Source organism: Crassostrea angulata, chromosome 2, assembly GCF_025612915.1.
Source record: "Crassostrea angulata isolate pt1a10 chromosome 2, ASM2561291v2, whole genome shotgun sequence".
NCBI lineage: Eukaryota > Metazoa > Mollusca > Bivalvia > Ostreida > Ostreidae > Magallana > Magallana angulata.
In genome coordinates, this window is record NC_069112.1 from 18,505,806 (window position 1) to 18,576,196 (window position 70,391).

Sequence of the window (70,391 nt, forward strand, 5' to 3'; positions counted from 1 at the left end):
CTATTTTCCCGAAGGTTCACGTCAAAACATGGCTGAGGCAAAATATGGCTGAGGCAATATAATTCCCGAACTCCCCTTCGTTTTTAAGGTTTTTCCGCCAGCGACAAGGAATGTACCTTTTTTATGAGATAAAAAAACAACGTGTAAAATGCCCGATTTCCCCACCTTTTTTTGATGTTTGGCGGGGGGGGGGGGGTGAAAGGGCTCGGACATGATTTTCAAGCACATGTGTAACTTTGATGTAAACAAACAGTCGTGCCTTTGTGGATGGGTGTTTCAAGCGAGATTACGAACATTGATTAATGGTAGATTTGTTAGCACTAGCTAGAACCCCCAGTGTCCACAGTGCTTGGATTAACTGGTTAGTGATCCATACGCATAAGCACAAAAGCGCACACCATGCAGTTATGTTACAAAGCTAGCTAGCATACTACAGAGGGTGTTTAAGGATCAGAGGGTGCATATACTACATAGTCATAATCCGTGCATTAGTTACATGCAATGAGAGATAGAGAGAGAGGAGAGAGAGTTGAAAATAGAAAACAAGAACGAAAATGCCCCAATTTTCCGTTGCTTGAATTGACATTATATGAGTGTAATACTTTTAACGTTATACATGCACTTTTTGGGGGTTATGAATCATTAGCACATAGGCGTGGGAACCGGGGGAGGGGATGGGGGCATAGCCCCCCCCCCCCATTTATTTTGCAAAGTTAGACCTAACCATTAGGTACATAGCGTCATAGGGGGTTCAACCCCCCCCCCCCCACTCTTCTTTTTCTCGCAGCAAAAATAATCTTTCCACAATTTACCTTGAAAAGAATGAAATATTGAGAAGTTGGAATTATAGGTATCCCCCCCCCCCCCCCCAAGGAATAGGATATTTTTGATTGGTAATTTTTTTTAACTAAAGGTATACTACCCCACCCCCGGTTTCGGATTTTCATGATTTTGGAATTTAAGGGTTTCTTTTGGTCAAGATTTCTGAGGATAAACTGCCCCCTCCCACTTTCAATTCAAGTTGCTTCCGATGCCACTGTAGCACATAATCGCGCTTCCGACGCCAACAATAGGTATAGTAGGTGCATATACTACATAGTCACAATCAGTGCAATAGAAAGTTGCAATGAGAGAGAGAGAGAGAGAGAGAGAGAGAGAGAGAGAGAGAGAGAGAGAGAGATTATTGGTACAGTACAGTAGAGGTATACTATAGCATGCATATACTTTTGCTATATAACATAAAGAGATGCACAACAGCGACATACTACATGTATATAAATGAAGCATAACATACGTACATGCATTACAGAGCATTCATTTGTGCAACAATGAAAGATGATTGTAAAAAACAATTGCTTGTGCAGAGAAATTATCGAGTGGATCTATAATAATCTATATATGTTATAAGAAAGTGATAAAAACATCCCATTATAGTAAAAGTTATTCTTTTCCAATATCTACGAGGACTATATATATACTTGTGATATTTTATTGCTCTCTGGTATCTGAACTCAAATGAGTTTCGGAAAATGACGTCACAGCGGCCTGAAAACTCTCCACTTGCACCCTAAATACGCACCTCTTAGCTGGAGCTAAAACAAGGGTGCGGATCATGGATCTTCAAACTTCAAAGTTCGATTTTTCTACTTTCTTCCCCACAGTTTCATTTCCTCTTGCGATATTTGATTACGTGGGTAAAAGGGAACTTTTTACAACAAATTAAAAGTACGTGTGGTTAACAATAAAGACAGTATTCAATATATTACTTAGGCCTACAAGGCGCAAGGTTTGCTTTAGATTAAAAAAGTTCGGGAAAACAGTATACCTGTGACGTCGTATTTTACAACATGACGTCGATGAGTGGTAGTCTGCATGAGGAAGGTGCTGTAAGATCTAGCGTGTTTACATCGTCGCGTTTGTGTGGAGATTTCGAGCTTAAAAAACGTGAAAACATTTACTCCTGTTTGCTGTCGTCTTGCTGAATTCGCTTCGGTATGTATTTTCGTTTGTCGGGCTGTGATTTCGTCGGTAGGAGTCTTCATTTTATTGGAACTGAAACCGTGCGTTGTTGACAATGTATATACCGGAGATTAGAGAGCTTGGAAGGAAAATGTCGCGATAACGCTTTAATTTAATGACGATCATTCAAGGGATTACGGATTATTACTACCGTTCGACTGCTCATAAATAGACCTAAATCGATAGGTAATGAAGCGAGAAAATGCGAACGCATGCGCAGAAGGGTTAGTTGCTGCCAGGCAGCAAAAATTGACTAACCCCCTCAGATATCCTCATATACAATAGCATAACACCAGGAACATTACATTAATAGAAAATTACCAAAGAAATAACAACTTTGACTGAAAAAGACAATAAAAATATGAAATTAAAACATGAACTAAACAAAATAAACAGATTAACCATTATTTATCTTTAATTACTTGTATGAAGCATCTTGTATACACATTCACCCAGTTACTAGGTTAGACAACATGTACTACAGTGAAAACTGAAATTTTACATCAAAACTAAGTAAGTGATCAGGTACTACACCTGATTTCAAAATTTACCTAAATTCCAGGATTTATAATTATTCCAAGTTCAAATAATTCCCTGTTTCTATTAAAAATTCTTCATTAAGTTTACTCATACATGTTTTATGCTTATTACACATAGTATTGTTTTTAAAACATGTAATTTATAAGAAAATAAACAAAAACCCTCGCTAATATTTATTTGCCAAAAAAAACAAAACACAGTAGAATTGATAAAAAATGGTATACCAGAAGCTAATACCAGTACATGTACTTTGACGCTGTTCGGTGGGTAATATTCATTTGTAATTTACGAATTGAAATATTGACTGTTGCACTACAAGTACGGTACCATAATAAACTCTCTCTCTCTCAAACTCTCTCTCTCTCTCAATTTGATAAGTGTTTATACCTATGAAAATTTTTTAATATTATATTATGACTTGATATGCAATTTTTTGATCTTGTACTGCCTAAATGTTATATCATGTATTGGGATATGTCATACTTATTACACTGCATGGTCAGTGTATTTTTTACAGAAATACTATGCATATGTTAATGTAAACACAGCTATTACTAGTACATGTATGTAAACACAGCTAATTTTTTTTTTTTTTAATTTCAGCTCAAAACAGCCTCTTGTTACCACATGGCTTTTACCGGTACCTGTTGATTCTTGTGGGTCAGCTCCTGAGATTAACCTGTCACCTCTATCCACATGCATATTCCTTGTGTTCTACAGACTATTTACCGGTAATTCAAATTAAATCCGATAATGCATGAACAATAATGGAACTTGAAGAAAGCATCATGCCATGTTGTGGTTTGTGTTTGATAAGAAATTATGAAAACAAAATTAAGGCTGTTTAAAGAAATTCATAATTGCTGTGAAAATTTGTTTTTCAATAAAAGTATGCAATTATGTTTCCTTTATTTTTTATTTCATAAAGATATTTAGATGTGTTTACATAATTGAAAAATCCCCCCCCCCCCTCCCCTCTATTTAATTGTCTGCATTAAGATTACATGTAGGATATGTAAATGTACATTTGACTTTGAAATAACATCTGCTATGATAATTACTTTTGAAATGAACAAGAAACAACCTATTTCTACCTTTCTAAGGTATATATGCAGAAAAAAAGTAGAAAAACATGTCAAATTTGAACATTTTTCATGGAAATCAACTCTGTCTCCAGCTACCTGGGTGTTTGAAGTTTATTTTAATTTAAGGCAGATGTCTAACTTGTAGGTTGTATCTTACTATTTTAGCATGGTTAGAAGGAGACTAGAAATCAAAATAGATTAGATATTCACTAAATATGATTGTTAGCTTACTTTTTTTCATAAAAACAAGAAATCACAAGCAGGACAGCTGTCTATTTGTTAATTAAAATGGTGTAAATCATAAAATAAACAAATAATTAGGATCAAATTTTAGAATCATTGATGATTGTTTTCAAATATGTGTGAGAAATGACTCAAGGAAATTGCCATAAGTTTCATAAAATTAGGTTAAACATTTTTAACCATGACTTTTTATGAAAATCAAAAGATGGGGGGGGGGGGGTATACATGTAAGGATATTTCTAAGTGATGTGAAGCTTTTATCATGATTATATCATGTAGATGCATGTTGTATTGAATAAGGTTTCTTTTCAAAGGTGGTTGAACAACAATTGACCTCTAAAAGGTCAGGTAAAGATGTTTTACTATGGAGAACCCTGTAAATCTGTGTTTATTAATGGAAATTGGAAATGGGGGGTTCACTTAAATGGCCATATTTTTATTAAACCTCAATGGAATTGGCAATATGTAGTATTCTTTTTCTCAGAATTGCTTTAGCTTTCTTATTCTAAGACAAACCGTCTTTTCATAAAAATGTTAGTGTACTAAGTTAAAGGTACACGGAACACAGTTTCGGATAAAGTATCGTCAATATTTTTGTAAAATTGATAGTGACTGTACTTGAAGGTTTATCATTGTTGCGTAGATTCATGAAATGAATTTTAATGATTATCAATAGTTAGAGGGATGTCTCTTGTTGGTATTGGTAAGCAATATTAAGGCCCCTAATTTTAAGTACATGAGAAGCAGAAATAAATTGTGAAACTTGCGGCTATGACAGATGTGTTGACTTTACAGTGAAATTGAAGGTTACAAACGGGAGGTTATATAACATGAAATGTAGGTGGATAGGATATTATATGCCTATTTAGTATTTACTGGGTATGAGGACAATAGCAAGTTTATTGTCCCCCAAGACAGCAAAGCCAAGGGAAATAGTTGCTGTGGAGTGGGACAGTAAACTTGCTATTGTCCGAATAGTCAGTTAATTGGTATTTCATTATACAGAAGAAAACTTTATTTGTCAGCGATGCAGAATTTCTTGATGATAAACAAATTAGAGTTAAATCAAACTTTGTATTTAATGCGGCGATCTTATTAGGTCAGAGGTGTTCCGAGTTTAAGGTGATATGGGACACTTCCATGTTGTGACGTATTGTTTATCGAAATAAACAATAAAATAAAGTGTAATTATATAAGTACATGTAGTTTCTTTTCAAAAATGGTCACCTAACTCCTTAACGCAGTGGGTTAGAGGGTTTACTAGGAACCTGTAAGTCATGAGTTCGAATCCCGCTGGGGTTTTTACAATTTTTACCTTTTCAAATATTTTTAAAAGCTATTTTTTGGTTAAATATTGTAAAATTTGAAAATTCTAAACCGGTGAAAAATTTTCAATTATATAGTACTTTAATCCACATTAATATCGACAGATGTCCCATACCACCTTCAAAAGGAGGGAAATCAAATTCTGCTGATGAATGGTTTTGATGACTATTCACCAAGGGCAGATAGCATGGATACTATTTTAAATTAGATAAAAAGGCATGTTTATGCGGGCGCCTTCTAGTGATCAATTTGTCCGTCTGTCCATCCGAGATTGCTTGACTGGAACATAGCTTCTCTCCCCTTGGCCCAATCTGGCTCATACCTCATCCACAGGGTTCCTTTGGTTGAAGGATGCGCAGTGACCTTGAACCATGTTTTTAGGTATAAGGTTAAGGTCATAGCAGAATTATATATATAAAATCCCTGTCTGGGGCATATCTTTTTTCCCTTTGGTCCAATCTGGCTAATACTCGCAGAGTGTCTCGATGGTTAAACGATGTGCAGTGACCTTGCATGAAATTTCTAGGTAACGGGTGAAGATCATATCGGATCATGCAAAAATCCTTTTTTGAGAGCATATATACTTTCTACTAACCCCTATTTGGCTCAGACTTCACATAAGCAGAGCTTTTGAGTAAAGGGTGTGTAGTGACCTTGAACCTATTTTCAGTGAAAAGAAACTGTGAAGGTCATAGCAGAATTATATTTTTAAAAATCCTTGTCCGGAGTATATCTTCTCTCCCTTTGCTCCATTCAGCCTCATACTTCACCCACATGATGCCTTTGATCAAAATATATGCAATGACCTCGAATGATATTTGTAGATGAAGAGTCAAGGTCATATCAGAACACACAAAAATCCATATTTTAAGAGCATAGATATACTCTCCTTTTAGCCCCTATTTGGCTAATATTTTACCTTTACAGAGTTTATTGGTTAATGGCGTGCAGTGACCTTGAACCAAGTCTGTCAATGTGAAGGTCATAGTAGATCTTTTTAAAATTAGTTTTAGACAGTAGATTATTTTCCAAATATGCTTAATCTTGGTCAGATTGAACAAAAATGCATGTATGTTAGGGGGAATGAAATTGAATTAAAAGTTCTATGCCAGCTGGAAAAATTTCAAGTTAAAGGTCAAGGTCAAAGCAAAATTCTCTGAAATAACATAAGCGGGGCCCTTTGAAATGTTCACCATTTCAATGTTGTCTGGTTCATAGTAATTTTACATAGAAAATATTCACAGAGGTACAGTAAAGTAAACTTTACATCGATAAGTTTCTGACAATTAATGACGCAACGAGCACACAGTACGAAAGGTCAACCCTTTGAAAAGCAGTGAAGAGGAAAAGTTGCTCAGAATTATGTTTTAAACAAAATTGATTTTTTACGTAAATTTTAATTTTGCATTCTGGGTTAAGAAAAAAGATGTTAGTTCAAGGTAAAGTTAACTTGTACCTAAAATGAAGTCAAATTTGTTAAGTCGTACTTAAACACATTGTTTTTTTTTGTTAAGTCGTTCTTGAAATGGTTAAGGGTTTTTGGTTAAGTCGTGCTTAAAACCATTCGGATTATGTTAAGTTGTACCAAAAATCATTCGCTTTTTTTTTTATCTTTTTGTACTTAGGTTTCTTTGTTACTAGATTAAGAACTCTGCTTCTTAGACGTACTTCTAGCGTTGCTTTCGACATTAGCGGAAAACCCACTCGTTGCTTTGCAACGAGCTTTGCTCTAGTTATTTTTATTATCGTAATATATGTCACGTGATTTGATATATCTTATAAAAGGGGAAAATGTTCACATGTTTCCTCATTCCAACGGTGAGACTTGAAGTGTCAACATGTCTTGGGAGGATTATTTAGCAAAGATATACTACAATCCTGTCAATGCCGGAAGTTTCTCGGGACCTGAGAAATTATATAGATTTGTAAGGCAGGAGGGAAAATACGTCTTGAGTAAATACAAGATCAGAAAATGGTTACAAAGACAAGAAGCCTACAGTCTTCAGAGAGGTGTTCGGAGACCTTTCAAGAAAAACAAAGTTATGGCCCTTGGCATCGATGATCAATGGGATGTGGATTTGATGGATATGTCAAAATATAGGAAGGAAAACGACGGGATTGCATTTGTACTAATCGTCATTGACATATTTTCTAAATTCCTGTGGATGCAACCTCTGAAGGACAAAAAAGGTGAAAGTTCACTGCAGCTTTTAAAAATATTCTTCGAGAAGGCCGTCATCCTACCAGAATTCGCTCAGATAAAGGTCAAGAGTTCCGATCCCGAGCGTTTAATGCCTTATTGAATGGGGAAAACATCGATCATTTGTATGCTCAAAATACCGAAGTCAAAGCCAATTATGCCGAACGAGTGATAAAAACGATCAAGACTAAAATGTATTCATACATCACCTACAAACAATCGTATCATAACGTTGATAAGCTGCAGGACTTTGCCAGAAATTACAATGCAACCTATCATAGAACATTTGGCATGGCTCCTGTTAAAGGGGCCAAGGATAAGCAAGAGACCTTTGGTGGAAGATGTATTGGCCCAAAAGGACACCTGTTATATCAAAAACAAAACGAGTACAGAAACCCTATAAATTCAAAGTAGGGAATCATGTACGAATCAGTCATCTAAGAAACATATTTTCACGCGAATACGACGAGAAGTGGTCTGGAGAAATTTTCATTGTATCAGAAAGACAACTAAGAGGAGGATTGCCTATATACAGACTCAAAGACTATTTAAACGAAGAGATCAAAGGAACATTTTACCAAGCAGAACTACAGAAAGTGGACGTCCGGAAAGGTGATGAATTCAAAGTGGAAAAAATATTACAATCTAGAGGACGACGACCAAACAAGCAATACCTTATAAAATGGTTATACTGGCCTTCAAAATTTAATTCCTGGGTCAATGCAAACGATGTAAAAGCTTATGTATGACTGTTCATATGTATTGTACTTAAATTTTGTAATTATGTATATAAAAAGAATAAACGTATATGTTACCAAACAAGTGTTGTTATTATATATCTTTGAAATGTTTGTTTGTGTAAGTTACCTGCTCGTGTCTATATTATCATGATTTATGATGCGTGAACACACCTGGCATTTAAATGTCCAAGTTCATTGAGACATGTATCTACCTGTGATGATTAGACATGTTTTACCTGTAGTATTTCGGTTGAGTAAATCTCCATTTAAATGCGTTTTCAATAGGACCTTTCGTTCCTTTTGTTGTATACACCTTTTATCGATTAGACGAAGGGGTTTTACTGTTTACGTCATGGAAAACTCCCATTAGGGGTTAAAAGAATCCCCTTTATACATTTTGCGGTCAACTCTATTATTTACATTGATTATCTATCAATGACGTGGCATTAAGACATATTTAAATGATAATTGTTTTAACAAAGGATCATAGGGATGAGCAAAAGAACAAAGGTCAAAGAGGTAGGGTTATGAAATAGAACATGGGGGATACACAATAAAACAAAGGTCAACGGGTGAACAAAAATAAAGGTTAACATATGGAACGGATGATGTTGGGGGTTCCATTGTTATGGATGACGTCATTGGTGTTGCTATGGTTATGAATGACGTCAGAGGCTCCTCAAAGGATCCTGAGGAACCCATAGTAAGGTAGCTGGCCCAGAAAGGGTACATTTACACTACTTCTACTAACAGCCCAGTAATTTTACGGATCGTTTCTCCAATAGAGAGACGATCTATAGCTCATTTGACGGCTGTTCCGTGTAACCCAAACGGTTTTGTTAGTAATGTTTACATGTGTATCGATCAAAGTAATCACATGCAGTCGACAGATTTTTTTTTGATTTTTAATACTCTTCACTTACTAGTATTTATGAAATATCTTTGAACCATGTTCCTAATATTTTAAGGGCAATTTAATACGATTATTACTAGTACACGTTATATTTTTTATGTAAAATAAAAACCGCAGTGAAAATGTGCTAGGGAGGTTCTCGGAACAGCCGCATTGATCTCTTAAAAATAAATATTTGAGGCAATACACATCGTTTTGACTAGAACTAACAAGTGAAATTGACATGGTTTTAAAACTTTTTACGGTTTGAAATTGTACTTTCATGATCAGTGCGAGACAAACAGGTATTTTTGATCTGATTATTTAATGATGACGTTCGGGTATATTGGAGAATAACGTCCGCGGCATCTCTTTGATCTCGATAATAACTGTAGAAGAATACACCATAACATGTTGTTATACTTTTATGTTAAATACTGAAATCTAATTGATTTAGACGCAGTTGATAATCCGTTTTGTTATACGATAAATACTGAAATCTGATTGGTTAAGACGCAGTTCATAATCCGTTATATTACCATCAGCGTTAGCAACGGACTCAGCAACGGGTAACATTACAAATTGTTACATGCGCGAAAATTATGCGCGTACCGTTCGCTGTAGAATTCACGTTATTACTATATAAAAGTTGTAAAATTTTATAAAAAATGAAGACATTCAGTATAACAAAATAAAAAGTGCCTGCTTCGGAGGATAACAGTTGAAGTTGACACCCCTCGAAAACCATTGTCAACCTCCGCTTCGCGTCGGTTGACAATAGTTTTCTCGGGGTGTCAATTTCAACTGTTACCCTCCCAAACAGGCACTATTTATATACTATTACCCTCATCGTTAGCAACACACTTAGCAACGGGTAACACTATATAAATAGTGCCTGTTTGGGAGGGTAACAGTTGAAATTGACACCCCGAGGAAACCATTGTCAACCGACGCGATTTTGTATATTTTTAACCCACTTGAGACTTATTCATTCGTTCATCTTTTATTTCCTCACTCACAGTCTCTTTTTTCCCAAATCATAAAAAGTTACCATATTACATGTGAAATAAAAACTATACTGGGTTTTATTTTAGTGCGTGTGTTAATGATGCTTATTTCCCCCCCCCCCCCAAAAAAAAAAACAAAAAAAAAACTAAATAAATAAATGAATGAACAAATACTTATTTGCTTGATCGTAAAATAAAAAAAAAAAGTCTTAGAATTTTCTTTCATATATCATGAAAAAGAAAAAAAAGCTTCCATTTGTAGTCGATTTGTTTATTATAACAACCTACTGAAGAGCAAAATTAAAAAAAAATGTAACTATACAAGCCAATTCTTTAGGAATAATTCAGGTCTGGAGCAATTACAATTTAAACATTTTAGTAACATGCATGTACATTAGGGTATTTAAACATTTATAATTCATTTCTGAAGCATTGAAGTGCTGTGCAGCAAAATTATATTTCTATATAATCTAAACTGAGTCGACTTTCCATTCTGTTTTAAATTTTTCAATTTTTGTTCATGTTAACGGAATTTAAATTTTTGAAAATGTAATTTTTCATCCAAAATTGCACATTTTTTTGTCTATTCGACTTAAATACTTCTTATCTATTATGATATCAATTATAATCGAGTAATTTTCTGCTGATTTGAGAAAAATATTTCACGGTGTAGTGAGCAACCTTAAATCTTTATTTTTATATAGTGTGTGCAGTGATTCTACATTCTAATGATTTTAAGGTAACCATAATGCATTAAATGTGGTCTTTTGTTTGCTATATAATATATAAGATCATGTAGATATGTCATCTATACCTAGCATAACAAAGTGTACATTTCATGAATGATTAACATTTTATGAGTCTTGTTAATTTAATCCGATTTTCCTCTGTTGAAAACATAAGCAGACGTTTGTTTTTATTGAAAATAAATAAAAAAAAAAACAAGAGAAGTTATAAAGGGCCACTTGTGACAATGAACATTCTTGACTCAGCTAAGTGAAAAATTCGACTCAGCTGAGCAATGACTAAGTTTGATTTGTGAAATGCAATTTGCGAAAAATCTCAGCTGAGTAAATTCTCAGGATTTGATTTAAAAAACTTGGGTAAAAACTTAAGTTTTTTTGTGAAATCGGAGCCTGTATGACCATCGTAATGGTTTTTCTCTCCGTTACACTGCTTTCAATTGCAACACCAGTGTAGGGATGAGAAATCATGTGTTCCGACGATGCAGTACGTGTGTCTTTCATCAGGTATTGAACTTAGTCAACTGTCTAAAATCTTACAATGCATATAGACGAGAACACAGTTTTTAAAGAAATATGATAAATGTGTAATGTAACGGAAACAGTGGGGTTTTTTTTAGAATAAAGGAGACGTTTTTGCCTTCAACCATTTTCCCTACCAATGGAGACGTTAGTAAAAACGTTGAAATAAATTGCATATATTTAAGGATGACGTTTACTCAGAATGAAAAAAAATTCCACTGATGATAATGAAAAACCATATATTGTATGTTTTAGACCTTTGAATGTACTTTATTTTTCACTTTCAAAAAAGTAGGCCAATGACCTAATTTTTGAGTTAATGGCCATTGAATATTTTTTGAAAAATCAAGACAAATCCCTTAACATTTTACACTACGATTGAGATTTTCTTAATTGTCAAAATATTACAAATAATAAAACATTTTAAAAAATAAAATACAGTTTATGAATGGTAGTGGCACTTAATAGATACAATGCATGAAGATTTCAGCAAGATATTCCAGTCTGAATTTCCTCTATCAGTTTTCAAATCCCTACCCATTTTTGATTCAATTTTACAAAAAATGGAATGATGATAATACAAAAATACGAACCATACCGTTTTATGAAAAAAAAAATTAACTGCAGTCTGGGTTTTCCTCTTTTAAATTATTTTCCCGTGGGAAAATGTTAATTAATAAAACCCTTATGACGCGTTTCACTTGCTTAATTTGTAGAGCAATCGTTAAAATCAACAAATTGAACAACCCGACCTGTTTTTGTTTGATTAAACTGATATCGACTCTTTGATATGCGTTCAGTGAAGTGTAACACTTCTAATGTGAGTAGGATTTTCTGTGAGCTTATTTACTGTTATCATCGCTATAGCTTCGTTTCCTATTCACAACTACCTTTGATAACCTGTATTTTTAAACTATGATTCGAAATTGTTTTGTTTTTTTGTTCGGGAATTACTTTTTATTATTAAAAATCAGGCGCAAAAAATCCAACAATTTTTTTCCCTTCAAGGCTTTTATGCACAGGAAGGAAATTCAATATGCACGTAATAATTAATGCTTCAAAAGAAACAGAAGTTTGAAGTTTAAAATTATGTATAGAAACATTTCGGTGCCTAGGGCTGGGACGATTAAGGTTTCATCCAATTCGGTTCGATTTTGATTTAAAATAATACGGTTCGTTTTTTTTCTGACCGTCTTATTGGCGTCCATTTTTGCTTGTACCTATCGGGTATACTTTGAACCCAAATTTGGATCGGTGCACCGAAACGACATTAATGAATCGTGGTGCACCGAACTTATCAGTATACCGCACAGCCCTCATACAGAGAACACGTTAGAAATCTTACATGTCACAAGCGTATTGAATTACCTCTTATTTGAGAATAGTATACATGCATACATAGCTACATATTGTTGGAATTCCCATTGGTACAAACTGCTTAGGAGGATGTCTGAGGCACAATAAGTTTACTTTTCTATAGCAACTTACTGAGTTTGAATTATTCGAAAAACGTGTGACTATAATAGTGATTAAGGAATTAACAGCTACTTCCGTATAAAAATTCAAAAGAAAATATCGTCATATCATTTGATGTATGGCATTGATGAAATGTTTTACACAACAGCCAATAAGATTCGAAGTTGCTGGTAGAATTTGCAAAAAAAAAATTAACTGATTAATGATATGATGGTTATTGCTTGAATGTTTGCCTAATCATTTCTATCTCGTATTGTTTTAATGTATAAGAGAGTGAAGTATACATAATGAGATTTATACGCAAAAAATTGTCACAATCAGATAAAACGATAAGTGTGTTCTGAATTGACCAGCAAAGTACCAAATATCAGCAAAATTCAAAAATGATATTAACAGCAACGTGCAAAAATGATATGAGCAGCAAAGCACAAAATGATATTAACAGCAAAGTACAAAAGTGATATTAACAGCAAAGTACAAAAATGATATTAGCAGAAAAGTACAAAAGTGATATTAGCAGCAAAGTACAAAAATGATATGAGCAGCAAAGTACAAAATGATATTAGCAGCAAAGTACAAAAGTGATATTAACAGCAAAGTACAAAAATGATATTAGCAGCAAAGTACAAAAGTGATATTAACAGCAAAGTACAAAATTGATATGAGCAGCAAAGTACAAAATGATATTAGCAGCACAGTACAAAAGTGATATTAACAGCAAAGTACAAAAATGATATGAGCAGCAAAGTACAAAATTATATTAGCAGCAAAGTACAAAAGTGATATTAACAGCAAAGTACAAAAGTGATATTAACAGCAAAGTACAAAAATGATATGAGCAGCAAAGTACAAAATGATATTAGCAGCAAAGTACAAAATTATATTAACAGCAAAGTACAAAAGTGATATTAACAGCAAAGTACAAAATGATATTAGCAGCAAAGTACAAAAGTGATATTAACAGCAAAGTACAAAAATGATATGAGCAGCAAAGTACAAAATGATATTAGCAGCAAAGTACAAAAGTGATACTAGCATTGATCGATATTTCAAACTTCTGCTTCCAAAGTTTTTGTTTACATTTAAAAACAGGTTCTATACGTTAACATTTAGCTTGGAAAAGTTAAACTTTTGCTTTTTCATGATATTTATGGTAGAAGGAAGACATATATTAATACAATAGAAGCGATAAATATATCAAGTGAATACTGTATAAAGTTTCTCCTATTAAAAAAAATCTTTACATAAGATGGTTTGTATCGGTTATTTCAAAATCATTTGTCTGCTTTTATGTTTTGTATGTCTGTCTGTCCGTCTGTCTGTCCTTCTGTATGTAGGTCTGTCTGTCTCTCTGTCTCTCTCTATCAAAATGATTTTATTTATCTAATCATCAGTCTGGGCGGACTCCGAAAAAGGAGTTTACTCCGAAAACGGAGTCTTTGGCACCGTCATGCATTGCGATTTTCTCAACTTCCGTTTTGTAGCTAATGTAAATAATGGAGAGTTGCCTCCCTTTCCCGTAAAAACGTGATTGAAAAATAGATTAAAATCCTTTAGAAGCGTGAAAAAAAAAATGGAAACGACTCAGAAATGATTAATCTTAAAATAATACCTTAAAAGAAATGTGGAAATGTTTGGGTAAACAACAGGAAAAATACATACAAATATCAAAACTCACACGTGGTCGACCAGGACTTATAAGATAAGAAAATCAGACTTCAAATTAAAACTTGGAAGTATGGAGATTAAAATTTAAAAGTTGCACTCATGTAAGTATTCAAGCCTTTAATATAAATGGTGTTTTTTTTTTTATAAGAATTACGATTAATTACAATGTATACAAGGTTTTAAGAAGTGCCGACTTGGCGAGTCAGCGCGTGATCAAAAGAACGGTGTAATGACTACAAACGGGATAAAAACTCACAGTAATAGTGTATTTCACACCCTAGCACATAAATTATCTTTAATAATAGTGAAATCATGGAAAAAACATTAATTTATTCACTTTATTGGCTTCGTCATCGGAAACAGTATTGACCAACTTTGACAGCAAATAAAATTTGATTTGCCCAAAGAACGTATATTTTTGCCAAATACATTCTGTTGAAACATGTCTTATAAAGCATTTAAGCGTATTTTCAGACCTGCATATGAATAATCCGCTTTGCACGATCAATTTTCCTGAGTGCCCTGTTTTCACGTAAAAATGTGATATTTTGATTAACTGTGCATGCGCCAAACTCCTTTTTCGGAGTATTTTTACTTTTGAGAAATCACTTCCGTTTACTCCGTTTTCGGAGTCCGCCCAGACTGATCATAACAGAAAGATTTTATAATTACACAATATTCATAATGAAATTTCATTAGAATTCAATAAACAAACAGGTTTCTGGGAACCTATATTTTCGTGCGGAAAGTTATTTAAAAAAAACAAAAAAAAAAAAAACTAGCAATTTCTAAGAATTTTCCATATGTCTTTTTTGACCAAAAAATGACAGAAACAAGAAATTCTGAGAATTTCAATATACTTTTCTCTTTACTATATTTTTTGTTAAGTACGCATCGTTTGTTTTAAAATTTGTTAGGTTTGTAACACATTCTATAGGTTATGTGTGACACATACAAAATTAAATTTTGAGAATGTGATAGACATTAAGCTTAAAATCATGTCAATATATAAAAAAAAATGCCTGAATTTTTTGGGTAAATTTGAAGCCCTATATCTAAAATTTGGGATAACTAACCTTCTTTTTAATTATACCAAATTATTACTAAATACATTGTCTGTAAACTGTGCATAAAGAAAAACAATATTTGATGAAATTAATTGCTTGATGAAAAATACTGGCAACAAAGCCTAATCAGGCTGCGGTAACATTTTAGGAGCAAAAAGGTCAAATTGAATAGGCAATAACTAAGTGGACAAAAAAACAATTCCCTCTTTTTCTTAGTATTTTAAAATATGTTTTGTCTACAGATTTAATTATGAAAAACTTCTCAAGAAATTCCTGATACAGCATTGAGGAAAAGGATACCTCAATGCGGTTTTTTTTACCGATTGAGCGAATAGTTGATTGAATTTTTTAAATGATGTACAGTTCTTTTGTATTGCTTTGGGTTTAAATGCATTGCGTTTATTTGTCATTTGTGTAAATTCCGTAAATTAGAAGATTTCCAGCAGGCATTTCAACGTTGTATCAACGTTGAAACAATGTCACCCTTCAACGTTGAAATAACGTTGAAAATTTGTTGAATATGAAAGTTGAATGGACGTTGAAATTCCGACGTTGATTCAACGTTGAATTCTGACGTTGTTTCAACGTTGATTCAATGTCTTCTGACGTTTATCCAATGTCTAAATTTGGTTGAAATATGGTTGAAATGTTGTCATTAACTCTTCGTATAGAGATAGCTTCTGAACTATATAAATAATAATACAACATAACAAATTATTTCATACACAACAAGTCACCAAACTTTAGATAATACTCAATTTATTTAATTATGGATTTAATTTCCTCACAATAGTTCCTTATTAGTCAATAAGGAGCAACACGTTCACCACCATAAAACAGATGATACACATATCAATAGTTTGTTCGAATCACAGAGTCGTCATTTCTTCTAAACAATAATTCATTGTTCTTCCTTCCGTCTCTTCAATCGAGTTTCCTGAGATATAATAATGGGACTCCCAATTTTGCTTCGATACATGTACACGATGTCGAACAACATGTGTGCACTCAATCAGTTAATGTTAACTCCTTTCATCAGTCCAAATGTCGGGTGTTTTATATTAAAATCAAAACATTATATTACAACCAAGCAAGTATGCAAGAAACACATATACATACATGTGATCAATTTCAATAATTCAATAATGCATGAGTTTCCTTCACATTTTTTTTTACATGAATCAATGTTATTAAAAAGTTCAAGAAATGACAACTTACTTCACTTTTGCGATGATAAAATCCAAATCATTTTGCCTCAATGGCCGATGTGTTGCTTCACACTTTCAAATTCAAAATGCGCTCTCCTTCCCCACAGCTGGACTCTATCTCTTTGTTTGAGTTTGCACCAGTAATTTGATACTAATTGGTCAGCTCGTTTCAAACAGTTCAGATTGGGGCGAGGTAATACACTAATGGCTAACGCACCCTGAATTTACTGGTTTAGTATGCATTTTATATTTGTAAATTTACTCTAGGTCTATTGGTTTATATATCTTTATGTATGTTATAAAAATGGCATTGTTTTAAGGTGGGTCGCGGGTTTGCTTTCGTCATCAAATTCTGTACGCAATTTAGACAACTTGTTTGGCCGTTTTGTGCACATTCGTTTATGACGTCATAAACGATACATCTCAAGTTTCCCGCATTACGCTCTAAAACCAATTGCTCGGGGTGATAATGAAGTTATCATTTATATATATGCCGTTCATACTAGACAGTAGTAATCATTCATATTTATTCTCCGCGAATCAAAAAAGGAAGTGCACATTGAATGCAACACATTATAATTATGCAGATAATCAGCAAGAATTGGAGCGTTCTTTTTCAGTCTATGTAAAAGTTCAAACTGTAAATAAAAACCAGCGGTGTAGTCTATAACTTTTAACACATGAGAGAGAGAGAGAGAGAGAGAGAGAGAGAGAGAGAGAGAGAGAGAGAGAGAGAGAGATTCTGGTTAATAATTTTTTAATATCAACAGAACAGATCTCTTCCTGTACATAAGACCGGGGGTTCTTCCTGTATACCGGAGGTACAGTGTACACGAGAGGCTGCCCCCCTAATAGTTTTGGATTCTTGATAAAAATATGTTTAATCTCGAGCTCTGTCATATTCTCAAAAAGTCCATTTTTTAAAGAAAGATATATGCTTTAGCAAGTTTATTATGGTAGGTGGTCTAATCACTAGGAAAATTGTCACTTTTACTGTTACAGAGTTATGTGTACGAACATGGCTATGTATGGCTGTACGTAAAATATTGTCTCTTTTCTGTAATTTTGTGGACAATATTTATGTAAAAAGAATCTGCATCATCCTTAGAACCTTAAATCTGTCAAATCGTTAGCAGTCCTGGGTTTAGTTTTTAAATAATTGCATCACTTAGTAAGTGGAACAGGTTTAACATTTTTGACGTCGTAATCATGACGTCAAATACCGAAATGCGACAATTTTTGGTAGAATAATCAGAAACATAAAATAAAATAGCAAAAAATCTAGCGAGAACACATATAATTTTTTTTACATAAATAATTTGTAAATCACGTTTTCTTTACACATAGACACCGTTGATAAATTCGTCTAAATTGTTAAGAAGCTATTTGCAGTTTTAAAAAAAAACTCCATCTCGAATATAAAGAGAAATATGCTCATTTTCCTATATATTTCATTAGAAAAGCGTCAAAACAGCACTACAGACAATACTAAGTTTAGAGCGGTATTGCATACAAATAGCGTGGGCAAATTCGATAAAAAATTTATATAATGAACTGTGTATCCTAAATAACGATTTAAATTTTCAGGGTATGTTTTCTCGTAAGATTTTTTATAGGGTAAACCCGCGACCCACTTTAAAGAATTGGAAGTACAAAGGCCTATTATTGTTCAGTCTTGATCTGGGAAAATGCATATATTTATTACAAAACAATACAATCAGATAATTTTTTTATGTTATGTCTTAGTCGATATATCTCAGAGTACAAGACGTCATACTACCGTTGAAAATTGGTTTGGTTTTCAACGTCTTTTTTTCAACGTCCTGTAACGTTGTTTCTGGTTGTTCAATGTCGTCAACCATAATCAACGTACTTTCAACGTTGGTACAACGTTGTATGCCTGCTGGGAATTAATTGTTGAACCGCTCATCTAAAATTTCTTCTAAAAGCTGTTTAAAAATCAAGAAATGTTATTCTCCATATTTCGTGTTCTTTTACCTGCATGTAAAATAATATACGAATGGAGTTAGATTGTGCACCACGGAAACAGTAGTAAGAAAGCATGATCTGTGACCAATACCGGTAAATTCCATCATTTCCATATTTATAATCATAACAAAGCCTCAGAAGAAAATAAAAACCCTTATCAAATAATAGTTACACACTAAATTTAAACAAAACATTCGTGATTAAAGGATGTGAGTACACCAAGTGCTGTAACTATATATAGCAGGTACCCAAAGGCAGACCACATTCAAACATGCCCCGCCCCAAAAAAACCTAATACAAAATAGACTATGGAAAGCGCAAAGGGTATTTCCAAAAGGTTTATCACTATTTCAGTTCAAGAGAAGTACCTGTTAACGGTTGTCATTACGATGACATAGAAAATGCTAGTGATGGTTCCCGGTCAGTCTCGGCCAGTTAACAGTGGATGCGTCCACCCCAGGATGCCTATCGATATGCCATTTCATCTATGACCTCTTCTTGCGATCAGTAAGGTATCGGAACCGTCTGGTTAAGCCTACACTAATCCAGAGTACAATGACGATCGGTCTGAAGAAGAAAAAACTACGTACTGTAAATTCCCAATTAAACGCGAGGAATTAGTATCCGCGTAAAATCGCGAGAAGCATCCTTCGCGGATTTTGAAATCTCGCCATTATTTTCTGAGAGTTGAAAACTAAAAGAAATAAGGAGAAAAGTTCAGCGTTCGCAATTTTATATTATCGCGATTTGATACAAACCAGCGGGGTCGCGTAATTAAGTACTCGCGTAATATAAGGAATTTACAGTAACTGCAAGAAACAACAGACCACCATTACTGCAATAACCTTATAATGAACTTCTAAGAGACAAGGACTTTGTATAACAGACCAGTTCAAGTGTCTTACCTGTCCATTATGCTAAAGTTCTAGTCGGGTGCAGCTGCACCGAAGAATACCACCTCGCTGCACTAAGTCACTCAGCTGTACATACCGCTCCTCACGGCACTTTGTCTTTGTCATTTCTCATTGCCAACAAGACCGGTATGCGCTTGGACCATGCAAGACCAATCCATCGTAAGGTGACCTAGCTCGATCGCTTGAGGCAGTACAACAGTCTACAAAAGAAAACAATGAAATATAAGACCACACGACATTTTGGGAGGAAGAAAAGAATGAACAAAGTCTCCGAGAACTCTTACTCTACAATAACGAAAGAGACAGCAGGGTAAATAAGCATATGTGAGGTATAAACAACTAAACCTTAACAGAAACATCATATTACCTTATTGAAATAGACACTGCGGATGTGGTTCATGACTCATGCATCTCCTAAATGACTTATCTTTTCCATGAATTGTTAACAGACTGCGAATCAAGAAACAAATGGTTTGTTTGCATTAATTTTACACTGACACAATTGAGAAACATGCAACTTTTGTTAAATCTGTACTTTTTGTTGTTAACCATTAACAACAGGGCGAAAACTTCATACCCTGATTCATTCAGGCTGCCTAGCCCAGCCAAAAATGACAGATAGTTGTTCTTTTAAGCCTTCTATTGTGGAAAAAAAATTTGCATTCTGCTCTTCCTTATAATCAATTTCATAAATAGCAAACATACTGAATCAGAGATGCAGAGGTAAAAACAGAATATGGTCAATACCAGTTTTCAACAATAAGGAAAGATCAATGGGACATTTTTATTAATAATTTCATTAATAATCTGCTTAATTAATTAATAAAACCGAGGTGATTGGACAGCATAAGCAAAGATATTGTTACAAAGACACTAAGTGTCTGCACGTCCATCCATTGTGCTAATCACCAGTCTTAATAATCACTGCCTATTCCTAGCCAAATTTTAAAGTTATCTTTCCTTGGATACAAAGCCAAAAAAAAAGTGTGAACGGTTTGACAATAAGTATGAAAAACGTCGATTAACATTCGACTCAATGGAAGATTGTATTTGCTGACAAGGTCATTATTTCGACTATAGAACTTACAAAAAGATGACTTCAATTAGGACTGTTGATAATCCTGTTTTATCAACTTGTTTGTACGAAGCTGTTAATATTTTGGTAAGAATTAAAAAAGGCTTCGTTATTCATTTACTGGAAACTGCTATATATCTTTTTTAAAGGATTTTTATGACGTTTGGGTATGCAATATAGGTAGGCTAATTAAGTTTCCAACGGAAGAACTTATTGTTTTCGTACTGTTTCTTATTATTATTATTAATTTTTTTCCACAAATTTTGTGCAGACAATTTATCGAATACTATTCGACCGATTTCCACCATTTTTCCACAGATGATTAGACTTGATATGAACTTAACACATTTTTGATAATTTTCATTTCGTCACTTCCGGTACCGATTTATCAGCAATTTTGTTCATTTTTACGACTTATTTTGTGCACACTAAAACTCTGAAACTATCAGAGACATGGATATGAAATTTTCAGGATAGGTAGACCATAGTCTGAAGTTGAGCCTATTGTTTTTGTTTTACGCCAGTGGCGCCATTCTCTGGAGCTCAATTTGGCTCGAAAATTGGGTACGAATTTTGTTCCCCATTTTTTGTCTACAAAATTTCTCAGAGATGGCCTGATAGATTTTCTTGAAATTTGCAGGACTGATTGAACATAACTTTATCCTCAGGAATTGATTTCATTTTTTCCAAAGTTCATTTCCAGTCGTCCGTATGAATTTCATATCCCCGAGATTTTAGTCACTGGAAGTGATTGAGACATGAAACTTTTATGAATGATAGACAATTGATTGAAGATGTGTTCAACGGGTTTAATTTTGTCAACCGTCACCTCCGGTGCTCACCGGAAGAGTTCAAACAATTCATGTTTTTAACAAGTCTAACAAATTTTCTTAGATGTTTCATCTAGCATAATAAACACTGATGAACACTAGGCAAATGTACAAGAACCACTAGCTTTTTTTCCATTAATCACTTTCGTTCGTCAGTTTCCAGTCTCGAGATAAACAAAAAAAACTAGTTTTACAAGGATCTCAGATTTGGCAGAGAGTATCGATATTTCATTGTATCATATAAAACAAAGTGGACGGAAGACCTATTCGTTACTTGTAACGAGATCTAGTTTACATTAATTTTGGTTGTTGGTGTGAACGATTTTTTACTTGTTTCACTCGTCTCAAAAGTTGAGCGTCAGTCAAGTCAGCAAATCTATAAGATAATTCAGTTTTCCGTGCATTCCAACTTACCCAAGGATCCTTTTTTAAATATATATGAAAGAAGTTGCTAACGACCACCCCAGAACTTGCTTTAAATGCAACGAGCTTTACGTTTTCCTTTTAACCCTCTCCAAAAATTCATGTTTCGCAACAGACTTATTCCATGGTTTTTTTGTTTTTTTTTAAAATTGGATCCCCGTCAAACGGTGCGATTTGACTTGTTCCAAAATTTGGATTCAAATTATTTATCATAAATTGATAACTCCTGAACAGCAGAAATAAAAGCTTCATCGGCCAAGTTGATAGTTTTGTGGCAAAAACATAAACAATGTACCTACGAGAGAGTACGTAGAGAACTGTTCCTCGGCGACTTTAGTGTTCCCGTTCGTCTGACTAGCTTATCCTTGGTTACGGCACCAAATGAGTTCTGTAACACAATACAGAACATCAGAATAGTGTTTATAATTTTTACATAATAACACAATTATTGATGATATCAAGTCCAGTAATACAAAAAGGCGAAACCAATCTCTGGTGGAAATTGTCTCAGGAATACTGTTGAGAAATAGCGACAAGGTAACTCCTTGGCTATCAGTAGAGTTCTGACTTCATTCGACCGGGACATATATTAAGATCGGAATGTCCTTTCATCACTGACACTAATCCTTGGAAATGACCATTTACTTTGGTCCCCTTAAAGTTGGTAGTAAATATATGGAACTTCCTCCAACCTGCATTTTGTGCAAATCATTAGATACATAAGGAATAAGTATACACCAGTTATCCGGTTAATGACCTTCCAGCGTTGTCTTCAAAATGCAGGATACCATGCTCCATAAAGTAATTATAAGTAATCTGAGCTTGTGGGTTCTAATTATAAAGTCTTTTAAAGCATTTGGGCGTTGTATTGTGATACTAAATACTAGGCTTCTCTAGTTATATAATATAGGTACGAGTAAATATGTCCAATGGAACATATCACGTTTCTTATACACGAGTAAGTAAGACTGGGAGAATATATCATGCTTCTGTTCAGACAATGTTAGTTCAAGAGTAATACAATTATCAAATGACGTTAATTGTGTTATAATGGGATATTCAAATTATTTAAAACTGACAAATGATTTTTTTAAAAGAATTTCTTCCTGAGAATGAGAGCTATGAGTATAAGTTGGATTGCTACATGTGGAATGTAATCGAGTTGCAAGCTTCAGACCATCTATTTACAATATAGGCTCTAAGTAGGACAGTTTTCTTTTGATTTACACAAGACTGAACACAAGATTTTCGGAATGGTTTTAACCGTCTCATTTAAAGGTATTGTATTACACTTTATGAATAAGAGCAAGCAGACTGATTTGAACTTTAAATGTTTTTAAAAATGCATGAGTGTAATGCGCAAGCAATTTAAATCAGAATTTGTGGTGATCTATCAACGATTGATTATATTTGCAATACGCGATGGTATTCCACAAACATTAAGACCAAACAACAAAGAAGTTAAAAACATATATACATATGTATTTACACATGTTTAAGCATATTTTCCGACGTGGGGGGGGGGGGGGGTCGCTTACTAAGGAGGATGTCTGAGGCACAATAAGTTTACTTTTCTAACGCAACTTAATAAGTTTGTATTATTCGGACATCGTGTGACTATAAATGTAATCAAGGAATCAACAGCTGCTTCCGTATTAAAATTCAAAGGGAAATATCGTCATATCATTTAATGTATGGCATGGATCCGCCCCTGTTGTTGCAACAATAACGGATGACATGGTTTACACAACAGCCAATCAGATTAGAAGTTTCTTGTAGAATTTGCATAAAAAATTTAACATGTGACTAAACACATTATGCGCTGTTGATTGATCGAACAAAATGGCGTCTCAACAGAACGGGCAGAATAAAACACTAAGTAAGTTATCTAAAATTTCTTTTTCACTAAACTATGTTTTTTATATTGCTTTTGTACAGTTTTTACTTGACTGTTGAGGCGTAAACCTAACGCGCAAGAGAATCAGAGGGTTCTTATTTAGATTCAAACGCTGAAATCGTTGATTATGGTCAACCTATGCACAATTTCAATAACGTATATACAGACACAATATCATTTGGGTATGAAATAAATCTTTGACCACTCCTACACTCCGGACATTGTAGGATGAATAATGCTATTTGCAGAAAAAGCAATAACTTGACTAAAACGGTTGGTATTCATATCTTCACACAAATATTAAGAAGGAATGGAAGTGTTATTGTTTCTAGGAGAATTAGTAAGTCACCATCTCTGCCATTTCATCTAAAAGCGGGGTTATTGTATAAACTATCGCATGTTTATTTATTAACTAACTTCTTTCAATACGATGTTTAACAATTTGTCATGCATTAAAGAAAGTTTTAAAAACTAGGCTTCACTGGTTATATAATAAAGGTACGAGTAAATATGTCCAATGGAACATATCACGTTTCTTATGCACGAGTAAGTAAGACTGGGAGAATATATCATGCTTCTGTTCAGAGAATGTTAGTTCAAGAGTAATACAATTATCAAATGACGTTAATTGTGTTACAATGGAATATTCAAAATATTTAAAACTGACAAATGATTTTTTTTGGAATTTCTTCCTGAGAATGAGAGCTATGAGTATAAGTTGGATTGCTACATGTGGAATGTAATCGAGTTGCAAGCTCTTCTAATACACAATTTGCATACATTGTCACTTAAGACCACCTATTTACAATATAGACTCTAAATAGGACAGTTTTCTTTTGATTTACACAAGACTGAACACAAGATTCTCGGACTAGTTTTAACCGTCTTATTTAAAGGTATTGTATTACACTTTATGAATAAGAGCAAGCAGACTGATTTGAACTTTTAATGTTTTTTAAAATGCATGAGTGTAATGAGCAAACAATTTAAATCAGGATTTGTGGTGATATATCAACGATTGATTATATTTGCAATACGCGACGGTATTCCACAAACATTAAGACCAAACAACAAAAAAGTTAAAAACATATATACATATGTATTTACACATGTTGAAGCATATTTTCCGACGTGGGGGGGGGGGGGGGGGTCGCTTACTAAGGAGGATGTCTGAGGCACAATAAGTTTACTTTTCTAACGCAACTTAATAAGTTTGTATTATTCGGACATCGTGTGACTATAAATATAATCAAGGAATCAACAGCTGCTTCCGTATTAAAATTCAAATGGAAATATCGTCATATCATTTAATGTATGGCATGGATCCGCCCCTGTTGTTGCAACAATAACGGATGACATGGTTTACACAACAGCTAATCAGATTCGAAGTATCTTGTAGAATTTGCATAAACATTTTAACATGTGACCAAACACATTATGCGCTGTTGATTGATCGAACAAAATGGCGTCTCAACAGAACGGGCAGAATAAAACACTAAGTAAGTTATCTAAAATTTCTTTTTCACGAAATATGTTTTTTATATTGCTTTTGTACAGTTTTTACTAGACTGTTGAGGCGTAAACCTAACGCGCAAGAGAATCAGAGGGTTCTTATTTAGATTCAAACGCTGAAATCGTTGATTATGGTCAACCTATGCACAATTTCAATAACGTATATACAGACACAATATCATTTGGGTATGAAATAAATCTTTGACCACTCCTACACTCCGGACATTGTAGGATGAATAATGCTATTTGCAGAAAAAGCAATAACTTGACTAAAACGGTTGGTATTCATATCTTCACACAAATATTAAGAAGGAATGGAAGTGTTATTGTTTCTAGGAGAATTAGTAAGTCACCATCTCTGCCATTTCATCTAAAAGCGGGGTTATTGTATAAACTATCGCATGTTTATTTATTAACTAACTTCTTTCAATACGATGTTTAACAATTTGTCATGCATTAAAGAAAGTTTTAAAAACTAGGCTTCACTGGTTATATAATAAAGGTACGAGTAAATATGTCCAATGGAACATATCACGTTTCTTATGCACGAGTAAGTAAGACTGGGAGAATATATCATGCTTCTGTTCAGAGAATGTTAGTTCAAGAGTAATACAATTATCAAATGACGTTAATTGTGTTACAATGGAATATTCAAAATATTTAAAACTGACAAATGATTTTTTTTGGAATTTCTTCCTGAGAATGAGAGCTATGAGTATAAGTTGGATTGCTACATGTGGAATGTAATCGAGTTGCAAGCTCTTCTAATACACAATTTGCATACATTGTCACTTAAGACCACCTATTTACAATATAGACTCTAAATAGGACAGTTTTCTTTTGATTTACACAAGACTGAACACAAGATTCTCGGACTAGTTTTAACCGTCTTATTTAAAGGTATTGTATTACACTTTATGAATAAGAGCAAGCAGACTGATTTGAACTTTTAATGTTTTTTAAAATGCATGAGTGTAATGAGCAAACAATTTAAATCAGGATTTGTGGTGATATATCAACGATTGATTATATTTGCAACACGCGACGGTATTCCACAAACATTAAGACCAAACAACAAAAAAGTTAAAAACATATATACATATGTATTTACACATGTTGAAGCATATTTTCCGACGTGGGGGGGGGGGTCGCTTACTAAGGAGGATGTCTGAGGCACAATAAGTTTACTTTTCTAACGCAACTTAATAAGTTTGTATTATTCGGACATCGTGTGACTATAAATGTAATCAAGGAATCAACAGCTGCTTCCGTATTAAAATTCAAAGGGAAATATCGTCATATCATTTAATGTATGGCATGGATCCGCCCCTGTTGTTGCAACAATAACGGATGACATGGTTTACACAACAGCTAATCAGATTCGAAGTATCTTGTAGAATTTGCATAAACATTTTAACATGTGACCAAACACATTATGCGCTGTTGATTGATCGAACAAAATGGCGTCTCAACAGAACGGGCAGAATAAAACACTAAGTAAGTTATCTAAAATTTCTTTTTCACGAAATATGTTTTTTATATTGCTTTTGTACAGTTTTTACTAGACTGTTGAGGCGTAAACCTAACGCGCAAGAGAATCAGAGGGTTCTTATTTAGATTCAAACGCTGAAATCGTTGATTATGGTCAACCTATGCACAATTTCAATAACGTATATACAGACACAATATCATTTGGGTATGAAATAAATCTTTGACCACTCCTACACTCCGGACATTGTAGGATGAATAATGCTATTTGCAGAAAAAGCAATAACTTGACTAAAACAGTTGGTATTCATATCTTCACACAAATATTAAGAAGGAATGGAATGTTATTGTTTCTAGGAGAAATTGGTAAGTCACCATCTCTGCCATTTCATCTAAAAGCGGGGTTATTGTATACAATATCCCATGTTTATTTATTAACTAACATCTTTCAATACAATACGATTTTGAACAATTTGTCATGCATTAAAGAAAGTTTTAGGTTTTGAAACAATGAGGAAACATAATTAATAATATGATGGTTATTGCGTGAATTGGTTTGCCAAATCATATCTATCTCGTATTGTTTTAACGTAAAAGAGAGTGAAGTATATATAGTGAGAAAAAAACTGTCTGAATCAGATAAAACGATAAGTTGGTTCTGAACCGACCAGCAAAGTAAACAGAGACCTTAACGGTCACCTGAGTAGCATATAACCCATATACAAACTTGTCAAGGAGTCTTATATATGCATTTAATTAGGTTTTATTCTGGAGTAGAACAATTATAAATTTGTAATGACGACCACCTCGAGCTCCCTGTCCTAAATATTTCAAAAAGAACTATGAAACCTATAATTTTGGCGAAAAACTTAAAGATCTGGTCTACAAAATCATGAATATAGTTTTCCTTTCAGGTGTGTGGGAGTAAAGACGATAATTTTTAAATATTATATGTATTAACACCTACACATTCATTTTGGCCCTGCCCTAGGGTCAAAACCCATACCAGTAGAGGACTTCCTGGTAAACATAATTATGAAGTCAGTTTTTCATACAGATGTGTGAGAATAGAGAAAAAGATTTTTAAACATTATATACCTTAACACTATATTGCCATATCCTCCATGTCCTTAATTCCTGACCCAGGGGCCATGAATTTTTACAATTTAGGGAGTTAGTGGACTTCATAACCATGTATTCAGATGTTTGCCCACATTTGTGGGAGTAAAGAAGATTTTTTTCTTAAAAATTAACTATATGGCCATTTTGACCCCACCCTGTAGCCTGAGCCCCTGACACATCGGTCATTAATTTTACAATTTTGGTAAAGGGCTTCATGGACATTATAACCAGGGATTTAGTTTTTAACAAATATATATGGGAGTATAGAAGAAGATTTTCTAAGATTTAATATATTTTTACTATCTGGCCCCACCCTAGAGCCTGAAACCCTTACACATGGGTCATGAATTTCACACTTTTGTTAGAGGGCTTCATGGACATCATAATCATGCATTTAGTTTTTAACATATATATATAATCCAACATGAGTGAAAGGTAATATCACACAGTATAAATAATCAAAAAAGAAAAAGAAAATGAACAGTTCCAAAGTTTCTATTCACTAGCGCTTTCTGGATTTACATCCTTCTTCAGGTGAATGTACATAAGTTATCATACATAACTTATGTACATTCACCTGAAGAAGGATGTAAATCCAGAAAGCGCTAGAAACTTTGGAACTGTTCATTTTCTTTTTCTTTTTTGATTTTATGTATATATATATATATATATATATATATATATATATATATATATATATATATATATATATATATATATATATATATATATATATATATATATTGGAGAAGAGAAGATTTTTTAAGATTTATTATACTTTGGAATCATTAATTTTCGTGGGGGCCAATTTTCGTGGATTGCTGAAATTTTATAGGTTCGTGGGGACGTAATTTCGTGTATTTTCTTATACCTACAAAACGAAATATGACTTTATAACCCTAATATATTATTCGTGGAGGATGCTTATTCATGGATGAGAGGTACCCACGAAATCCACGAAAATTGAGCCACCACGAATTCTAATGATTCCACAGTATTTCTGATGTATGTCCATATTGACCCCACCCTAGCGCCAGTACCCCTGACACAGGGGCCATGATTTTGTTAGAGGGCTTCATAGACATTATAACCATGCAACCAGTTTTTTCCTAACATGTCTGGGAGTAGAAAAGAAGATTTTGGTCACCTGAGTTGACCTAAAAATGATATTAGTATCCATTGATATTTCAAACTTCCGCATTAAACCAGGTTTTATACGTAGATAATTAGCTTGAAAACGATATCGATAATAAAATTGATTTTGCATCTTCATCAGTGTATGTCAATGTCGATATCGTCAAGTTGTGTACGATATCGTCGATATCGACACCATAATTGGTTTAGCATTTTTCGATATCGATGTCGATATCGACATTTTGTAGTCGATATCGTCGATATCAACAACAACGTTGGTCTTTGACATGTATGGATAACGTTTGCTTTTTTATGATATACATGGTATAAGAAAGATATATCTTAATACAATAGAAGCAATAAATATGTCAAAGAAATCTCTCTCTCTCTCTCTCTTTCTCTCTCTCTCTCTGTTTTATTATTATGTTATGCTTCTCTCATTGAAGTTGAATTTTGTAAAGAAACTTGGCAATTTCAGAAGAGTTTTGTGAATGCAAGCATTTATATTTAAGTATCTCACTCCTCGCCTGTTGGTTTAATTACTCAAATGATCATTATATTTAAAATGAATATTAAAATGATTTTATTTATTTTATCATCATTGAAATATTATCATTTAATAATTACACTTATTCATAAAGAAATCCCATTTGAATTGAATAAACAAACAGGTTTTTAGGAAGCTATTTTTTTCTTTTGGAAAGTTCTTTTTAGGTAAAAATAAAAAAAAAAACCACAAATTTATGAATTTTCCATATGCCTTTCTTTTTCTTGGACGAAAATGACAGAAACAAGAGATTTTGATAATTTTTACAATTTCTGTTTTATTATACTTTATTCATTCTGCACATTTTTTTCAAGATTTGTCAGGTTTGTAACGGAATCTGTATGTTCTGTGTGACATGTACAAAATTAAATCTTGAAAGTGTGATAGACATTTAGCATCAAATCATATAAATATATTAAAACATGTTAACAATTTTTTAAGACAAATTTTGCAAGAATTTTATGTTTGATGCCATATATCTTAGATTTGAGATCAGTGATATCATGCTTTATTATGTCAAAATAATACATAAAACATATATAGGAATAAAGGATAAATCTTTAAAAAATTCTTGATGTTCATCAATTTTTTTTTTCAAACCAAATTGGAACTATTCTAAAGATTGTCTATTTTAAATGCATATAGGTAACCAAAATTATATACAATTTTTTTCTTCATCGCTCTTTTCAGTCTGACCATTGTGTATGGAACGCCATAGCTGCCTTATGTGGCTATTTCATGTGAAGATAGTGCTTTATTATATTATGCTGTGGTTATTTCACGTGAAGATGGTGCTTTATTATATGAAGATGGTGCTTTATTATATGAAGGTGATGCTATATTATATGAAGATCTTCATATAAAAAAGCAGTATCTTCATATAATAAAGCACCACCTTTATATAATAAAGCACCATCTTCGCATGACATAGCAACACAAGGCAGCTATGGCATTCCATAATTGTGCATAATGAGAAACAATATTTGATGAAGTAAGTTTGCTAGATGAACAAGCATTCTGAGAGTATTGCATAAGCAATACACGTCCCCTACCGGTGTGTGGAAATTGTGAAAACAATGCACTGTTATGCAGAATATTGAACCCGAACATTAAAAAATTGGAATATAAAAAATTAATTTTCTCGAAAATATGTCAACCAGACGCTACAAAATTGTAAACTTGATCTGTAGTTTGACATTGTGAAGCTGTTCAGCAAACTTCATATTATTCCTTAAACGCATAAAGAAAAAAGTGTGGAAAACTGAAGTGGGACAGACAGACGGACGGACAGACATACGGACAGACAGACGGACTGACGGACGCAGAGGAAAGCTATAGTCCCCTCCGGTGAAAACCGGTAGAGGACTAAAAAGACTGGCAACAAAGCATGATCAGGCATTTAGGAGCAAAAAAGTCAAACTAATTGGGCCATAACTCAGAGGAATGTAAACTGATTCCCCTTTTTCTTTGTTATATTTAGATATGTTTTGTCTACCAATTTTAATGATACACTTCTCAAGAAAATCTTGATAGAACAACATTGTAGAGTGGGAAACCTTTATGGGGTTTTTTTTCACCGATTGAGCGAGTGGTTGATTGAATCTTTAAAATACAGTACGGGTCTTTTGTATTGCTTTGGGTTTAAATTCAATGTGTTTATGTGTCACTTGTGTAAATGTAAATTCCTTAACTTAGACGCACACACAAACACCTTTTTACTATTTTAAGAACCGATAGGATCCTAGATTTCTTAAAAATAAAACGCATATTATTTAGTATGGCAGATTTTAGAAATTCAATTTTGTTATATACATACGCATATTTTATTGATAAAGTCAACTTTGTTATATATTTTATTCATATCGAATTAATTTTCTTCTGTAAACTGAGTGGTATTTTATATTTGAAATTTAAATCAGTTTGATCAGTTTAAGCATCTGTTTATGATGAGACAAGCGGGATAGATATTAATATACATTCTCATTTTTAGGTTCTTTTAAGATGATGTTTGTTTAATGTGATTTTGGACTTTAATAAATTCAAACAATTAAAACCGGATATTTTTATTTACGTCACAAATATACATAATCACAACAAAATTACGATTTAAATTTGCTATATTAAACTTGCTGAATTCATGTTTTACAAATTTTGAAATCTGTTTTAATAAATTAAATTTGAAATAACTTATTCTTGAATTCGTCGTTTTAAAGGTTTAATTCGTATTTTCGGTTGTAGAAAATTTGTTTAAACGTATATTTAACAAGCTGAACGGTGTCTTGATTTCAATGTTATAAATTCGTTAAAAAAGGAGTGTATTCTGTGATAACAAATTAATCAATTTGTTATAACAAATAATATTTAAAAACATATGTGTGTTTGAATACAGGGCCTATAAAATATAAGAAAAATGTTATTTCTTAAGGACGCACGCCTTCAGTTTAAGGATTACGTTTACTCAGGGTTTGAGATTTCAAAATAATTTTTACACAGTTCAATATCTGAAGTCCAAAGTTGTTTTAAAAACACAAAATAACAACGTTATTAACAAATATCGATATTGATATCCATGATTTGTTTATTTGAGGAAGATATGCTCCGACAAAGGCAGATTAAAATTGAAACAGAGGAAATTCGGAAATTTCTCATTTTCTTATTTGCAGTGTAATTGCAAAAGTTAAGTTTTTATGTGTTTTTTAATATCATTTTAAATATTTTATGGTTATATTAACGCGTCTATAAATTTATATCACTGGGTGGCACGCGATTGGAAAAATCTTTAAAATACATAAAATCGATTCAAGATAAAATATCTCGAAATTTTGATCATTGACCTTATATAATGTTAATGACAATATAATACAGATTATAAAAAAACAGTTTTAGGCAATCAATGGTTTGGAGCTCCTAAAAGTCAGATTTTCATAAAACTTGATCAAACATAGGTACAATTTGAAAATTGATAGAGGAAATTCGGACTAAATTTAAGTTAAATATGAGCTTAAGGTCAGACGACACGTTCCTCAATTTTAGATAACTTTTTCCAGGAATTTGTTAATGGTTTACTACTACTTTGACAAGCTTTCTTGCAAAAAATTAGGGTACCTTACCAGGCATTTCTGCAAAATACTAGAGTATGCAATTTCCTATATAATCTTCTTGAAAATACACTTGGTGAAAATCACAATTGGTGATATAAAAATAAATACACCTACAGCAGAGCGAAACTCACAATATTATAACTATATCTCCGCCGGGGCGAGGCTTTGAACTCACGACCTCTAGAACCTATACGCTTCTGGCAGTGAGCGGCCACAGTTCTAACCAATCGGCCATCTAGACAAATAACCAAATCCAAGTAAATTTTGATCTTTTTTAAAGTAATTATAAAATTAATATTTTTTATTGGAACTCTTCATTACGAGGAGATACAAACAAGATTCTCGAGGAACATGTCGTCTGACCTTAAAACGATTCATTCAAATATAAAAGGTAGCTAAACACAGTTTCGTATAAAATTCTGGGGGTTTTTCTCTGGGGAAAAGCATGATGGGTAGGGATTTTCCTGCTATTTTTATGCGGTATACATGAAAATCAAATTTTTAAATTCTCAGTTGCATAATATAGTGAATTATCTTTCGAATACATGAAAAAAGTATGTAGAAAAATTTTAAAAATTAATTTTGTGAGACTCTAAAATAAAGGGTGGTAACTCCAAAAACATCCGGATTTTACACATGCAGAATTTCATGAATTTTTTAGTGGGTAACATAGCTCATGTCCGATATCATATACAATGTCAAATCGTGCACGCACGGGTCAAATTCTAGTAATGTATTAAAAATTATTTTGTTCATAACTATAGAAGTTTAGCGTGTTCAACAGCTAATTTAATAGCCACATTCTCAGATTACGATCTCACACTTTTAATGTGAAGATGATTGACTTCGAACAATAGTCTCATTGTTTATCAATTGACCACTGTAGTGAAAGCACCCTTCAACTGTTACTCAACTACATAAAAATTGATGACCTGGGGCTATATATGTTCTGAGCTGTGTGCACTGAAGCGGCAAAAGATTTTCAGTCGCACGTGGCGAATGAATTAACACAGACTGACCGAATAAACAAACGGATGGGAAAGTTAAACACGTTCAGTAGAAAATGTTACACATAAGAAGTAGTCACCAAAAATGATTTTCGACATGTACAGATCTAGATATCTTTTCGCCAATTTACCAAATCCAAAAAAAAGTCCAGCCCGAGCACTTGGCAGCGGGGCGGGAGGATTGGGGGGGGGGGGGCAACGCAGCAAAGAGTTCGTTTCCATAATGAAACGAACGACCATGTAGAAAAACTACAGAAGTTATTTATATTTGACCGATAGAATCTAGTCTAAACTTGTTTAAAAACTCACTCTTTTATCGTGCCAACAGCTACCGCAAACATGTAACATGGACTTTGATTATAATTGATTTGATTTTTAAACTACTTTGTACGCTATCTTATAAATCAATGCTGAATCAATTGTACAAGTAAAATAAATTTACCTTTTTATCTTAAACCAATATAATAGTTGAAAACATAAAATATATTACGTTGTATCCGTACACAATTTCAAACATGCACCTATGTCTGACGATGTGTCCGATTTGGAGTAATATCGCTTTTATTAATTTTCAGAACGACTTTTAAATTTGCACTCAAATGTTTCATAAAAGGATTACAAGATGGACAAACTTTTATAACATAAAATTAAAACAGTTCATAAATTTACGGCTATATAAACTCAAACATGTTCATATACATGTATGTGTGCGTGTGCGAATCTTGCGTATTTGATAACCGCTTAACCCAAGGTAGTGCAGCCGTGGCTGATCATCTCCTCGGCCGTGGGCGAAGGATAGAATGCGTAAAGGTTTAACGCACACACACGCACATCTCAGAACCCGGGAAGATTTGAAAAGTTTGCAGTGTGATGACTAAATCTATCAAATAGAAGTATTTTTAACTTAAGACCTACAAATGATCTATGTCTGATATTGCTTTAGATTGAGAATGACATTGCTTTTATTCATTATCTGAACGGTTTCTTAATTGACACCCAATCGTTTATTCCATTAACTTTTATGTGTAATTAAAACTAAACAATTCTTGAGTTCGCGGTTTAAAAACTCTTATATGAGAGACGCAACTCTCGTGTATTTTTTAGATAACCGCTGACCGCTATATACATGTAGGTAGTCCAGCCGCGACCCTGGTGACCGGTTTTCTCGGCCGCGGGCGAGTGATAGCTTACGTAATGGTACATACACAGCTCTGATTCAAGGTAGATTTTAAGTGCATGCAGCTAATAACTAAAATGTAATGCATATTTTTTTTAAATCCGTATTTTGTTTTTCTAGAAAAGAAAAAGAATTTTTTTTTTCGATTCCCGTTTTGAAGGATTGTGACTATAAAAACTTAACAACAATGACTTAAACTCCTCAAAAAAAAAGCATGTGTTCTAAAAAAAAAAATTCTTATGAATTAATGCCTCCTGTGGTAACTTTATGTCAGTTGTTTTCTTACAAAGAATTTCGTTAACTTGCCAAATGAAAACAGGTACATGTTACTATGTAAAGCTTTTTACACTCATACTACACAAATCACTAACAAAATAACATTGTAACGACCTTTATGAGATCCCAACAAACAACTTTTCCAGCCATATTGAAATCCTAATCGTTTTGGAGTTATTAAGCAATGACTTTAAGGGGTTTTTTGGCCCTTAATTTGAGGGGCCAACCCTTTTTTATTGGTGTCAACAAATGAAAGCCCTTGATATTTTGCACATCTTTTATTCAATATGTTTTAGCAAAATATTTTTCATTTAAAAGATACAAAAGAAAATATGTCTAAATTTTCGCACTTTTTGGAATCCTGTTATTTGACCCTCTACCTTTTCCTAAATTAAAACGTAATCCAAAAACAAAAACCGATATGTACAACTACAATGTCTCTGTTATTCAAATTCGTTGGATTCCCATTCCCTGCTATCATAGTCTAGGAGCCTTTGTCTGGAAACCAAAGGCCCTAAATTTTTTTAAAAAAAGGGAATAACTCGTTAACGGAAGAGGATTTCTAAAATTTATGAATTGATTAAGATAATGTTTTGTAAAGTCTATAAGCCCTGAAATTTTAGCAAAAACTGTTCAGAGATGAGCACGATATGAAGCCTCAAAATTCGCGTCTAGGAAGAAAAAAAAGATAAAAACAAAGGCAAAGTTCGTTGCTAAGCAACGAGTGGGTCTTCCGTTAATGTCGAGAGTCAAGCTAGAAGATCCCCAAAGAAGCAGTATTCTTAAATTAATAACAAAATAAACTCAAACAAAAAGAAAAAAAAATGGAATTATTCTTGGTACGAGTTAACAAAATCCGAATGAATCTAAGTACGAATTAATAGAAACCTTATCAATTTCAGGAGGGACTTTGCAAATCCAAATCCAAATGCGTTCAAGTACGACTTAAATATTTTCGAATTATTTAGGTACGAGTTAATTTCATTTTGAAAGTAAACTATTTTCTAAACCAAGACTGCGGAATCAACATTTCCGAAAGAATCAATTTTTAAACCCCTATATCTCTGTAATGCATTGTCCGATTTTAAAACGGATTTCAGTTTCGAATTAAGCTTTATAAGCTCTTATTTTTTATGATGATAATTAACAAATTATCACTCTAAAATAAGTTATTATAAAAATACTTTGTAGCCCTCGATGCCCCTAATTTGAGGGGCAGTCCCTTTTTCTTGATATCAAATGAAAGGTCCCACAAATATAAACATATTTTGTTCAACAAGTGTTCACGAATTGTTAGCTGTTCTAGTGATATCCGAACAACCGTGTTTTATGGGCCGACCCTTCAACTCCTTACTGGAACCACCAACAAATATTTTTAAAGTAGAATATTGTTGAGAACATTATTCTGAGCAACTTTTGTTCAACAGAGTTTTCAAAATATTTCTCCTTTTCTAGATATTAATGATCAAAGTTTTGGACTTTTGGCCCATTAAAACCCCTACTTACGTAACATATGATTTACGTATGGTATTATGTAGACAGACATCTGTACAATAAACATTTTTGCTTCTATAATTGAAAACAAATTATTGTTCAGTAAAGAGTTATTATAAAAGGACTTTAGAGCCCTCTTGGTCCCTAATTGGAGGGACCAGCTCCTTTTGGCTGATATCAAATTAAAACCCGTTTAAACTTTTGCATTACATGTCTAAACAATTTTTTTTTACATTAAAAGATATTACAGAAAATATGCAAAAATTTCGTGAAAAAATTTGGTGCTAATTTTCAGGTTCAGGTGCATGAGCCTAAGGCCGTTTGCATTTTTCCCATTTGGAAGCGTGGAGGAACATCTACAAATATTCATCTGCAATTACTAAAAAATTCAAGCTTCGATCTTAACATGAGCTTTTGTTCATGTTAACTAAATTAAAATTTTGAAAATGCAATTTGTCATCCAAAATTGCACATTTTTTTGCCAAATAGACTTAAATACCTCTTATCTGTTATGATATCTATCATAATCAAGTAATTTTCTGCTGATTTGAGAAAATATTTCACGGTATAGTGAGCCACCTTAATAACGATTTAACAATTATCGAATTATTTTAGGTACGAGTTAATTTAACTTTGAACATAACCTTATTTTCTTAACTAAGAATGCGGAATCGAATTTTCCGGAAAAATCAATTTTTAAACCCCAGTATCTCTGTAGTGCATCGTCCGATTTTAAAACGGATTTCAGCATTAGATTAAGCATAAAAAGTGTTTTGTTTTTGTTTAAACATTAATATCAAATTTTCACTCAAAAACGAGTTATTATTAAAAGACTTAGTAGCCCTTCTTGCCCCTAATTTGAGGGGTCAGCCCCTTTTTCATGATATCAAATAAAAGGTCTCGCTAATATAAACATATTTTGTTCAACAAGTGTTCACGAACTGTTAACTATTCTCGAGATATCTGAGCAACTGTGGTTTATGGGCCGACCCTTCAACTCTTTACCGGGGCCACCAACACAATTTAAGGTATCATATTGTTAAGAACATTATTCTGAGCAACTTTTGTTCTACATTACTTTTCAAAATATTTCTCCTTTTTCCGATATTAATTATCAAAGTTTTGAACGTCTGGCCATTTTACTCCTGGACAAGCCGATAAGGTTCAGATCATTATCTATCAGATCTGAAAGTTTCATTTTAATCGGTCGAGTAGTTTTAGAGAAATCGCGTACACAAAATTGGTTGGAAAAAAAAAAAGGGAAAAAGAAACCGAACGAAGACAATAAGGTCTTCAGTTGGAAACGGAATACCTTAATAATATAGAAGAATGAGAAACAGTAGAAAAACAGTAAGGTATTCCACTGAAGACGGAAGACCTTAATAATAGGGAAAAAGAAACAAAGCAAGAACAATAAGGTTATATACACAGCAGTTTCGCTGGCACTTCTACAATACACGGTAGCCGCAAGGTAGCGGCTTGTTCAAAATTAAACACAATTTCATACATGTACATTATTTTAATATATGTACATAATAATTAGCAGCTATAATGCTTAAAAAATCTGATAAAATATAGATTAGTTCTCAAACTGAAATCGACACATAGGTAAAAACATCGACTGTAACACTGAAATGTAACAGAGGAATACCTAACAGAGTTACCGTTCCTTACCCGCTAGGGTCCCCGAAAGAAATACTCTTTGCATGTTTTGATTGCCTGCAGGTAACGTGTTTAAAGAACTATTAAAAGTCCGATAATATGATAAGTGAATTTCTCTCTCTCTCTCTCTCTCTCTCTCTCTCTCTCTCTCTCTCTCTCTCTCTCTCTCTCTCTCTCTCATAATACTTATGTCATCAAATCCCGCAACTCATACAAAAATCAGGTAAACACTTAGAAAAACTGAAACTGATGTGGAAGCATCCTCAGGTAGTGTAGATTCAAAGTAGTGAAAATCATGACCCCGAAGGTAGAGTGGGGCCACTATGGGTTGGGGTCGAATTTTTACACATTAGAAATATTAATTGAGTTAATCTATAAAAATCTTCTTTACAGAAACTAATCAGCCAGGAAAGCTGAAACTTGTGTGGAAGCATCCTCAGGTACTAAGGGTAAATTCAAGTTTGTTTAAATCATGATTCCCGGGGTAGGATTGGGTCACAAGGGGGAGGGAGAGTACATAGGAAGATATACAGAAAAAAATCTTATAAATCCTCTTTTTAAAAACCATTTGCCTAGAAAAATTGTAGATTCAAATTTGTTACTGAAATCAAAATGTTGAGTAGTAGGGTGGGGCCACATTGGGAATCCAATTTTACAAAGGAAAACATTTTCATGATACATGTATCTACAAAAACTTACAAAAACTGAAACTGATGTGGAAGCATCCTCAGGTAGTGTAGATTCAAAGTAGTGAAAATCATGACCCCCGGAGGTAGAGTAGGGCCACTATGGTTGGGGGTCGAATTTTTACATAGGAATATACAGAGTTAATCTATAAAAATCTTCTTCTCAGAAACTAATCAGCCAGGAAAGCTGAAACTTGTGTGGAAGCATCCTCAGGAACTAAGGGTAAATTCAAGTTTGTTTATATCATGATTTCCGGGGTAGGATTTGGTCATGGATGGGGGGGGGGTTACATAGGAAGATATACAGAAAAAAAATCTTATAAATCCTCTTTTTAAAAACCATTTGCCTAGAATAACTGTAACTATAGTGAAAGCAACCTGAAATAATGTAGATTCAAATTTGTTACTGAAATCAAAATGTTGAGGAGTAGGGTGGGGCCACATTGGGAATCCAATTTTACAAAGGAAAACATTTTCATCATACATGTATCTACAAAACCGAAACGTTATAACATAGTGTTCTACTTAATCAATATATGCAATTTTTGACATATTCTTAAAAAAAACATTCTTTAAAATTGTTTTGACTTTGGCCCCTTGTTGATTCTTTTGCCTCACCAGGGGTTCAGAGTTTGACGTTCATGTGTGTTTATATCCCATATATAAAAACAATTGTTTAGGATATGTTTGAGAACTGCACCGCTCAACCTTTGATATGACTATAAAATCATTTTGATACTTTATCATAAACATTAGAATTTTCAGAGGAAAATGGATTTTTATTTATACAGAATCTACATGTATTGCACTAGAGGCTATTAATGATCTTCAAATTGCTGCCTGAGCGCCTTTAAGGCATCATTTTAATTTGTTTTGCTACTTCACATTTTAAAACCTCACAAAATAACATGCATTTTTTAACACACACGCAAAAGAAGTTAAAATGATTTGGTTTTAAGGGAAAAGTTTTAAAAAAAGTATGACTTTGAATTTCTTTCATCGGAGCTAGTGATAAATGGAAAAAATCCAACATTTTTATCAGTCAATTTTCTTTTCATAATTCAAGCTTGACGTTATTAGAGACTTTCACACGAGTAGCATTCGAGACATTAACACTCTACGGATCACCAAACACACTGAACTGTAGAACTGAAACGAGGGTTTGAAAACTCGCCGTAATTACCGGTACGTAAGTGCGAACTATGAAATATTTGCATGTACTTATTTAGATCTGAAAATTTTAATGCAAAACGATGTTTACTTCTAACGACAACATAAATAGAGAATGAGGTAAGGACACTCGCCGCAAGCCTTGGCGTATTTATGTATTCTTGGCGTTTTAATTTTAATTCATACTTTTGTGCTTTACAAAGAAATGATTGGCATGCTACTAGTATATTCACACTTACATGGAATTGTGTCTTTTGAATATCTATATTTTATCTGTAACTTTCTGTCGTCACCGGTAACAAACAAATTTCTATAATTCAATTGTTGTAGTTTTTGATAGAATTTTCCAGATTGTTTGTAAAATATTACATAGCATTGAAATGGTATGTTATTAAAAATTTGCATTCTTTCTGCTGAGATATGTCGGATGCTATTGAAATGTTTTAAACTCTTTGAGTTTGTCCGCGCGTTATCTCAATAAAGTTATGTGACAACCAATCATTATACTATATTACTATAAAGTAGACCTAAACATGTAGATATGCAGAATAGATACAGTATATCAGTTATAAGTCCATCACCTCAGCAGTCAGCAGAAGTACGTGAAACCGAAGATCGGCTTTGAAAAGTTTTTGCTTTTTTATGAAAAATCATATCCAAAGCACTTTTGCGATCCTTGCGAATGATTTTTAGCTCACTTGAGTTAAAAGCTTAAGTGAGATTTTCTGATTACATTTTGTTCGTTGTCCGTCCGTCCGTCAGTCTATTTGTAAACTTTTTACATTTTAAACTTCTTCTCTTAAACCACCTGGCTAATTTCAACCAACTTTGGCACAGCACAGAGCATCCTTATGGGAAGGCAAATATTAATTGAAAAAAAAAAGGCCAGTTGAGTACATTTTTAAAAATCTTCTTACTTAGAAGTACTGAGTAAATATCAACGAAATTTAGCATAAAGTATCCTTATAGAAAGGGAAATTTAAATTGCAAAAAATTAAAAGTCTAATTCTGTTTCTTTGAGCTAGTCACAAAAATAATATATAAAAAGGGGTTCCAATCAGTTTATAAGTTCGGGCTCGTTTTTTTTCCATATCTTGAAAACCAGGCTCTTTGTTTGATGCAACCATTTTGAGTTTTGTTGTGAAAGAGTTATCGTGTAAAAATAATCTTTGAAACATGCAAGATACTGGTGCCATTTTTGTAAAGTAAAGTGGGTTAAATATTTCAATGCGTTGTCATTTTCACTTGTGACGGTGGTTTTAGCTTCTTTATATATATATATATAATTTAATTATGGTTGTAACGCGGCATTTGATTGGATAGAAAAATTTAGTTAAATTTGTATAACCTGGTTTGCACGTCACAAGACACGTCACAATGCACCAACGTACTAATTCACTTGACGTTACGTTTGAATTTTGAACAGATTTATATCATTTTTAAAAGTAAAACGGACTCAATTTGTACGGCAAATTCCAGAAAATTAAATTATAAGGAATGAACTCAATATCTACCCAAGTTATACTCGTATAACCTGGGTTGGAGCAATTTACGCTTTTTTATAATCCGCTTCGCGGATTATAAAGCGTAAATTGCCCCAACCCAGGTTATACGAGTATAACTTGGGTAGACATTGAATTCATTTCTTAAATATATATATATAATCCAAAATGAGTGAAAGGTGATATCACACAGTATAAATAATCAAAAAAGAAAAAGAAAATGAACAGTTCCAAAGTTTCTATTCACTAGCGCTTTTTGGATTTACATCCTTCTTCAGGTGAATGTACATAAGTTATCATAACTTATCATAACGCTAGTGAATAGAAACTTTGGAACTGTTCATTTTCTTTTTCTTTTTCGATTATATATATATATATATATATATATATATATATATATATATATATATATATATATATATATATATATATATAATAAATTTTTTTTAAAACACTGTTTCAAAATATTTCGACCATCAGTCGGTGTTTATTGTCTATAGCAACACAACGTAGAACATATACTATGACGTCACAATGTTAATACAGTCTAGCAAGTGACGTCATACAACAATATTGCGCCAAAAACATATGAAATATAGGTGAGAGTCTATAGAAAGCACATTGATAGCCGTAATTAGTACATAATTGAAAAAAAAGTTTTCACAGCCTCAGTCCCCCCCCCCCCCCCCCCCCGTGGTTAATAACTCGCGACTGTTTTATTTTTAGGGGTTATAACTACGGGTGATGCAACTACATACTGTGTACCGATATTTATTACACTTTGTGTTGATATTACATTAGTTGGTAACTTGTAATTAGTGATTAACTCCGCCAAATTAATTCATAGATAATCATAAAGCCGTTTGTTTACAGTGTGTTATCTTTAAAATTTAAAGATCCTCTATATAACCATAGGGACTCGTCACGTAGATTTTCAACTTTTTTATATCTACCACCTCTATACAATAAAATATAAGGAATCGTTTTTTGAGTATTATGAGGTGATAACTTTGGTCGGGGCGTGATCAAATCCAATAAAGCCCAAGGGCTTTATGATATATTTGATCACGCCTCGACCGAAATTATCACCTCATAATACTCAAAGAATGATTCCTTATTACTTATATTGATATAATTTTAAGTCATCGTACGATTAAATATTTAAAATATAAAGAAGCAAACCCCGCTGGCGCCTCAATTTGGCGTCACTTGTATTATGAGTTATATAGTACAAAATCGATACGTAGTGTTATCACAGGCAAAGACACTGGAGAATGTAAATATACATGAATAAAATGTATTTATTGTATAGAGGTTGAAGATATAAAAAAATTGAAAAACTTCATGACGAGATCCTATGTATAACGATGTTATTTGGTCATAGGTTTGGACTAATTCCTCCAAAATACACAGAAGTACAGAGGCTGATTTTATTTGTCATAAGCTAAAAACATTTATCTATTAAATAATTATGTGAATACATAAAATAATTTGAATTTAACAAATTGGATAATTTTTTTTATCTAAAGGTAGTTTTAAATTTTTATTGACTTCTATGCCAATTTTATTTATTATCAAAGGTTGAATCTTTGTAGATAATCATTAGCATTTTGCCGTTGACAAGTAATGATTTAAAAACTTCTCGCTATTTTTCTGTGAAGGGAAATTAAAGTCTCCCAAACATTTTGCTCTATTTGGTCCCTGATGTAAGGTTATGAAATGTCACTCGAGTTCACGCCAGGTAAACAACAATCGTTTAAGGGAATTTAAGACCATTTTAGTTTTTGACTGTGGCCTTAGGAAATTTTGCAACAGTGTTCAAAGACTGTGCAATGGCTTCCAGTTTATCTGTCGACACTCTGTTGGTCATCTTTGTTCACTTTCAGATATGAGACAACATATATGAAAATGAAATGTATCTAATCGACGTGGTTTATCCATAGAGCTAAATAGCATCTTATTACTTTTCTAAATCTTATAAATGGTCAGAAAATGAAAATAATGCGAATTTAAGTTCGACTTTTTTTATGAACTAGATGATAGCCCGTGCAAGTGCGGGAATTAACACTTTGCACATTTTTATGATATAATGCTTAATATGTTTGACCATTTTTTTTGTTTTGTTCATTTTTGTATACACTTTGTCCGATTTTTTCCTTATCTTATTCTTTAAAATCGAAATAAAAAACAAACCGCAATTTTGGATATTTAAAGGAGAGGGCAGGGATGAAAATTCTAAACTGAAACGGATAATATATACATGTACGTGGCCTTAAACCTGTTTGTTGCAGCTGACTGAAAAAAATGAACTTTTTAAATTGTATTTATTTTAAAAGAGTGAACGAGTATTTAGTGTCTCTCGTTCTAAATTTGGTTCTTTAGGTCAATTTGCAATATAAACCTATTACTGTCCAAATTAAGATTTTCAGATAAAAGACTTCTTTTTTGAAAAACAATCTGGAAGGGAGGGGGGGGGCATTCCCATTAAACTTCTCCGTTTTATGCATACATCATTTATCCATATAGACGAAAAATACAATAATCTGTTCATTAGTCATTAATGTTTTCAAATTGTATAAGGTTCAGAACAAATCTGACGTGGGATAAATAAGTATGAGATTAAAACACGCTAGGTTATGCATTATTATCCATTTGCATGCATATTTTAAACCAAAGTAGTCAGATTCAAAGTGTCTGCTCGATGGTAAATTGCCCTACACTTTCCGTCATGATGTCAGTTAGTCAACCCGTTTCTGGGCACCTCGTTCTGGAAAGTTGTTTCAATCAATGCTAAAATCGCATGAATTGTTCCAATTTGTTTTATTAACTTTTGTATCAATCGAATTCCGATCCAAGGTATCTGCCCGCGATGCATGAAGAACTCGTCCTATACTTTTCGTTAATTAGTTAATCCGCGTTCTTGGTTACTCCGTTCTGGAAAGTTTAATCCATTCTCTCACAATAGGTCGTGCTTCGCAAGCGAATGAGAATCAAAACTTAAATTGTCCACTAAAGAAACGAATTGACTCATTTTATTTATTCAACATTATTTGTCAAATCTTAACTTCTGTGTATTCTATAAATAGGCTCATCGTAAATATATTCACTCTTTACGTAATCATTTAATATTATTTCATTGCAAGTATATATTTTGATCGAGACTATCCATGACTTGGATCCGCCAAAGCGTGTCCACAACCTTACTCTCATTTTTGCTATTTCGGGCTTGTTTATGGAAAATGAAAGTAGGTTTTTGATTAGTTAAAATTCAATCATACCTTATATACGGACATCTTCACGCAATTGTTGAAATACCAAAGGTTTAAGCAAGTACTCTGGTGGAGGCATTTTGTATTTTTTTTTTTGCAAAATGCCTTAATTTATCAGTACAGATACTAATACACCAAACAAAAAATCTTGCAGGTAAATGATAACCCCTTTATCCAGTATTTTAATCATATAAACTAGATATGTTTTGCATGACCTCTTAGACAAAAATGAGTGAAATAAATGTTTGCATCATCTAATTGTGAAGATTCAACTGTTTGAAATTATGATTACATGTGATTATGTAGGCCCACAATTGATGCTGATTTAAAAAAAAAAAATACCTGCAGTTAATAATATACCGGTGTTAAATATAATTCATATATCACAATATTTACATTTTCAAATGTCTGTCTGTGATAACATTATGAATACAAATTGTGAGTTAAACAAAATGGGCGTGTCTTATAGCATAATCGAAAAACGGTAGTCATACATAAAATTTATCAACTTACCAGAATAAACATTTGTTTACATGTTTTTATATCTCAATCTTATTCGACTAAAGAATGTCGCAAATTCAAGTAAAAATCTATGGAGATTCGCACTGCAAATGATATAGAATGAAGTCTGGATGAAAATTGTGTGAGGTGTTCCAAAAGACTTCCAAATGAAAAAATATAAATCTTCATAAGAAATCTGTTTTCCGTTCCTGTGAATATCTCTGAATAAGTTTATTATGTCAATGCTTCTGGGCCAGCAATTAGATTATTGAGCCTGAGCAAAACAAAATATATGGGATGACAGGCCAGAGATGAAAGGGAAATTACTGATCTAGCCCCACTATTGGGCTCGCCCTCCAAACGGTTGCACCGTAAAACATATTAATAGGGTACACAAGTATCATTTAAAAATACAGTCCTAATTTCTTGCCATAAATGCTGTTGACTTGTGGTGTGGTCATTGTTTGTTTAAGAATTTCTGTTGAAGCATGCACTTGTCTCGTGGCAGGTAAATTGGGTGTTCGAAAATTTATCAATTACGATGATTTGATTAAAAAAATATTTCTATTGTACGTACTCCGTTATGCAGTTATTGTTTTCCTAATAAAATGTGAAAATGAAAATTGGCACCATAATCACGATCGAGGAGGTCTAGTATACCTCAAAAGAATTGAAAATTGCAAGAATAGACGATTAAACGAGTAAAATTTATTTGCAAAAATGTCCTCCAAACCAGATGTTGCCCAATCCGGCCAATTTTTTCAAAACCACCCTCCGCCGGATTATACAAGTCTTTACACGTACATGTAATGCTGGTATATTTATATTTTTATAGAAACAAGTACTATATAAGTGGAGTGGAGGAAAGGAGAACGTAAAGACAACATGGGGATGCCATTTATTGCCCTGGAGATGTTGCAGTCGGTAGTTCTCTTTGGGACACTGGCTGCCGGCTTTTTGGTGTTGCTATTTTTGATGCTGGATAACTGCAAACATACCGTGATAACTGTAGTCATAGTAACGACTGGCCTGGTGCACGAGTTGTACTGTGCATCTGTGTTGGGGTATTTCAAGCGTTTAATGCAGATAGAAAGTCTCAGACCAAAGGACGATGGCTGTCGAGATTTCTTTGTCCCAACGCTGATTTCTAACGTCATATTTGTTACCATCATAACTACACATGTTGTTCTTGCTGGATCCTTCATTAGGAATAAAAGTACAGCATACAATTTGATTGTTGTGCACGCATTGCTTTCTGTTTCCTTGATCATTTGGCAAAACCCAGAAAAGTCTTTACACCAAACGGCCTCGATGAATTTAACATCAGATGTGCAGGTGTACTTCACTGTATGCAGGAACAATGTGGTCAAGAATGCTTCACATATTTTGATGGAATACATATTGTACTATCTTCCTCTTGTGTGCTTTTATGTGTGGACAGCCAGGCAGTTATCTACAGCTGATACAGGTATTGTCTAACTACTGTTCAAATGCTAAACTAATGTAGATTCAAAATTGAGTATCAATAGAATTGCATGCCCAAATATGTTAATATTAAACCACCTTAACTGTTTAAGAACTCTCTACAGTTAATTTTGTTTTCAGATTTCCTTCAATATTTGACATTAAATATCTGGGTAGTTTGAAAATTTTTAGAGCATTTGTTGCACGCATTTGCATAATGAAAATTAATTTGCCATAAATCATGGTGAAAATAGGAATAAAATATGTATGAAATTTATCTGATAGTCATGCAGGACTTCATTTAGAAGGGCTGCAATTAAAGTTCTATAAATGTTTCAAATTACGTTCAGAAAAAAATATAAAATCGTGTCTGATCTGGAAATGTCTAGACCTGTTGTTTTGACTACGATCATAGTGATAGACTCACTGTCTGTCTTTTTTGTTCAATGGAAAAGGGAATAATTTAGTATCTCAAGCTTTCCGAAACTTTTATCTGAGTCAAATGAACACATTATCGTAATTATTACAATCGTTGTAATCGCATGGTTTCTTTTTCTACTGAAAAAATTATTTCTACAGACTACGTGTACTTGATGATGCATGATTCACGTAATGGTTTCAAATGCAAGCAATGGGCATCTTTTTTTTAACCAACATAAAATATATCCTTGTTTTTACAAATATTTATGTGCATGAATATGAAATTTTTAGTATTTAACCTTGAAACATTGCAAAATTAATATGTTTTATTGTTTGTATGTAACTGATATGTGCTAAAACATTTGTTACAGTTTTAAGAAATCGATAACTACATTGGTTGTTTTACATGTTTAGAGTTGGTCAGATGAATAGCATTTTGAAATTTATGGACACAAAGTAGATATATAATTTTTTTTTCTCAAAAATATCTCTTAAGGACATTGCATCCTGCAATCAAAAGTCTTAATTTTTTTTTCTAAAGTGGTTTTTAAAAATCTACACACATAGCTTAGCCAAAATCTAAAACAAAATTGTGGGGTCTATATACTTCATTTGGCGCTACGATGTATTTAATATGACCTTTCTGCAGTCAAAGTGCAGATTGCTCAAAAATCGGTTTTCTCTCTATATTTTATCGGAATGAACCATGGCATCAATTACAAATTTATACTATTTAAAATAAATAAAATTAAAATTATCATAAAGAAAAATGTTACAATATCTTCACCTAATTCATATTTTGACCTTTTTGCACTGATAAAACGCTATTCTTATCCATTACCAATTCAACAAGTAATGAAATTATTAAAAAGTCTTATTTAAAAAACTTTTTCTCCAGTAATGATTAACTTGTCAAAAAAATCTTAAAAATTTCAGGAAATAAAACAAAAAGTATGAGTCTATTATGTAAAATTTTAGATATGGCATGAAATATGCTGATTTTAAGCAAAAATTGGGATTCATTTTTCCTTGACTTTTATGGAATTTAAGTTAAATTTGGCAATAGTTGTGTCGATAGAAATATTGAAACATTGTAAAATAGTGTTTTTCATAACAAAAAGATATCTTAATGCACAACATATCTGGAAATGTTGTTTGCACTGAAAATAACGAATTATTTGTGCTTATATATAATTAGCACAAACATTGCAATATACAATATACTCTCAAATTGACATTTACCTGCCCATAGTGAATGATATACATAAAGCACAGAGAAATTCACCTTATTGGAGCTCCACCTCCGCCCCGGCCGGGGCTTGAACTCACGACCTTTGAAATCCATTTTCCTAGCAGTGAGCGGCCACCGCACATACCACTCGGCAATCTACGCAAGTCTTGCCAAGATGGCCGAGTTGTTAGTGCGATTGCTGGTCACTGCTAGGAGAATAGATTTCAAAGGTCGTGAGTTCAAGCCCCGGGTGGGCAAAGGTCGAGCTCCAATAAGGTGAATTTCTCTTATATATTATACATATATTACATGGCTTTGAGGGCGACATACCAGAATATTTGCCCCGAGGTGACAGGAAAGCCCTGGAGTGTTATATCGCCCGATGCCGAAGGCAGAGGGCGACATAACACTCCAGGGCTTTCCTGTCACCGAGGGACAAATATTCTGGTATTGTCGCCCGAGAAGACATGTATTATATGTTATATAACATTTTTAAACAAATCAAACTCGGGTTATCAACATATTTATTTAATTCACAAGGCAGAGGCAAATGTTTTAAAAACACTCACGCTTGAGTTTATCACTTTTGTCGTATTTGCCGATTTTTTTTTCATCAATTAAATTATCGAGTTCATCTGAATTTAGATGAACAAACCGCAGACGTTGGCCTGACATGTTTAAAATTCGCGGATATGTTTACGTTTGCTTAGCAACTGGCTCGGTGAATTTCGAACCCGACGTAATTAATATGCAGAATTCTTGCACGCGATGGTGATATTACAGTTTCGTGAGGGCAATATAACCATTTCCTGTGAAATATAACTGTTTCCGGGAGGGCAATATAACTGTTTCCGGTGTGATTCAGCAATTTTCAGGGCATAGTAATAAAATTATCTCATTTGTGACATAACGAGAAAACTTATTTAAAAATGTTATATATATATATATTACATGGCTTCGAGGGCGACATACCAGAATATTTGCCCCGAGGTGACAGGATGCTATTTTTTCATAAAATTTTATTTCATCTCAACAATTTATTCAAATTTTGAAATTTTGCATGGAAAAAATAAATAATACTTTCAGATACTTAAAATATATATTGTAATGTATTTTCTGTTGCAATAAAGAATATCTTGATTCATTCATTTTATTGTCAAAAAACAGTGTTTGGGTTTTAAACAATAAGAAATATTATTTCTCTTTACTGAAAACAATCTTTTCTAACCAGTGTGTCAGAGAATCCAAATAGCACCACCCCAACATAACGTCTAACTTCTAACTGGGGAAAAATAATATTAGTTATAAACGTTTTGTTGACAATCTTTATTCTTAGCTTGCTGTATAAATATCTTTGATATTATACAAACGCATACACGCATATTGTTTCTACCATTGATTTGCGTAATGTACAACTGGCGAGAATTTTGTTACATGTACTTTTATATATTTACCGTTTTATTATAACATCCACAATGTATTTTCAATCTATTTCTTAGGAAAATTGATTGTAATTCATACAGCTATAAACTGATAAGACTGAAATCTATGCGATCCTGTTAAACGATTTCGGCGTATTATTTTAATTGAAAAAAAAAATGCTTAATTCATTTAGCCAATTTAATATAGTCTTTATATCAAGTGCTATACTGATTTTTTTAAAATCATTCATTGATGTCTTCTTTGTACTGTTGGTGTTGAATATTGCGTGACTAATTTCTTGATTGATGAATACTTATTTAGCTACATTAAGAGCACGGACCCAACGAACCTGCACGGACTTGCACGGACCTCTTGTGTAACGATATGATAATACTTTACACACTTAACTCATTTTTAATTGATAGGGAGGGATTCAAAGATAGATGTATATGTAAACAAAATATGCTTTCTCTGCTTATAAACATTGACTATGAAGAAAGCGAGCATTGCAGAAAAAATATACATTTACTTAAATTCTTCAAACATATATTTTTCTACAATGATACATGTAGCTAGTACCTTTTCACCCGCATGAATCACAAAATAATGCATTTAATTACGCTTAAATATATGGACAAAAAACTTTCTCTGATACACCCAATGTAACTGAGGCCTTTTAGTTTACATCAATTAACTTTCATTTTTTCGTAAATTTATCCTTACGCTTCATTACAGTTCATTGATTGATTAATTGGATGTTGAATTTAAACATTGTACCTTTAGAATCGCTTTTTGAATCAAAATTTGTGCTATTATTTAAGATACACGAATTGCTCATGATACTGGTATATTGTACTGTTTTTTTGTTTTTTATTTCTTATTTGATCGTACATTTTCGTTTTCAGAGAGAGAGAGAGAGAGAGAGAGAGAGAGAGAGAGAGAGAGAGAGAGAGAGAGAGAGAGAGAGAGAGAGAGAAATTTTTAATAAACTCGTGTTTTCAATTTGCTATAATGCTATTTAAAACTTGAAATGGTTTTAAATAATTGAATTGTTTACATAAAAAATTATATTTTACATGTATAGGCTTAATTCATGTAATTGTTATGAAATCTTTTCTTACATATTTCATGATGGCTGTGTTGAGAATGCCGTGCAATTATACAATTGTTCCCGTGCGATCTCTATAATTTCGTATTAAGAATAGTTAGGATTGATTTCGATCAGAACGGACGGAAGCATAATCCGGCTTATAACCTAGAAATAACTGTATTAAGCTAGGGCGCGCTTGATTTGTCTATACCTAACAACCGGTGTACACTTTTCTCTAATTAAGTGCAAAAGTGTACACTTTAGGTGTACACCGTCTACACTCTGTACAAGGCATGTGTTGGAAATTACACACTTGTTTTCAATATATGGCGGCAAAAAAGTAAGCTGAGAAATCTGCAGAATTTTTTTGTCAGCACAAGAAATTTGCTAGAGTTGATAGCCTTATTTTAGCACATATTGCGTGTATAAATATGAAAGTGTTCAAAGCATAAGAAAAAGTAATGTATTTTTTATACATATTTCACTAAAACATGTGTTGTCAGCATAAGTCAACAGATACATGTATAGTGTACTAAGAAGTTCGAAAATATAGTTTTATACGCTTTTTTACAATGCTTATGAATGCACTAGATATGTAGTAATTTTGCCAGATTATACTTTACAGTAATAAAGTAAGTAAATTCACTTTATGTATTTATTTTTTCGCTTGACAATAAATTTACTCTTTTTCTAAGCATTGTGTCTGTCCTTACTGAACTTATTGGCAATTTTTTAATAGCCTAAAGAAACGCATACTGTATTTTGCATGTACCTGACAACTGGCAAGGGTATACCATGCAGGTAGTATAGCAATCGAATACAAACATTATTTATTTTCAAAAACTATTAAAAACAATTGTCTTAAAAACGGAACTCTTCGGCAGCTGTCACAACTTTAACGTCCATATTGATAATACACACTACACCAAATTTCGCATTATTTTAAGGTGTAAATCATCTACTTCAGGTGTACAACAGTGTAGACAAATCAAGCGCGCCCTAGATTAAACACGAGTTGGGGCTTTGTAGTTGTGATCTAAGAATCAACGCTTAATATTACAGCGCATTTACCAGATCTGTATTTTACTGACTTGAATTCAAAATACTGAATAAAAGTGATTAGATTTGTTTAATTTACATGGTTTTCGAAGAAACTAATGATCATGTACATTGTAATAACCAAATTTTTTATAATCAGAACTATTCAAACAAGTTTTCTGATTTGTCTACTCTTTTTCACCACTACAGTACTACTTTGTACTTGTCAGTAAAGGATTTACCCTTTCTACACTAAGTTAACATTAAACGCATTTTGAGCATCGTGTTTTTTTAAATAGTGTTTTATTTCTTTTATAGCATGAATATATTTGTAGTTTTTTAAATCTAATAATTACAATACCGGTAGAAATATTGTCAAACATGTACATGTGGTTACCGTTAACTGAAAGCGTATGTGATGTTCGTTCAAAAACTGAATACCTAAATTTGTCTTAAGCTCGATCGCGTTATATTTTTAGTTTAATAGCAAACATTAAAGAGGCTTTCAAGCATGCAGTGACACGTTGTATGTAATAATCGGACTCTAAAACAAACTTTGTTCGTTATTTCACAAACAAAATTTTAAATAAATTAAATAGAAATTTTGAAAATCATAAGAATTGTGAAATACCATAATTACGTAAATTACGGATGAAAAATAATCAGATACTTTTGGTTTCTGATTCTTGGTTATTTTTTTAAAAATATTTATCAATTTTTTTTTTCATGTGTTTTCGCTTAGCAGAAGTATATAATGGTAACACATGTATACGGAAACACATATCTTTTATTCATAATTTAATTGCATGAAAACAGACCAACATTTTACCTATAACTTATCAATCATAATTTCTTATTCGTCCGGGTAATGCGCCGACACATTGAAGAAATGTCCTTCATCACGCCGCGTAAGTCCAAATTTACCCTGTTTTAAAAGGGGAGGAGGTCAACTTTTGCATTTAAGAAACAATTAAAAATTTTGAAGAAGGGGCAATTTGATTAATTGTCAATCCAATACCTAAATATAAATGGCAAATCTGATTTTCCATAATCAAGTATTTGACTGCATGCTATAAAATCATGTACAATTTTATATTATATTATATCCCATAATCAAGTATTTGACTGCATGCTATAAAATTATGTACGATTTTATATTATATTATATGTCACTGTTTATAGTACACTTACCATGCCTATAAACTCTTTAACATTTTTGTTTATTTTTCAAATTTCTTATTAATAAATCATGCCTAGAAACCATTTTGCAGTATATATAAACACAACACAATTTAGCACATGGTTTTTCTTTACACGTTTTTGAATTGCACCTTCACCTACAGGTTGGTAGTTCTATTGAAATTTAAATTAAGTCAAACTGCGTTTAACTTAAGATCTATACATTGTTTATATATACATATATAATCCTGCAAAGAATAGTATACATATTGCGGTAAATAAACCCTTCGCTATGCTTAATTTCCTATGTTACAAAAAGAAATAAAGCGTTACAAATTATAAACAACGTCGCGAAATGTTGCCGACGTTTATGACGTTTTCTCTGCATTATGACGTTATGTCATAAGACCCCTTTTCTCATACACTGGCTCATATATATATATATATATATATATATATATATATATATATATATATATATATATATATATTTATAAATATATATATATATATATATATATATATATATATATATATATATATATATATATATATATATATATATATATACGAAATTGTAATCATTTAGAAAATAATTTCAATAATATTAATAATTTTATATCGTATACATGTATTGTCAGGCCGTTGGAGATTTGAAAAATAATCGACAGTTTTTGAGGATCGTGCCGCGTGACCTTGATATTTTGTATATGATTTGCCAATATCAGTTACTCAGCTCGTAAACCAGCAGATAATGTTGATAAATGTACATATCAAAATATTTACATTTGAAAGTATGCTTTCTTATAGAATAACGAAAATATCCAGTTCTGTGTGGACTTTTTTATGATGTCACAATGATTAGTGCAGGTGCTTATCGTTTGACAGTTGCATAATTGTAAACGTAAAAACGCCGCTATATTAGTAATTTTAAACAATTTGCCTTTCTCAAAAGTAAATATAAGTTAAAAAACAGCAATATTAAAAAAAACACCAGGATATGAACTTGGTTGGTACGTGATCAAATATAAAGTTCATATCACGGTGAACTTTTTAAATTCCTGTTTATTTCTTAATTGACAAGGCTAAATTATCAAGTCATTGTTGGAATTCCTAATTCACTGTATATAAAAATTATTGATAAAGAATCTCAATAAATATGCCTTTTTTTTTTTAAAAAGGTACATTATAAGAACGTTAGATGATATTCTTCATTGACTAACATGTTATTGCATCCAAGACAAGTTCATAACTATGCTTTTATATATAACTGCATGATGAAAATGGCGGGCTGGAGGGCGGCTGCCGAAAGGGTACCCGCATTATACGTATAACTCCTCCTACAGTTTTCAAGATAAGAAGTTGTTCTTTTGCAGATCAATTATACATATATCAGAGGTGTGCATATTGCTAGGATTTTGATTTCCGATAATTTATGGGAAAAAAACCCCAGCTTTTGAACTTAGTCATTTTTGGCAAAATATTGCATATAGGGTACTCTATTTCACTAGATACGGGTTGACATGGATTATGGATACAGTTCACATAAATGAAAACCCGGTTTGCTGTCACATTGACAGCTTTTCACTTGTTCAATTTGTTGTTTCAAATTTTTTGACAGGTGTCTCCTTTTGGAACATTGCCATTCTGAAATCCTGTGCCCACGAAAATGCCACATGCAGCCGTTGTTACAAAATGAACTATGCCTTCCAGATCGTGCTGTTTTACATCGGAGTGGGCGTGGTGATAGCTCGGCCATTACAACTGTTCTATGGAGTCATCCACAATGAACCGGCAATTGATGTCATTCCAAGCCTCAGTAACACTGTCGTGTATTCCTTTTTATCCCTGGAATATTTGACAGACTGTGCACATCTGAAACATGTTAACATGCCACCCTAAGTGGACTTTTGAGTTTTCATTTGTATAACATAAAGTATACATCAAACTGTAGTATACACATGAATAACATATTTTATATAAAACGTATTTCAATATAGAATTGTTGTATTGTTTTAGCTCACCTTAATAGAAGGTTCAAGTGAGTGCTTGAACTGAAGGGTCACTTGGACCATAAGCTTTAATTTCTACTGGTCAGTTTGTAATTTTGAAACAACATGATATCGTTTACAGCAGCATGAATTACAGACAACCTTCCTAATATATATACATTTAGATTATTCCATGGCTCTGGGGCTGAACATGAAATCAGAACATGGCAATTTTTATTGCCATCTATATCAAACTCTAGTCGATGATAAACAGAAAGATGTGCTATATATTTCACACCACTCTCCGGCAATCTTTATATGTTATATAGTACATGGCAATAAAAATTACCATGTTCTGATTTTTTATATCATATATATACTTATAGAAAATATTAAAAAAGACAATAAAAACATAATGTGGTGAATGATTATTATTTAACAAATCGCTCCTTGTCAATATATTTCATCTCTAATAAACTTCCCTGAAATAGCCGATGATTGACGGTAAGGGGTGTGATATAAAATCCAAAGATTTCTGGAAAGGGGTGGGATATGAATCATGACACACCCCTCGGGTTTTTATCATTAGGGTAGGTGAATTTTCGGTTTATATCGCACCGGGCGGAAAAGATTATATTTCCTATAAGTAAACGATATATATATATATATATATATATATATATATATATATATATATATATATATATATATATATATATATATATATATATATATATATATATATATATATATCCAAATCACAAAAGTATTTTCTCAGTGTCCGGTAAAAATATAATAAAAGAAAAAAAGAAAAAAAGCAACACTAACTGCAAAACATAAGCGCTTTCATTGTTAAAAATCTTCAGACGTTTTACAGTCGTTAAAACTATAGTTTTAACGACTGTAAAACGTCTGAAGATTTTTAACAATGAAAGCGCTTATGTTTTGCAGTTAGTGTTGCTTTTTTTCTTTTATTATATATATATATATATATATATATATATATATATATATATATATATATATATATATATATATATATATATATATATATATATATATATATATATATATATATATATTAATTAAATTAATCATTAATTATTGTTCAGTCTTCCTTGGATATTAACCAAATAAATTTGTCTTTAATTGTTGATAGGATATAATTTGTGCTAAAGTATTGAGATATATAGCATTTCTTTATTCTTTATAAATAATGACAATCAGTAAGAAAGGGATATGCATATATGTTCCCTCATCTTCTACATAAATGGTATTACTCCCTTTGCTGTCCGGCTGCTGGTTGAAACATTGTTTGTCGGTCATCACTAAGCTTTAAACTTTGTTTAACCTCGAACTTTCATTTTCGCACACTAGCTTACAAATCAACGAGACGCCATCTAGCGACGATATTGTGAAACAACCAAGAAAGACAACCAAATTCCACTCGAGTTTGCTAATTTTTACGGCAATTTAAATTCGAAACTCAAAATTTTCATAACTTTTTAAAATTGGAAATTACTCTGCTGAGTAAGTTAAGTAACTAGTAATAATGAAAATTTCACATTAGGCTTGCTGTTTTCTTTTTGTAATTATAAAACAATTTCTGCAGGTTTATTAAGACCTTCATGGCGTCAAACTAGCGCACCTAGTCAATATTAGGGGTCCATATTCAACAAATTCGATATTGCGATTCTTACGTAAACCTGTACTTTTCAAGTGCAAACGAATTGATGACAATTTATTGTCATGATTAATGTAATGCATTAATACAAATTTAATAGATGTTTAACAACCGCTCCTTGCAAGCTACTGAATCACCACCTTTGATCTTGAATATAACATAACGTTAATAAGGACCAATGACAGAACCGTCATATACATGAGAGCATTAATATAAACAACTTAAGCATTTCATCTTATTTTATTGCAAAATTTCAAAAGAAAATGCCCATTTTTGAAGTGCAAAACAAAATTGGAAATAAATATTCATGGGTCGATTCCTATCTTTTAAGAAGAAAGAAAACATTCAGAATAAAAGGTTTTGATGTATGCATAAACTTGCCTTGGGGATGCAGGCTGTTTGTAGATAATGATATGAAAAGAATTTAAAAGGAAAAGCCACTCGTCGTTAAATTTTCTATTATGAAAAACCATTAACCTAATTCAACTAAAAAATCTACAACCCCTCCTAGCTGATTCCCTGCAAAGGGTTGACATTCCGTTCCAAGTGCATGCTGCACCATTACATGTCAGAGACTTAACAGTATGTTGTTTACTATGGCCCATCCACCTACTTTTCGCACTATTTTCCCTCTTGTCTGTAAACTGTAATTTCACTGTGTTAAATTAGCACAACATTCATAGCCACAAAATTCGCATTTTACTTCTAATTTACATGTATTTAATATTAGGGGCCTACATATTACATATCAAATTCACAAGAGACAACCCACTAAGTAAAGATAATAATTAAAAATCATTTCATGAATTTTAGCAACACTCAAAACTCTTCAAGTACTGCAACTCTCAATTTTACTAAAATATTGACGAGTACTTTATTAGAAACTGTTTCTTCCTATCTTGGGTGCGCTTTTTTGTACGGATGGAACTGTAGCTCTTCGGTTTGTCAACCATAATATCCCCTTGAGCTAGATTTCTGCAGTTAAAACAGAATGTGCAACGTTTTGGTAAAGACATGATTCTTAGCTATAGTACTTCTCCTCAGCAGTCAGATAGAGAAATACATAATAGCCACATCTTTGTCACGTTAATCAATCTGCCGAAAGAATTATACTGGAAAATGTTTCAAATTGTTTTGGAAAAGGAACCGACCAAACTGTAGGTTTTGTCCTAGAAATGTAAATATATTTTTGTTATTATTTTTTATCATCAACGATACACCATGTGAAATGATGTACATTTCTCTCAATGTTTTAAAAAACTGTGCCTTCACCTGTTAGTTAAATTTTCTAAAAGTAACTTATTATATTGAAAATTTCACATTAGGCTTGCTGTTTTTGTAATTGTATAACAATTTCTGCAGTTTTATTAAGACCTTCATGGCGTCAAACTAGCGCACCTAGTCAATATAAGGGGTCCATATTCAACAAATTCGATATTGCCTGATTCTTACGTAAAACTGTACTTTTCAAGTGTGCAAACGAATTGATGACAATTTATTTCCATGATTAACGTAATGCAATAGTAAAAATTTAATAGATGTTTAACAACCGCTCCTTGCAAGCTACTGAATCACCACCTTTGATCTTGAATATTACATAACGTTAATAAGGACCTATGACAGAACCGTCATACGCATGAGAGCATTAATATAAACAACGTAAGCATTTCATCTTATTTTATTGCAAAATTTCAAAAGAAAATGCCCATTTTTGAAGTGCAAAACAAAATTGGAAATAAATATTCATGGGTCAATTCCTATCTTTTAAGAAGAAAGAAAACATTCAGAATGAAAGGTTTTGATGTATGCATAAACTTGCCTTGGGGATGCAGGCTGTTTGTAGATGATGATATGAAAAGAATTTAAAAGGAAAAGCCACTCGTCTGTTACTTTTCTACAATGAAAACCATGAACCTAATTCAACCAAGAATCTTGTAACCAGCTTTCAATCAGTGGCTCTATAGGTTTTAATATCTGCTACGAACGTTTATTAACAAAAAGTGAAAATTAAAGGTAAATTTTTAATAAGCTCATATGTCTCTAGAAGATAAGCGTTTACTTCCTTTACCACAAAACACTGGCAGTTTGGCTTTTTTTATATTTTGATGGTTTTTCTATATCAAAATGTTATTGACGTGTGTATCAATATCGACTCCAGTCCTCATTAGCTTAGGCTGGACGCATTTTTCCCCTTACTTGATTCAGGTATTATAATGTTTCAGTAGGGAAATTATAAGTAAACTTCCTGTGGCACTTAAGAAGGCCAATTAGGGTTTTTTTGCGGAAAAACCATATGTAATTTAAACCAACTTTATTTACGAAGTTTTGAAGAAAATCGACCGTCTGGTTCTTGTAGGGACCATCTCAAAGTAAAGGTACATTAACTTCAGGAATGTGTAGGAAATTGTCATTTTTCGCACATCAAAGCAGAATAAAACAATATTACAACAGCTTTTTTTCTCAAATTGTTTTATATGATCAGTAAAATCATTTCCTACCTTGTATATAAAAAATATTAAATTCTACTGTCTGGTTTTTAGTGGGGGGCATCTCAAAATATTAAAATGCGCCAAATTTTGCTATATATTTGGATCATTAGGAATGAGGATTGATAAAATGGATTCATTAAAAAAATAAGGAAAATGTCCTCGAGAATAGCAAAATTTCAAGTGCTTACAATTTTTCTGTTTCTTTTTTGTTATTTCTTATAACGTACTCCTATAAAGCTTTGTTTTATCATAACGTCGGAAAAGCGCAATCTATCTATCTATCTATCTATCTATCTATCTATCTATCTATCTATCTATCTATTTATCTATCTATCTAGTTAGCTAGAGTTAACTAATGTATCTAGAATTATTTAATTATCATGTAATAAAAACAGTTTTAGTATAGAACTAAATTTCATTTAAAGAATTGCAATCACTTTATATATATATATAGTTACATAAAAGATGCAAGATTTAAACACAGAAAACGGCAAACATTCTCTTTTGAACTCAAAATCGGAATCTGTCTTCAAATGTGAATTTAAGTAATGACAATTTTAAATTATCATTTTTTTTGGAAGCTGATATTCTAAGAAATCAATCCTTTTAAATATTAAATGGAAATGGCATTATCTTTCGTTTGCGAGATCCGGGCCATACTGAAAATACACTACCTGTATTCATTATAACAGTCTAGTCCGATTTAGTCGAGAAAAAAACTTTTAACGGCAAATAATTATTTTTTGATCCAGCATGGTTTTAAAACATAATTAAAGTGTGTTGAGTCCGAAAAAATATGCTGGCCTTCATGAAAATGGCGTTAAGTAAGTCAAAATTGCAATTCAAAATGGCGGACAACCAAATTTAATAATTTTTTCTTAAAGTCTTTTAATTATTGACAAATAATAATAAATTGATCCAGAATAGTATTTTGTCATATCTAAAGTGTGCTAAGTATGAAAAAATATGCTGGCCTTCCCCAAAAGGCGTTAATTAGGTCAACATGGCGTTTAAAAATGGCAGATGGGTATATATCCCTCTAACTATTTTTAGAATCGGTAGGACAACAAAGTAGTGCCTTTAAGCAAAATAGTCCCTATACTTGCAGAGTGTATATACATTTATTGGGACATTTTAAATCAGAATGCTTGACACATGTCAGAAAAGAGGATTTGCAATTTTAAAAACAAGTGTCAAAATTGAATTATCATTTGAAGAAAATAATTGAAATTGTTTGATGTACTCCCTTTCCAAAACTGAGATATTCCCTACTTTTACTTTCATTTTCAGAGTTTTTCAATACAGACGCATTTTGCCGGAAAACGAATCTGACTTCAAACCACGAAATTTTAACAGGAAAGAGACAGTTTGATGAGCTTTTATTCAAGAGGTCCCTCGTTGCTGAACGAAAATAAGGGCCGGAGCTATGAACCCTAACGTTAACATCACCGCCTGTGGAAAATGCATTAGTGGACTATACCCAGATACCCAGATTTTATAATTTTTTTCCTAAAAATGTTTAAATAGGGAAAACGCAAAAAAAAAAAAAAAATAATAATAATTCAGTCCAGCAAAGATATATTTTTTTGTATAATTAAGGCGTGCTTAGTCAGAAAAATATGTTCGTTGTGACAAAAATGACGCTAATTAGGTCAAAATGGTCTACAGGCAAATTCTATAATTCTCTTTTTAAGTCTTAAAAATTGGGGTAACAAAAGAATATAATTTGGTTCAGCATAGCCTTTTATCATATGTTAGGCGTGCTGAGTCCAACAAAATATGCCAATCTTTAAAGATCGCGGTAAATAGTTAAAAATGGTGGACAGCCAGATTTCATCATTTTTCGTCTTACAGTCTCTTCAATTGAAAAAAATAACAATACAAAGTCACAAATTGGTCTAGCAGACTTTTATCATAATTAAGTTGTGCCAAGTTTGATGAAATGTGTTGGTCTTCATAAAATGACGTTAAGTTTGTGAACATGGCAATTTAAATTGGTGTATAGCCAAATTTCATTAATCTCTCTTTAGACTACTACAGGCCTCTTAAACGGGAAAAAAAATGTTTGAATATCATTATTTCAATACTAAAGATGTAGCTACAATCAAATTTAAACACTTGTATTAATAGTAAAAAACTCTATCAGCTTTTTATTTGAAAGAAAAATGAATTTTTTTCTGTTTTCCCTTATTAACCTACAGTATATATGTTATTTAAACAATCTCTTTTTGTATGATAAGTTTGTGATTTGAAATCTGCAAATGTCTATACCCGGCAAGTTGGCACGTTTAAATTCACCCATAAAGGTTCTGCAACCTGTGGGGCAGTTGCAAGCTATCAAATCTAAGAAAGCATAAGGTATAAGATCTTAAGGTCATTAATTCCAGAAACAAACAACCATCACTTACATTTTTCATCTCATCGATCTCGGCTGAGCATGGCAATATAGTAATGCTCATTTATGCCTTTCTCCCTATCATTACCTTGGTGTGTGTTTGTTTCATAAGCAACGTTAGAGAAATCCTAAGTTGGGACATATTCTCGGGCTTTGATTTTATGAATTAAGCAAATTAAACCGTCTCAGTGGGTAATGTGTCATGGTTATCCATATAACTAAAGAACTTCTCGAACTCTTTGATTTTCTGGTCAGGTAATTCTCCTCGATTTGCTGTAGAAATAAGAAGTCGTGTCACACCATATCAATGAATGAAATGAACCAAGTGTTAATTCGAAGTTCTAGAAAAGGGGATCATTTTCTCTTCAACAACATTGACAGGGATGTTTATCGGTTTTAAAGAGGTTTATACATCCATCATTGTAAGGATATGTTGCAAATTTACACTGGCATGGTCTAGGATAAAAAAGCCTCAACTTTCCTCTGAATAAATACACGCATTGCTTTTTACGTACTTCTATACTTTCTCAGCATATTTTGGCTAAACACATGTTGACAATTTTGCAAGAGGTTGTTTAATCCTTCACGAAGACATAGACAGCTTGATTCCTTATACACTGTATAAATTGTCCCTAGTAATGTTAAAAAGAGTAAAATTCTTTGGGTTGTCCAAAACATATTGCGCATACTTGTTACTATGTATAAACTGGACGATATGTTGATCTTGGACTCATTTTGAATCACGAGCTTTTCCAGTGTATATGATGATATATTAGTTATTAGTAAGATTTATTTGCTAGAAAGGTAATAAAGGAAAAGACAGACATATACTAGAATAGTTCTTAATATCGCACACTGTTCCCAAGTACCTGATTGTATCTCTGTTATCATAGAAGCTTATGATAAAGATGTCTTTAAAGCCTAAATCACCAATTTTATAGTGCAAAAATAATTTTCCTCTTTAAAACTTTGTAAGCATTAATTTTGTTGTATTTCAGGAACTTGCAGATCGAAGAAACCGATACATAAAGTGTAATAAAACCCCCCAGAAAGGTTTAGGAACAAGATGGAGATTGAAAAGCATGAACAATGAATGCTTAAATAACATATACGCTTAATAAGACAAAACGGAAAAAAATTAACAATTTTTAGTAACAAATGGAACTGTTTTTCTTCATCGTTAAAGTGCTCTAATCTAATCTGTTATGTGCATATTTGTATAATGTAATATTTGCACGTTTCATCCTTCTAAACGGCTTTAAAAGAGAATTATGAATTCTGACTGTTGGCCATTTGAAACACTATTTTGACCGAAATAACGCCATTTTGTTTAAAGTCAGCATATATTTTCAAACTCAGTATACCCTAATTATGAATAAAAACTTTATGTTGGACCGGACCATAATTGTTTTTACTGCTTTATTCCTTGTTAAAAACGTCAATAGAAAGTGATGAAATCTGGCTGTAGGCCATTTTAAAATGCCATTTTGACATATTTAATCGAATTTTCGTCATAATCAGCATATTTCTTAAGACTCAGGATGCCTTTGTTATATTGATAAACTTTGCTGGACCAAATTTAAATTGTTGGTCTCATGCTTTTTTCCAACAATATACGATGTGTTGATGTATCTATTTCATATATATCCGATATCATATGCTATGTCAACCCGTGCACGCACGGGACAAAATCTAGCTCTACAAATAATAATGTTGAACAAAATATTCATTCATAATTTTCTGTAAATCAACAACATTTATTTTTCTTCGCTAAAAATCTGCATGATTGCCTTCATTGATTTGACTTAATTGCGTCATTTTGAAGCATATGACGTCATATTTTGTAGTACAGCGAGAACGAACTCTCGCTTATTTTACAGTGTGTATGACATAACGAACATCGAAATTGAACATATGTTAGTTATAGCATTTGTTGTTTTTAATTAAAAGATTAGTAGATATTAATTTTGCTAATAAATAAATAAATAAATAAATAAATAGGTACTTTTGAGGTTTGTAATATACTGTCATAATGCACATTTCCCGTACCTTTTGTCTGAATTTATTGACAGCCTTAACTGTGCTGCGCATCTTCACAATACATTGTAAAATATGTTCAAACCAAACCTGAGGGTATACACTGATAATATAGTGTATATACGTAACTGTTGTAACTATACTTAAGGGTGTGAAAAGACAAGAGAAATTAATTAGATGATACATGTACCTATAATCAAAAAGCATGTTTTGATTGACTAACTTTATAGTGTTCAAAAAAAGTAATAAAAGTCTGATAACGTGGTAAGTTAGTTACTCTCTCTCTCTCTCTCTCTCTCTCTCTCTCTCTCTCTCTCTCTCTCTCTCTCTCTCTCTGATTTTCATGAGGTAACCATTGTCCCTGCATCTTCAAAATTTGTATTAGACTGCATGAAAGTATTAAATGCATGTGTATATCAGGGAATTTTCATCTGTTATCAAGAAAATGAGGTTGGCTCTTAAAATTAAGGGCCCAGAGGGCTTTAATTTTTTTTTATCATAACTCTATATTGAGTTTGATTTGTCATATAAAACAGAGTCAGTCATGTTCACTTTAAAGTTATCAACCTGTACAGTACCATAATTTACTCATGTCTTACGTTTGAAGTGTCTTTAAGGGCCCGAACAAATGATCTTTAAACTTATGTAGCTCGATAATTTAAAAAAAAACGAAAAAAAAAATCGAACGAAAGATATTCAAAGTTAATCTGTTGACAGTTTGTCATCCTATAAAATGTTGGTTATGAATCCCTTTATTGTCTTTAAGAAGGGATGGGACCAGCCCCTAAATGTCACTTCATCTTGAACTGTTTCTTTTTTAAACATTTTGTTTACACAAAGAATAAACATTTTTAGTATACATTGGTTTTTATTTCACAGCATGAAAAGGGTCTTGTCCGTCAAATAAAGGGCCAAATGGGTTCTAAAGTATTTTTCATAACTTTCAATGAAGAAGTTTAACGTTTATAATCATTATGACACATTAGATCCCAGTGCTTTATCTAAAAAAGGAACATAAGAATAACAAAAATGATCATAAAAAAAGACTAAAGTTTGTTTACATGTATTTCAAATACTTTGCTATATTTCTATATCGTTACATCGTCTGTAAAACAGGGTGGCAAACATCTACAAAGATAATATGATTATCTTCAAATTGCTGTCTGTGGGCCTTCAAGGCGCCATTTTATTTGTTTTACTACTTCACAATTAACGTTTGAATACACAAAAGTGGAGAAAAACTACGACATTCTTTACACAGAGCTAGTGATAAATAAAAAAATGATGTAGGTCAAATATTCTATTCACAAATTGAGGTTGACATTAAATTCGGCTTTTACACGGATAGTATTCGAATGTGAGACATTTACACTTTACAGATCACCAAACACACTTAACTGTAGGATTGATACGAGAGTTGATCCAAAAGTAGTGTCACAGTTGCAATAAAAAAAATTATGCAAAATGATATTTACTTCTGAAGACAGCATATTATATAGAGCATGAGGTAAGAACAGTCGCCACACGCATGCGACGTTATTTTTATGTATCAATGACGTTTTGTTATCAAGGACGACAGACCCCATTCATTTCAGCTTCTTTTCTGATTTTGTCCGTGCAAGACTCAATAACGGAAAATGATTAAGCAACCAAGTTTGCTGTATAATAGACCTAAACATGTAGATGTTCACAAAAGATATTAATGATCTATCCGGCAGTCGTCACCGGAATTAAGCATCATTGTTATTGTTTTAACCTTCTAATTTATGTTAGTATTATTCCAATTTTTTTTTCTCAAGAATTCAACCCAGCATTTTAATCTCATCGTAAAACATGACTATTGCTTTCCTTAGGTTGAGATATCTCGAATGTCTAATTTAGAATTTTTTGTTTTATTTGAAATGTCAGAGGATCAACGGAGGAACATGTTTTCTTTGTTTATTATGTTTTCCGCTTTGCACTTGCAATTTAGTTTCTAATGATAACTTTTGTAATTTAGAGTTTAAAAAAGGAAGTAGTAAATATTTTTGTTGTATTTCAAACGAGTTTCAAAAGATAGTCCGTCTCGTCGAAATAATCTTAGAATTAGGTACATGTAAATTTTTGACAGTTTTGATTTTCATCTAATGATCTTCCTATCGTTTTTGTTGTTGTTGATGTTGTTGTTGGGGAGGGGCAAGAAATGCATGCCATGCTATTTGTGAGAAAAAAAAATGAACTAGATGCTGTCATTAGACAGTAATACACACACCAAGTGTTTGCCCCTAAATAACACTCTTTTGAACAAGTTTTAGTCGAAAAGGTCACTTTAAATTCCGGTACTTTTAAAAAATTATAACTTTCATTAAGAATGAGATTCCATGTCGTAATACACACGAGCGGCCCTTTATGTAAAATTTGGGGTTAAACAGTTTGCATATGATTTTTAAATTAGTCAATAATCTTAACATTTCATGTCATAGAAAGTATGGTCTATATATTTATTACAAACAAAATTAGATTATGCCCCCCCCCCTCCCGGAGGCTGCCGACTTTAGATTTGCTTTTGTGTGCGAACATCATCTTGTGCGCGGATTTACGGAAGAGGGATGGGAGTAAGGGGTCCAGACCCCCCCCCCCCCCTCTTGAAAAATTCATTTATATAGTAAAATTACAAAAATAAATCTCGGACTACAATCCCCCCCACCCCACTCCTCATGGATAAATAAATCAGAGTATTCTGATAACAAAAAGAGCCTGTGCATGTAGTCGCAACAAAGAATAAAACAGTGCAAAATAAATGACATATGTTTACACAATGATTCTCACTGCAGGACTGCCAGGACAGAAGATATAATTACTGACTTAAGGTGGTTTTGGATACATATCTCTATTAATGTGGGTAAAAGTGCATTATAATCAAAATACCTTCACCGTTTTAGAATTTTAAAATTTTACAATATTTAACAGGTCATGGCCCAATGGGATTATTCTGACCCCATGAAAAAAGAAATTCCAAAATATCTTGAAAACTGTTAAGATCTCGACCATTAAACCTCATATATCCTTGTTTCGTGTATTATTATGCATTAAATGGTAAAGAATACATGGCTCCCAGGAGTTGTTTTTAAACCACACCCCTTTATCTTAAATAGGAAATGATAACCCATTTTTAAAGCGCTTTATTGTCGTTAGACTTCTACTTCCGATGCATCGAATAACCGCCCCTATGAACAGAAGTTTACATCATTTAAACTGGTTAGGGAACCAGTTTCAGGAGTTTGTGCACATAACTGCACGGGCTATCGCCGGGCACCTAGCAACGCTTTTCAAAATGGGGGCCAGACTCATCGAAAAGGTTTTTAATTTTCCAAAATCTTCAAAACTAATCCGTCGGGGGAGGGGGGGTGGTATGTCTAAAACATCAATTTTGCTCCTAATTACCTTCTTTTCATACCTATTTTTTACATACTACTAAACAAGTGGGGGGGGGGGGGCAACTCCATGAGAATTCAAATTTTTAAATGTAAATTTTAAAACAATTAGTTGCTGCAAGAAAAAGTTGAGGAGGAGGGGGTTGTGCCCCCCCCCCCCCCCCCCAATGCTACGTGCCTGATTGCGAATCTAATATACGGGCTATTGTGAATTTAATGTACGAGCCTTACATACATCATTGCAGGGGCTGCGTATACAGAAGCTGAAATGTTATATACTTTTAAATGTTATATATGGTATACATACAGAAGCTGGGTTAGCGCTTATCGGTTCTATCAGTACTTTGATAATAACTATGGAGATTCCCTCCCCTAAACCATATTCATTCTTGTTCCTTATGTCATTGCACATAAAAAGATATCTATGTTATGCCCACTTTGAGACATCCAGAGACTTTTCAAAACTAAATATAATCAAGTATTATATCTTATTCATATGCAGTCACATGGTTGACCTATCTATGTAGTTCCTAGCCCAATGTTGACCATGCTTTGTCAAAGAGACTTTAAAAATACCCCGATTACATATAACATTTTGTTTATCTATAAGGTTTAACAGCAATTTCCAAAATATTTGTCACAGGATGAACCTCTGCCATTCAGTCAACTGAATGTTACATGTAACTGAAAGGTTAACACAAGGGCACAGCTATGCCATTCAGTTACCTTTCAGTTACCGTTCAGTCACATTTCAGTTAACTGAATGGCAGAGGTTCATCCTGTGTGTGTATATCTAGAGAAAAATAACAATCAACCAATCAAGAAATAATTTTGCAAATCAGAGATGATCAAATATCTTGAAAAAAAAACCCACTTTTTAACCATACATATTCTTCCTCTTTGTGCATCTTTTGCATCTGGTCAATTTAATCACAAGAGATTAGAACAGGTCCAGGAATTAGTTTTTTTTTCTTTGGGGGGTGGGGGGGGGGGTGGGGGGGGAAGAATATCATTTTCAAATACTATTGATCCTTAGATTCAAATTAATATTTCTAAAATCTTATTAAAGATCTATAGGTCACCCCTTAGCATATCCTAATAGATAGTATGGCTATTCATAAAATAATGAGAGGAATTCTGGGTACAAGGTTTTATGGGAGTGATACAATGTAAAGGTCAATTTATGGTTACTATATGAGTCCCTCGATGAAATTTCAATTTCTAAAACCTTATTGCACATCTATAAAATGGCCCCTATTATATCCCGAGATATGATGTGGCTATTCATTTAATTTTAAGAGGAGTTCTGAGAATAAGGCGTTTAACGAATGATAAACGTCAATTTTCAGCTACTATTTGAATCCCTTGATGCAAAAATATTTTTAAAACCTTATTGCAAATCTATAGAATAACCCATATCAAATCCCAAGATATGATGTGTCTAATATTCATAAATACAGAAGAGGAGTTCTGGGAACTAGGATTTTTTAGGAGTGTAAAACGTAAATTTTCGGTCACCTTTTTACTCCCTTGATGAAATTTAGATTTTTAAAATCTTATTGCACAGTAATAGGACAGCCATTTTCATATCCGAAGGTATGATGTGGCTAATATTCATTAAATCATAAGAGGAGTTCTGGGATCTAGGATATTTTTAGGAGTGTAAAACGTCAATTTTCGTTTACTTTTTGACTCCCTTGATAACATTTCAATTTTTAAAACCTTATTGCACATCTATATGACAGCCCCTATCATATCTTAAGAACTGACTTCTTGGCTACTGTATACATTTTAAGACGAGTTTTGGGAACGAGTTTTGCAAATTTAAAAAAAAAAAAAAAAAAAAAAAAAAAACATTAATTTTTGTTGCTCACCAGCCCCCGAGATAAAACTAATTCTGAAATCTACATAACGTTATAACATATTTTTAGGCACATTAAAAGATGGCAGTGCATACCTCTGTCAAATGTTGGCTCTTGTCATTTGAAAAAAGAGGTGCTTTTGGAAGACAATACCAACATCTGCGGAATATTTTTTAATGCAAAAGAAAATCTAGAGTCATTGAACTTATGCAAACATTTATAAATCAGTCACAGGTAACTTATCATTGAGAATATGATTGATATGCTTTGATTAGTTTAGCTTACTGCACCTCATACTGCCTGTGCTGTAAGTATATAATAGATAGGTAAAATATCATAAATTTTAACTTTAAACAATTTGGGTAAAATACCCTAGGTCTATGGTGGATAATAAATCCCATGACATCTTTTAGGTGGGATTTGTCTGATACTTTGTCTAAATTTTACTCAATCCAGGCCTTCATAATTGTAGAAAATTGACACAATGTAATATATTATGTCAAATAAGACTTCAAGGAAAATTTTTAAAAATTACTACTAACCGGGAAAATCAAACAACTATATCAAAGTAGATAATTTTAATCATAAGATTTATTCAATTTTGTGATCCAAGGGAAAATCCACAAGTCGGACGGTATCCGTAATAAAAGTTTTATGAAAACCCTGAAAACTCTAAAACTGCTAAATTAACAAAGTTAACATTTGTATACCGATAACAAACACAGGCACCTGACGTTTGAAATATTTTTTTTACAATAAGATTCCAAGAACTTTGACAATAAGAAGATTTGTCACGGTCGCCATTTTGATTTTTTAAGACCGACTTATCTGACACAATTTTCTTCATTTGTGATTCATGCAAAATTAATAGGTAAACCTAAATCCGTTCGCCACTTACTACTTTTTTGTGTAAACTCGTGCATCACCTACACGAATTACGATAAAACCGTTCCTTTCATTAAAAATCATACACCGAAAATCAGAGACATAAATAACAGAGATTGTCAACTCCGCCATTAGCGTTTAAATGTTACGGGACCAACCTTACTTTCAGTATGGTGGCATATCTCTGCCCCTTGTGTGCAAGTTATTTTTCTATCAAATATGTCGACATGCAAGATAAATATGTTAACATACAACATAATTAAGTCAACATGCAACATA

At 32.7% G+C, this 70,391-nt stretch overlaps 1 protein-coding gene and 1 long non-coding RNA gene across 4 annotated transcripts; one reads left to right on the forward strand and one right to left on the reverse strand.

Annotated features, from left to right (window-relative positions):
* Positions 1 to 16,316: 16,316 nt before the first annotated feature.
* Positions 16,317 to 22,715, reverse strand: LOC128173417 (uncharacterized). 2 transcript variants are annotated; one of them, XR_008242502.1, is made up of 5 exons: positions 22,267 to 22,715; positions 20,007 to 20,089; positions 19,631 to 19,839; positions 19,094 to 19,292; positions 16,317 to 18,685 (listed from the first exon to the last, which is right to left on the reverse strand). It is a non-coding gene; the product is annotated as an uncharacterized LOC128173417 (long non-coding RNA). The 2 variants fall into 2 exon arrangements; XR_008242503.1 differs by lacking the exon at positions 20,007 to 20,089.
* A 4,045-nt stretch (positions 22,716 to 26,760) lies between these two features.
* LOC128173459 (uncharacterized) lies at positions 26,761 to 55,273 on the forward strand. 2 transcript variants are annotated; one of them, XM_052839150.1, is made up of 4 exons: positions 26,797 to 26,873; positions 40,137 to 40,255; positions 46,348 to 46,980; positions 54,978 to 55,273. In XM_052839150.1, the coding sequence occupies exons 3-4, from the start codon at positions 46,398 to 46,400 to the stop codon at positions 55,256 to 55,258; spliced, it is 864 nt and encodes a 287-aa protein (XP_052695110.1). In that variant the 5' UTR covers positions 26,797 to 26,873; positions 40,137 to 40,255; positions 46,348 to 46,397; the 3' UTR covers positions 55,259 to 55,273. The 2 variants fall into 2 exon arrangements, with proteins under 2 accessions (XP_052695109.1, XP_052695110.1); XM_052839149.1 differs by lacking the exon at positions 40,137 to 40,255 and having other exon boundaries at positions 26,761 to 26,873.
* Positions 55,274 to 70,391: the final 15,118 nt, after the last annotated feature.

Coding starts and splice junctions, on each gene's coding strand:
- LOC128173459 (XM_052839149.1), top strand. CDS start 46,398: ATGGGGATGCCATTTATTGCCCTGGAGATGTTGCAGTCGGTAGTTCTC. Junction 46,981..54,977: donor GTTATCTACAGCTGATACAG/GTATTGTCTAAC, acceptor ATTTTTTGACAG/GTGTCTCCTTTTGGAACATT.